This window comes from Bombina bombina, chromosome 6 (genome assembly GCF_027579735.1).
Source record: "Bombina bombina isolate aBomBom1 chromosome 6, aBomBom1.pri, whole genome shotgun sequence".
NCBI classification, from domain to species: domain Eukaryota; kingdom Metazoa; phylum Chordata; class Amphibia; order Anura; family Bombinatoridae; genus Bombina; species Bombina bombina.
Window position 1 is genome coordinate 937,328,672 of NC_069504.1, and position 72,089 is coordinate 937,400,760.

The window sequence follows — 72,089 nt, forward strand, 5'->3', positions numbered from 1 at the left end:
AGCTGGGAGGGTCTGGGAGGGAGTATCTGCTGCTGATTGGCTGAAATGTGTCTGCAGACTGTGAGATACAGGGTCAAAGTTTACTCAATGATGACGAATAGGGGGCGGATTGAACATTGCATAAGTTCGCCCGCCGCGGCGAACGCGAACAAGCTATGTTCGCCGGGAACTATTCGCCGGCAAACTATTCACGACATCACTACATATGAACTGACAAAAATACTTAATTCAGCAGGTATAAACATGGTTGAGCATGTATTACAAAAGTTATATGGCTCGATTTTATCAAATGTCGAGCGGACATCATTGCACAAACATTTTGCCAATTGTCCACTAGAAAGGGCTGTCAATCATCCCGATCATATCGAATGTGAATAATTTAAATCCGCCACCTATTAGGTAGTGGACAGGTTATGGGGCAGCGGTCTTACGAGCCTGAAACAATGAGCCTCCAAAGCAGCAACCACTGCTTGATAAATGGAGCCCATAGTCTCTAACCACAAGATTTCTGCTCAGGGGCTTCAATACATGTGACTCCAGATGGGAACTTTACCTGTTGTTTTAGCCTGTTTTGGGATATTAAATACAAAAGGATTGGATTTTGGAACATTGCCCAGTATTGTCACTGTGTTTTTACAGGAATCACAGTCACAAAACACATATTTGCTTTGTTAATCTGAGGATATCTTAATAAAAAAAAAAAAATGGACATTGTTAAAGATAAATAAATGACAATATTAGGGGTTTATCCATTACATCACCAGCTGAAGTGCCTGTATATTGATTAAAAGTAGTAGATTTATTAAATGTTGGACGGGCATACGCTGTCTGCATTTATCATTGCACAAGCATTTCACAAGAACCCCCTGCACATTTGCCAATTGGCCGCTAGCAGGGGGTGTCAGTAATCCTGAACATATCCGATCAGAATGATTGCAGTCCGCCATGAGTTAAGGAGCCCTGCTTCTTAACTTATGTTTCCAGCAAGGAAAGGCTCATGCAGAAACAGCAGCATACCATACATGATAAATCTACCCCATAGTGTTTGTGTTTATAGAAAAGTTGATGGTTCAAAGTAGAGAACATCCAAAAGACCAGGTAAATAGAACTCAAAGCTTATACAAAATTAATCACAGGGACACAGCAGGTAAATGCAAAAAAACAATTTATCTTACATAAATAGATACAATCTAAATTACAAAAGACATTGAGACAGACAAAATGAACTACACAACATGCATGGGCCCCTCACACTAGGCATAAACAGCCAGCTTGTAGCAGTTCAATGGTGCATCATATAAAGATATCCAGCACTGAAAACATAAAGCTGAAATATGTAGAGTACTGCATAAACACAAGCAGGGAAATGCCAAACATTGTAGCTCCGTTACCGGAAACAAGACCACACAACGTCCTTATGAGCAGCATGGGTAGACCACAAGGGGTTAAGGCAGTTAGATCGATAAAAGCGTACAACCAAAGTCTTGGTACACCGCACTAGCATTAGCGAGTCCATGGTAAATCACATTTTTCATGTATCTATCTATCTATCTATCTATCTATCTATCTATCTATCTATCTATTTTTCTATTACACACTGTATATATATATATATATATATATATATATATATATATATATATATATATATATATATATATATATATATATAAAACAGAATTTATGCTTACCTGATAAATTACTTTCTCCAACGGTGTGTCCGGTCCACGGCGTCATCCTTACTTGTGGGATATTCTCTTCCCCAACAGGAAATGGCAAAGAGTCCCAGCAAAGCTGGTCACATGATCCCTCCTAGGCTCCGCCCACCCCAGTTATTCGACCGACGGACAGGAGGAAATATATATAGGAGAAACCATATGATACCGTGGTGACTGTATTTAGAGAAAATAATTCATCAGACCTGATTAAAAAACCAGGGCGGGCCGTGGACCGGACACACCGTTGGAGAAAGTAATTTATCAGGTAAGCATAAATTCTGTTTTCTCCAACATTGGTGTGTCCGGTCCACGGCGTCATCCTTACTTGTGGGAACCAATACCAAAGCTTTAGGACACGGATGAAGGGAGGGAGCAAATCAGGTCACCTAAATGGAAGGCACCACGGCTTGCAAAACCTTTCTCCCAAAAATAGCCTCCGAAGAAGCAAAAGTATCAAATTTGTAAAATTTGGCAAAAGTGTGCAGTGAAGACCAAGTCGCTGTCTTACATATCTGGTCAACAGAAGCCTTGTTCTTGAAGGCCCATGTGGAAGCCACAGCCCTAGTGGAGTGAGCTGTGATTCTTTCAGGAGGTTGCCGTCCGGCAGTCTCATAAGCCAATTGGATAATGCTTTTAAGCCAAAAGGAAAGAGAGGTAGAAGTCGCTTTTTGACCTCTCCTTTTACCAGAATAAACAACAAACAAGGAAGATGTTTGTCTGAAATCTTTAGTAGCCTCTAAATAGAATTTTAGAGCATGGACTACGTCCAAATTGTGTAACAAACGTTCCTTCTTTGAAACTGGATTCGGACACAAAGAAGGTACAACTATCTCCTGGTTAATATTTTTGTTGGAAACAACTTTCGGAAGAAAACCAGGCTTAGTACGCAAAACCACCTTATCTGCATGGAACACCAGATAGGGCGGAGAACACTGCAGAGCAGATAACTCTGAAACTCTTCTAGCAGAAGAAATTGCAACCAAAAACAAAACTTTCCAAGATAATAACTTAATATCTACGGAATGTAAGGGTTCAAACGGAACCCCTTGAAGAACTGAAAGAACTAGATTTAGACTCCAGGGAGGAGTCAAAGGTCTGTAAACAGGCTTGATCCTAACCAGAGCCTGAACAAATGCTTGAACATCTGGCACAGCTGCCAGTCTTTTGTGAAGTAAAACAGATAAAGCAGAGATCTGTCCCTTCAGAGATCTTGCAGATAATCCTTTCTCCAAACCTTCTTGTAGAAAGGATAGAATCTTAGGAATTTTTATCTTGTTCCATGGGAATCCTTTAGATTCACACCAACAGATATATTTTTTCCATATTTTATGGTAAATTTTTCTAGTTACAGGCATTCTAGCCTGAATCAGAGTATCTATTACAGAATCTGAAAACCCACGCTTTGATAAAATCAAGCGTTCAATCTCCAAGCCGTCAGTTGGAGGGAAACCAGATTCGGATGTTCGAATGGACCCTGAACAAGAAGGTCCTGTCTCAAAGGTAGCTTCCATGGTGGAGCCGATGACATATTCACCAGGTCTGCATACCAAGTCCTGCGTGGCCACGCAGGAGCTATCAAGATCACCGAGGCCCTCTCCTGATTGATCCTGGCTACCAGCCTGGGGATGAGAGGAAACGGTGGGAATACATAAGCTAGGTTGAAGGTCCAAGGTGCTACTAGTGCATCTACTAGGGTCGCCTTGGGATCCCTGGATCTGGACCCGTAGCAAGGAACCTTGAAGTTCTGACGAGACGCCATCAGATCCATGTCTGGAATGCCCCATAATTGAGTTATTTGGGCAAAGATTTCCGGATGGAGTTCCCACTCCCCCGGATGGAATGTCTGACGACTCAGAAAATCCGCTTCCCAATTTTCCACTCCTGGGATGTGGATCGCAGACAAGTGGCAGGAGTGATCCTCCGCCCATTGAATTATCTTGGTCACTTCTTTCATCGCCAGGGAAGTCCTTTTTCCCCCCTGATGATTGATATATGCAACGGTCGTCATGTTTTCTGACTGAAACCTTATGAATTTGGCCTTTGCTAGTTGAGGCCAAGCTCTGAGAGCATTGAATATCGCTCTCAGTTCCAGAATGTTTATCGGGAGAAGAGACTCTTCCCGAGACCATAGACCCTGAGCTTTCAGGGATTCCCAGACCGCGCCCCAGCCCACTAGGCTGGCGTCGGTCGTGACAATGACCCACTCTGGTCTGCGGAAGCTCATTCCCTGTGACAGATTGTCCAGGGTCAGCCACCAACGGAGTGAATCTCTGGTCTTTTGAACTACTTGAATCGTCGGAGACAAGTCTGTATAATCCCCATTCCACTGTCTGAGCATGCACAGTTGTAATGGTCTTAGATGAATTCATGCAAAAGGAACTATGTCCATTGTTGCAACCATCAATCCTATTACTTCCATGCACTGCGCTATGGAAGGACGAGGAACAGAATGAAGTACTTGACAAGAGCTTAGAAGTTTTGATTTTCTGACCTCTGTCAGAAAAATCCTCATTTCTAAGGAATCTATTATTGTTCCCAAGAAGGGAACTCTTGTTGACAGGGACAGAGAACTTTTTTCTTTGTTCACCTTCCATCCGTGAGATCTGAGAAAGGCTAGGACGATGTCCATATGAGCCTTTGCTTTTGACAGGGACGACGCTTAAATCAGGATGTCGTCCAAGTAAGGTACTACTGCAATGCCCCTTGGTCTTAGAACCGCTAGAAGGGACCCTAGTACCTTTGTGAAAATCCTTGGAGCAGTGGCTAATCCAAATGGAAGTGCCACAAACTGGTAATGCTTGTCCAGAAAAGCGAACCTTAGGAACTGATGATGTTCCTTGTGGATAGGAATATGTAGGTACGCATCCTTTAAATCCACGGTAGTCATAAATTGATTTTCCTGGATAGTAGGTAGGATCGTTCGAATAGTTTCCATTTTGAACGATGGTACCCTGAGAAATTTGTTTAGGATCTTTAGATCCAAAATTGGTCTGAATGTTCCCTCTTTTTTGGGAACTATGAACAGATTGGAATAAAATCCCATTCCTTGTTCTCTTATTGGAACTGGATGTATCACTCCCATCTTTAACAGGTCTTCTACACAATGTAAGAATGCCTGTCTCTTTATTTGGTTTGAAGATAATTGAGACCTGTGGAACCTTCCCCTTGGGGGTAGTTCCTTGAATTCCAGGAGATAACCTTGAGAAACTATTTCTAGCGCCCAAGGATCCTGAACATCTCTTGCCCAAGCCTGAGCAAAGAGAGAAAGTCTGCCCCCCACTAGATCCGGTCCCAGATCGGGGGCTATCCCTTCATGCTGTTTTGGTAGCAGTGGTAGGCTTCTTGGCCTGCTTACCCTTGTTCCAGCCTTGCATTGGTTTCCAGGCTGGTTTGGGTTGTGAAGTATAACCCTCTTGCTTAGAGGATACAGAATTAGAGACTGGTCCGTTTCTGCGAAAGGGACGAAAATTAGGCTTATTATTAGCCTTAAAGACCTATCCTGTGGGAGGGCGTGGCCCTTTCCCCCAGTGATGTCTGAAATAATCTCTTTCAAATCAGGTCCAAATAATGTTTTACCTTTGAAAGGAATGTTAAGCAATTTTGTCTTGGAAGATACATCCGCTGACCAAGACTTTAGCCAAAGCACTCTGCGCGCCACAACAGCAAACCCTGAATTTTTCGCCGCTAATCTAGCTAATTGCAAAGCGGCATCTAAAACAAAAGAGTTAGCCAATTTAAGTGCTTGAACTCTGTCCATAACCTCCTCATACGAAGATTCTTTACTGAGCGATTTTTCTAGTTCCTCGAACCAGAAACACGCTGCCGTAGTGACAGGAACAATGCATGAAATTGGTTGTAGAAGGTAACCTTGCTGTACAAAAATCTTTTTAAGCAAACCCTCTAATTTCTTATCCATAGGATCTTTGAAAGCACAACTATCTTCGATAGGAATAGTAGTGCGTTTGTTTAGAGTAGAAACCGCCCCCTCGACCTTGGGGACTGTCTGCCATAAGTCCTTTCTGGGGTCGACTATAGGAAATAATTTCTTAAATATAGGGGGGGAACAAAAGGTATGCCGGGCCTTTCCCACTCTTTATTTACTATGTCTGCCACCCGCTTGGGTATAGGAAAAGCGTCGGGGGGCACCGGAACCTCTAGGAACTTGTCCATCTTACATAATTTCTCTGGAATGACCAAATTGTCACAATCATCCAGAGTAGATAACACCTCCTTAAGCAGTGCGCGGAGATGTTCTAATTTAAATTTAAATGTCACAACATCAGGTTCAGCTTGATGAGAAATTTTTCCTGAATCTGAAATTTCTCCATCAGACAAAACCTCCCTCATGGCCCCTTGAGATTGGTGTGAGGGTATGTCAGAACAGTTATCATCAGCGTCCTCTTGCTCTTCAGTGTTTAAAACAGAGCAATCGCGCTTTCTCTGATAAGTAGGCATTTTGGATAAAAGATTTGCTATGGAGTTATCCATTACAGCCGTTAATTGTTGCATGGTAATAAGTATTGGCGCACTAGATGTACTAGGGGCCTCCTGTGTGGGCATAACTGGTGTAGACACAGTAGGGGATGATGTAGTATCATGTTTACTCCCCTCATTTGAGGAATCATCTTGGGCAATATCATTATCTGTTGCATTACTGTCCTTACTTTGTTTGGACACTATGGCACAATTATCACATAAATTTAAATGGGGAGACACATTGGCTTTCATACATATAGAACATAGCTTATCTGATGGTACAGACATGTTAAACAGGCTTAAACTTGTCAACAAAGCACAAAAAACGTTTTAAAATAAAACCGTTACTGTCACTTTAAATTTCAAACTGAAAACACTTTATTACTGAATATGTGAAAAAGTATGAAGGAATTGTTCAAAATTCACCAAAATTTCACCACAGTGTCTTAAAGCATTAAAAGTATTGCACACCAAATTTCAGAGCTTTAACCATTAAATTAACGGAACCGGAGCCGTTTTTACATTTAACCCCTATACAGTCCCAGAATGAGGCTCTGTCTATAACTAGAAAGGCCCCCATCTGAAAAAGGTGTCCAACACAGTGCCTGCCGTTTTTCTAAATGTTCCCCAAGATTATAATACCAATAATTAGTTAGAATCTGCATAATATGCTTAGTAAAGCAATTGTTTTAGCCCAGAAAAATGTCTACCAGTTTTTAAGCCCTTTTTGAAGCCCTTTATTCTTTTATGTTTAACTAAGAAAATGGCTTACCGGTCCCCATGAGGGGAAATGACAGCCTTCCAGCATTACATGGTCTTGTTAGAAATATGGCTAGTCATACCTTAAGCAGAAAAGACTGCTAACTGTTTCCCCCAACTGAAGTTACTTCATCTCAACAGTCTTGTGTGGAAACAGCAATCGATTTTAGTTACTGTCTGCTAAAATCATCTTCCTCTTACAAACAGAAATCTTCATCCTTTTCTGTTTCAGAGTAAATAGTACATACCAGCACTATTTTAAAATAACAAACACTTGATAGAAGATAAAACTACATTTAAACACCAAAAAACTCTTAACCATCTCCGTGGAGATGTTGCCTGTGCAACGGCAAAGAGAATGACTGGGGTGGGCGGAGCCTAGGAGGGATCATGTGACCAGCTTTGCTGGGACTCTTTGCCATTTCCTGTTGGGGAAGAGAATATCCCACAAGTAAGGATGACGCCGTGGACCGGACACACCAATGTTGGAGAAATATATATATATATATATATATTTATACATATATATCAATGTGTGTGTGTTTAAAATTAATGTGAAGAACCTAGGAATGTAAAGTATTCCTAATACGCACCTTTGAGTTTAGCACAGTTAATCTAGCACAGTGTCGGGTTAGTGTGCAAGCAATAACGAATAGATTTTTTTGTAACGCATCCCATAGCAGTTTATGGGGAGAAGAAGTTGGGCAGTCATGCTATCCAAAGTCCGGAAGTTAGCACGCCTGAGATTTTGGCTTCTGTGCTAACTTTTTACTTTCAACTTTTAATACATGTGCAAATCCAGTCATGCTAATTTTTTACTTTGAGCACAGTTAGTGTGCGAGTTAAAAAAGAAATTAGCACATTACTTACCTAATATGAGTAACAGGACTGGCACATGTAAAGTATAGGACTATTTTTCACAACGTCGATAATGTAAAAAGTGCATCCGATAAACTATGAAAATATCTGAGTTTGATTAAAAAATATATGTGAGTTCTAATTATGAACACAAAGAGATATATATGCAGTAGACTCAGTATGGTCTGTAAAGCACTAAATATTATCATTCAAATGCCTTACATTCCAATCTGCTATTATATTTGAAGCAGCTGTTAGATAATATGTGGTGACTGAATTTCTGTTCTCCAGAAAAAAATTGCTAAATTTATAAAATCCAGTTTACTACAGTATTTGAAGCAGATGGTAGATGTTGTGATGTGAATAAAATCATGTTCTCCAGGAAGAATTGATAAACTTGTTTGTTCTTTTTATATCCCCACCCGAAGGTTTATATACTAAACTGTCAGGATTTTCTACATCGGAAAAAAACAGCAATCTTTCAAAAAACTTAAAAATCCCTTGAGTCTAAAAAACATGCTTCTCTGTTTAATTCAGCCTACCTTTCCCTCAAGAGATTAGGTAAGCGTATGTCTGTTGTGGAATATGCTGCACATGCATACCTGCCAGTTTTAATTTTTTTAAATTGCAGGAACAAGAATAAACAAATTCTTTCTTCATGTTGCCATTTCATTGCTTCCATGATCATTGCTTCAGGGAACAGTTTAGAGCCAAAAGAAAAGTTATTGGTGCATTGGTGGTTATTATTAATTGAATAATGAGGGGATGAATGTTTATCCTGAATGAGTCAGAAAATCTTCTGTATGAAGTTGTTGTTATTCTATAGGTTAAATCAGGAGGAATAGAGATGGGATCATGGGTATTTTAATAGCCAGTTAGGTGTGTTGCCAGGTGGTCCAGGGGGTGTGTCAATGCTGGAAGAAACAACAACAGGGAAGAGTTATGTTTCCCAACTCCTCAGCACAATGGTGGTGCAACCTGAAAGATTTGACGGTTTTGCACCCTTGAAACACTTAGATGAATTTAAATCATTTACTGCAAGAAGCAAGTTTGTAATATTCAGGGAGACACAACTAACCACACAGTTTTAAAAGAGGATGAGGAAGTGACTTATAACCCCACTTAATTATCTATTTTTTTTTTAGACAAAGTAAATATTAAGAACTAATAAGCAATCAGTAGAAATATAGCTAAAAAGTAAAAAAAGGACTGCTTTTTAGTGTATTGCTATGCTAAAATAATAATAATAACAATTTATACTAAGTATTACTGCATTCTGCATAGACGAGAACATGTGCAAAATACATTTATGCATATTCAATTTGGCTAAAATAAAATGATAACGACACAACATAACAGCACATATTTATATGGAAAAAGATGAGCCATATTTCAGTTAAAGTGCTTGCAATCTAATTACATAGGGCTCCATTTTGCATTCAGGTAACGACAAGCAGGCAACCGTTCGCTGCCCTCATTTAACATTACACAATCCTCTGAAATATTAATACACACTATAACACTTTATATATATATATATATATATATATATATATATATATATATATATATATATATATATATTTGTGTATTTATGTGTTTATATGTGTATATATGTCTGTAAATACATATATGCACATATAAATACATATATAAACATATATAAACACACATATACATGTATGTATCTCTATGTTAAAGCCCTTTGCATGCCTTTTTTTCTAGCACCTGACATCTCATATCTTTGAGCCTTTATAACTTTTGTGTGCAATTTTTTGTATCATATTCATTAGATAGTGTTATTATGAATGTAAGTGTACTTTGTAATGTTTTTTTTATTTTTTTGTGAACCTTTTTTGTTTCACGAAACAGTTAACTAGAGCTTTAAGGACACGGTAATCATTGTAGCATAAATTGGGAATGTGCTAAATAGATCGCGTTTACTTTCAACTTGTAATACAAGCGATAAACAAGACAAGAGCAAACACCCGAAATAAACCCCTTATCACTCACACGTAACTGTTAGCACTCCACTCATAATCTGGCCCTCAGTATTTTACCTCCTTGAAAATAGTTTTTAATACTTTTGCTAGTAACAAATCATTCATCCCCCTAAAGGGATAGAAAAGTAAAAATTGAAATGTGCATGCACACATATCCTGTGAAGATCTGTGCACCAATATTCAAACACCAGACCTTCTCAGAGAGTGACCAGTGGTTTATATGAGGTTTGCATAAATATTCACAGATGCAATAGACACCACCGCCTGCTCTCTGAACAGGTATGGTGTTTGAATACTAGCATTTGTGTGTATGATGCTGAAAAGTTATAACTTTTGCTAGAATGTGAATGGAAATACAACATGCATTATTCAAATTTAACTTTTCTAATCCTTTCATTTTTGACCCCTATATTATTCCAAAAGACATCCATTTTTTTTTTGTTTTGTTTTTTAATGTCTATTTTTAATCTATGCTAAAGAAAAACTCCCAAAGATAGACTTTACTTAGCAAATTACATATTTAAATAGGTGATTTGTGCACAGGTTTAAATAGCTCAATAATGAAATAAAATAGAAATTGTGCAAAACAGGAATAAAGGTAGCTCCACTTGGTATTTGTTATCCTACGGAGTCTATTATATATAAACTATTAAAGACATTGGCCCAATTTCCAGTCAGCATGCATTTGCACACAATAACATTGTCAAGTAGCCTTTTTTATTGATTTCAAAGCAATCTAATGAATAACAAGCCCTGCTGTTCAATTTAGAACATGGCATAATGGTAACATTTAGTTAAAAATTTGAACAACAAAAAGTACTATAAGCAGGTGCATCACAGGTTTATCAAATAGGTTTTAACAATGATTTTCATAGATTTTCAAGGATGCAAGAGATACCTGGTCAAAGAGGAAGTAAAGTACCTTCATTATTCCGTATTGATGATGATTACAGCTATGCCATGGCTACAATTAGTAATTTCTTATCATACTAAATCATTTTATAATTTATATATGTAAACATCCTATAACTTCATTACAATCACAACTAAAAATTTAGAGGAAACCAAATATTTTAATATGTAGAGCTGCTCATTAATAGCAACTAGCATATTGTATTCACATTTTTAGGGGCATATCTATTAAGCTCCGTAAGACCGCTGCTCCATAACTTGTCCGCCTGCTCTGAGGCCGCAGACAGAAATCAACCCGATCGAATATGATCGGGTTGATTGACACCCCCTGCTATCTGCCGCAAATCTGCCGGGGACGGCATTGCATATACTGTCGGCATTTATCGATGTGTGGCGGACATGATACGCAACTTTGTATGCAACATGATACGCAACATTGATAAATATGCCCCTTAGTTAAAGGGTAAATTATCTACTTTTAATGTAAGGAACCTACTTAATGACCCCACAATGAACCCTTGAGCCTCCTGAGTCCCTAGCTGGTTACTTACCTTTTTGCTGTGCCTGCTGAGTCTCCTGTACTTGATGTACCTGTAGCAGCTTACCAGAATACTGCTGTAGCTGCTGCACCTATCTGGTATACTGTGGCAGCCTCATCAACAGTTGGAAGAGGGGATATAGTGACCAGCGCCAAAAAATAATTTACTGCAAACTCCAACTAGAAGATATAGGACACCCTCTCAAACTAATAATAAAGACCAATGTAAAGATAAAACACACTAGGGAGCGCTCAAAAAAGAGCTAAAGAGTAAAATAAACTAACCTATCCACAAGACCAAATATAATCAATAATAGATTTAAATAAATGGTATATATAAAATATATAAAAAATATAAAAAATAATTGATGCCAAAAATAGTAGAAGGTGCCGGTTACAAACACATATATTCAACCAAAATGAGAAATAGTATAAAATAGTTAATTACATTTAGACAGTTGTACAATATAGGTTGACCTATTATAAATAGACGTACATATATATTAAAACACAATAAACAAAAAAATTAAAATAAAAATCTGTATTAGAAATGGTGAAATACTGGTGAAATACACCCAATGGTACTGTGCTCCTACGGACAAAGAATCCTCTTAATGTGTGTCACAATGTGAATAACAAAAAATATCCGTAGTCACATATTAGATATCAGGAACCGGCCTCCAGTCTGTAAACACTGATCCGTGCCGCGGACCACCCACAGAGGGTATTATTCAGTCTCTGGAACAAGAGTGCTTACAACTATAAACATATACAAACTGGCTAGAAACCTGGTGATGTACTGCAGTTTTCTTTTACAGGATTAGGTTTGCCTTTGAACAAAATTCCCAAGACCTGCTTATGCGGTCAATACTGCAGTCTTCACCTGAAGGGTTATTTTGCCAGAGATTTAACAAATGCTCCAAAGTATAGGAGCCAAGTAAATGAGCAACGCGTTTCAAAACAATAAGTTTCTTTTTCAAGCTCTAATTTAGAATGTCAGACTGCTTTCTTTTAAAAATACTTGGAAATAAATTAACCATTTTACTGATGTTCAGCAGCCTTCCATTTCTTCTTTTTGCACATTTTTTGCGGTAGTCCGCCGCTACCCTTTGGTTGGCTCCACACCATTTCCCCCTGCTCACATATGGTTTGATCCGCTCTGTTTCCTGTGCCTGGCGGACGATCACTGTAGCAGCACCTCTCTCTTCACTAGGTGCTTTCTTTTCAACCCACATCTGACAATTGATTTGATTAATTAGCTTACACCTGTTTCTTAAGGCGATACTTGTAATGTGATCAAACGTTAAAATAAAAACATTTTCATACCTAAAATACATTTTAAAAAATATATTCAAATACTCAATTAAATAAAAAATATATTCAAATACTGATTAAATAAAAAAGTATCATAAAAATATCGGACATTCAAAATTTATACAATGCAGATTATATCTGGCACCTTCCAATGGCAAAAGAATCTTTATTAATGAACTTCATGAAAGGCTATACTAAAATATTTCAAGAGTTACTTCTGTATTTCTTGTAAAATGATTCCGTTTAAAAGTTATTATAAATTTCTTAAAAGATTTATCCAATGAATAGTTCAACAAATAATTAAAAAAGTAATTAAGTATTCTATTACAAATCCCTACACTGGAATCAAACCCAAGGACTCTATTGTCCAAGGTGGAGAACCACACCACTCGGCCATCTCCTTCTATAATCAATAGTACTGGGATTTAGGGATATATATAATGAAAATACTTTTCATTCTTTCAAGATGTATAACAAGATGTTTTATGTTCCCATTGTTGCATTTTTTAAAATGTTTGGGGACAGGTAGTTCTTTGTTCCTTTGTTCCTTTCTTAATCCATGTTCTCAATGGAGTTTATATGTTCTCTTATCCTATCTTTTACAGCCCTTGTTGATTCTCCTATATATTGTGCCCCACATAAACATTCTAATAAATAAACAACATTAGAGTCTGTGCACCTATAGATATCCTTTATCATGTTTATGTGGGGCACAATACATAGAAGAATCAACAAGGGCTGTAAAAGATAGGATAAGAGAACATATAAACTCCATTGAGAACATGGATTTAGAAAGGAACAAAGAACTACCTGTCCCCAAACATTAAAAAAAATGCAACAATGGGAACATAAAACATCTTTCATACACTGTAATAGATAAAGTTACACCAAATTTGAGGGGTGGTAACATACAAAAAGAGATCTTAAAACTAGAAGCAAAATTGATTTTTGAACTAAGAACCCTCACACCGCATGGTTTGAATTTAGATTTTGACCTAGGATGTTTTTTTGTAAACTTTTTAACAATGTAATAAAAATAAATGAAATAATTTTAGAACTATTTATTTAGTGGTAATATAGGGTAGTGGCTAGGGTGTTTGTTTTTGAAACCAAAGGCCAATTGTTCGATTCCTGCTATACATTTTGATAGAGTGAAAAGTATTTTCGCTATATATATCCCTAAAATTTAATAATCCAATTTGATGGAAGGGGGTGGTCGAGTGGTTTAGTTCTCTGTTTTTGAACAATAGAGGTCTTGGGTTCGATTCTTGTTATACATCTTGAAAGAATGAAAAGTATGTTCGTTATATATATCCCTAAATCCCTAAATCCCTATCCTTTCGATTATAGAAGGAGATGGCCGAGTGTTTTGGTTCTCCACCTTGGACAATAGAGTCCTTGGGTTCAATTCCAGTGCAGGGATTTGTAATATAATTATTACTTATTGAATTATTTTTTGAACTATTCATTGGATAAATCTTTTAAGAAATTTGTAATAACTTTTAAACTGAATTATTTTACAGAAGTAACTCTTGAAATATTTTAGTATAGCCTTTCATGAAGTTCATTAATAAAGATTCTTTTGCCATTGGAAGGTGCCGGATATAATCTGCATTGTATAAATTTTGAATGTCCGATATTTTTATGATACTTTTTTATTTAATCAGTATTTGAATATATTTTTTATTTAATGAGTATTTGAATATATTTTTTAAAATGTCTTTTAGGTATGAAAAATGTTTTTATTTTAACGTTTGATCACATTACAAGTATCGCCTTAAGAAACAGGTGTAAGCTAATTAATCAAATCAATTGTCAGACGTGGGTTTAAAAGAAAGCAGTCTGACATGGAGGTCGGTTCCTGATATCTAATATGTGAGTACGGATATTTTTTGTTATTCGCATTGTGACACACATTAAGAGGATTCTTTGTCCGTAGGAGCACAGTACCATCGGCTACGCTCTTTCCAATCTGGGACGGCTTTTCCATATCTACTTACAATTTTGCCAGACCTGTTTGTGGGCCCACATAGCGACAAGTTGAAGGATATTATCGCTTTGGATTTCAACTGCTATGCAAACACTTTGGCTCAAATTGGGTGTATTTCACCAGTATTTCACCATTTCTAATACAGATTTTTATTTTTTTGTTTATTGTGTTTTAATAAATATGTATGTCTATTTATAATAGGTCGACCTATATTGTACAACTGTCTAAATGTAATTAAATATTTTATACTATTTCTCATTTTGTTTAAATATATGTGTTTGTAACCGGCACCTTCTACTGTTTTTGGCATCAATTATTTTTTATATTTTTTATATATTTTATATATATATACCATTTATTTAAATCTATTATTGATTATATTTGGTCTTGTGGAAAGGTTAGTTTATTTTACTATTTAACTCTTTTTTGAGCGCTCCCTAGTGTGTTTTATCTTTACATTAGCCTCATCAACAGTACCCACTGGGTATTATATGCTGGCCGAGTTTCCTGTGCTTGCTGTACCAGTGGCAGCTTTGATAGCTAAGACCACAGCAAGAGGGAGAAGGCATCTGCCTTCATATGATAAGCGAGCACTGATTGTGCTCCCATTACCATATGAAGCAGAGAACCGATTCAAACAGTGACACTATGTGTTACTGTTTGAATTAGTTTTTGGTGGTGCCGTTGGGGGTGGGGGAGGGTCAGAAGGAAGCTGGGTTGGTGGAACATCTCTGGAGGGGGCAGTGTTGCTACGCTTCAAAAAATCTTTTACACAGAGTGAGGGAGGAATCTATTACCTACAGAAAGAATATAAAGAGAGGAGAGCGGGGCCCTACAATATAACTGGGAGGGGGGAGGCTGAGGAGAGGCCACTTCACTACAGAAAGTCTTTATTGAATTAATAAATGAATTAAAAAAAAAGATAAACTAAGTAAAAACTGGGTTCTAGCAGACAGCTGCTAATACCTGAGATGGTGCAGACCATTCAGAGTGGGGGAGGGTTAGAGAGCTGTTTGAGAAGGATCAGGGAGGTGGGAGGCTAAGGTGGATCCTACACTGAAGATTATTTTTTTTAAAAATAAAAAAATCAATACAATTTCATACTGCCAGATTTTCTGCCAGTACTTTAGATGGTGGTGAGTAGTGTGGGTGTGGGGCTGTGAGAACTGTTTGGGAGGGATTATGTAGGGATCATGGAGTGGGAGTAGTTAGGTTGGAGGGTAATAACTACATCATAACACTATTATCCTTACCAGTTAACTAATTAACCCCTTCTCTGATGGGAATTTCAGAAGTGTAGCACACAGCTGCAATTAGCAGCCTTCTAATTACTCTAAAACAATGGCAAAGCCATGCATGTCACCTATTTCTGAACAAAGGGGTTCCCAGAGAAGCTTTTACAATAATTTGTCTTAGAATTGCAGTACTTGTGTGTAAATAATTTCAGTGAGAATCCCAAAGTTTGTGAATATAATCGCATTTGGTGGCAAAACAGTTACATGAAACATACCAAAATGGGCCTAGATCAATACCTTGGGTAATGTGATTTGTTTTAAACTAACATTTAAAAAAAAAAAAAAATCTGGCTTGTTGGCATGTGAACTGAGCACACACAAGAAATTTGACAGTATTGAATCAAAAGTCAAAATATCTGTTGAAGAGCTGAAGAAAAACAGTTTTCTGATCAATGGAAATGCTTGTGTCACTATATCCCCATACAAAACACTAAATATATGGTTAATTGTAAGGATTTCCAATTATTTTGAATGGGTAGATTTTGAAAACTCCTTTGCAAGGAAATTATGGACAGACCTATCTATCTATCTATCTATCTATCTATCTATCTATCTATCTATCTATCTATAATCTGACAATTTACTATTGATATACCAATATACTGCTAGTTGTAGTTCTGTGAAAACCAAATATGGCATCACCAATTATTTTAGCAAATAAAAAATCTTAAAAACATTTCCACTAAGTGATGAACTTTTCAAACATATATTTTCATAAGAGCTTAATATATTATTATTTGCTTTAATAGTTTTCTGTGTTCATAAGTATCTTATAGAAAAATAATTAAATAATATAAGAAGAATGTAAGTCTAAATCATTGTTACATAACTGCATGAAATATTAATTTAAAAGCATTGACATATTTAACTGTGGGTTCGTATTTCATATAACAGTTATTCAATGTCACAAAAATACATGATTTATAATTCATTTTGGTGCACGGGAAAGAACATCATTCATTTTAAATGTGAATTAACCTTACTGGTATATGCAATTTTGTCTTACATTGATTGCAAGAAAATGCTTTATGGTAATGTAAAGAATATGCATCAGGTAATGAGAGGAATAAATTAGATTTCCCGGAATATATTTTCACATAAAGATCTGGGTATTTTCTGCAGCACTTGAACCATTTAAATAATAAATAATACTAGTCAGATTAATAGTTTTATTTAGTGATAATATGAAAATAGGATATTGTGGACATAGAATATATAAAATAAAGCTTTGAGGATTCTAGCCTTTATATATATTTAGGAAAGCAAAGGAAAGTGAGGAAAGAAAAGCACTCTACTTGAAATTAACAACAGCTCAGAAGTTTGTTCTTTTGCGAGTTACTACCTAGGATCAAGACTCTTTTAGCCCAATTGCGCTTTTCTTAGAGGAGAACCTGAAGTATATCAGTCTGATCCCACTTAACAAAGTCTCTCAAGCCCCGAAATATCAGGAAATCCTCCTCTGAACAAGGAACATGGAAACTCCAGATGATCTTTTCAGTCTGCTTCGGGTTTAAGCACATTGGCCAATAACTCCACATTTGGTTTCCCCCATCAACATTAGGGAGAGAAAGAGAGAGAGAAAACTGCATTTAACATTTCACAGTTTTTCAAACAAAATCCTAATAAAATCCTAGCAGAAATGATTGATCAAATTTTAATATATAAGACAATGTTTTGCAATTAGATTTTAAAGCATTGTGGGCAAGTGCATCAATGTTTTTTATCAAACAATTTATTTTATATTGTCATATATAATACAAGTAAAATGCACACTTTATACACAATGCTTTGGAAGAAGGGTCAAAAAGTAGTATATGAAAAGTTGATGTTGAAGTTGTCCTATAAATATTCACCTTGGCCAAATCCAGAATTAAGGCAAACTGGTAATAGTAGATTAAGCCATAATTTTTAGGATTCAGAATAAGTTTAATTCCTTAGAAGTTAATCTATTCCAAGACTTCATATTGGCTAATATTCTAAAAGTAGTACATGTTTATCACAAAATAGAAGTGTAAGGATTATAGTTTAAGTGATAAATCCCTTGATGTTAAATGTATGATGCTTCCTAGGTACATGCATTCATTGTATAATTCCAGAATAAACAGAAAATAAAATCAAGCAAAGTCATTGCACCAGAAGGTATATACCAAATATGGATGACTTGATCATTTGCACAGATAGCATAGCATTTGTTGGTTGGGATCTAAGCTCATTTTATTTTTGTAGCATTCTTGTTAGTATCAATTGCTGCAAAAAACACTGATGTGGGGAAAATGAAAATGAATTTCAACTTGTTGATTACCCATCACAAAACACCTTCACAATAAAATTAAGGAAGAATGTGCTGTAGCTTCAAATAAGCCAGGTGTTGTCATCAAATGAAGATTCAAAATAAATAAATAAAATATAAGAAACAATTCTCCTAGATAACAAGGGTCATCAAAGGGATATTTTCTAAGGAGAAATGTTTAACGTGAGGGAAAGGTTTTGACCCAGTCTAAGTTTTTATAGTATTGCAGCACTTGGGCATCAAAGTCATAAAGGGATTAAATGATTCTTGTGATTACAATAATTTACCAGGTATTTGTATACACATATTTTTCTCTTAAAGGGACATTCCAGCGCCAAAACTGGAATCCAAATGGATATATTTCAGTTTTTAATAGAAGCATTTTTGGTAATATACTTGTATTAGCAAAAATGCTTCTAATAAAAGCTATAGCTGTTTCAAAAGTATAGTTAAGTATGCACAATGCACCAGCATTTTAAACACAGGACTTGCTCAGAGAGCCTAATTTTATGACATGATAAAAGCCCCATTGATGCTCTGAGAAGCTGCAGTATTTTAAATGCTGGTGCTCTGAAAATATCTAGCTATACTTCACTTGCACGTGCAGAGAAAAATGTTAACACTAAAACTGTGACAAATTTTACTAGAAATGTTTTTGCCTGATTTTATGAAAATCATCTAGAATAAAACAAGTAAACTCTTAAAAGGCTTTTTTCAGATAGATTACGAGTTGTGGTTAGGGTAAAAAAGCAGCGTTAAGAGGTCCTAACGCTGCTTTTTTTATGCCCACTGGTATTACGAGTCTTGAAGGTTTAGGTGTACCGCACATTTCTTTGGCCTTACCGCAAAATGACTTACGTAAACTTTGTAAAGTCTTTTTTCTATGGGACTTCCATAGCGCCGGTATTACAAGTCTGTCCTGGGAGGCCAAAAAGTGAGCGGTACACCCTACCCTGTCAAGATCCCTAACGCATTTAAAAGTCAGTAGTTAAGAGTTTTATGGTACAACGCCGTAACATAAAACTCATAACTAAAGTGCTAAAAAGTAAACTAACACCCATAAACTACCTATTAACCCCTAAACCGAGGCCCTCCCACATCACAAACACTATAATACAAATTTTAACCCCTAATCTGCCGCCCCGGACACTGCCACCACCTACATTATATTTATGAACCCCTAATCTGCTGCCCCCAACATCGTCGACACCTACATTATATTTATTAACCCCTAATCTGCTGCCCCCAATGTCGCCACAACCTACCTACACTTATTAATTCCTAATCTGCCGCCCACAACGTCGCCGCCACTATAATAGACATATTAACCCCTAAACCGTGGCACTCCCGCCTCGCAAACATAAGATAAATATTATTAACCCCTAATCTGTCGTCCCTAACATTGCCGCCACTTACCTACATTTATTAATCCCTAATCTGCTGTCCCCAACGTCGCCGCCACTATATTAAATTTATTAACCCTAAACCTAAGTCTAACCCTAACACCCCCTGACTTAAATAAAATTTAAATAAATCTAGCTAAATATTCCTATCATTAACTAAATTATTCCTATTTAAAACTAAATACTTAGCTATAAAATAAACCCTAAGATAGCTACAATATAACTAATAGTTACATTGTATCTAGCTTAGAGTTTATTTTTATTTTACAGGCAAGTTTGTATTTATGTCTTTAAGATGGACCCGCTCCGCATGGATGAAGACTTCTGCCCATCTGGAGGACCACTTCGCCCGGCTTGGATGAAGACTTCTCCCGGCTTCGTTGAAGACTTCGACCCGGCTTGGATGAAGAATTATCCCGGTAAGTCGATCTTCAGGGGGTTAGTGTTAGTTTTTTTAAGGGTGTATTGGATGGGTTTTATTTTTAGGTTAGGGACTTTGGGCCTGCAAAAGAGCTAGCTGCCCATTTAAGGGCAATGCCCATCCAAATGCCCTTTTCAGGGCAATGGGGAGCTTAGGTTTATTTAGATTTTATTTGGGGGGTTGGTTGTGTGGGTGGTGGGTTTTACTGTTGGGGGGTTGTTTTTGTATTTTTACAGGTAAAAGAGCTGATTACTTTGGGACAATGCCCCGTAAAAGGCCCTTTTAAGGGCTATTGGTAGTTTAGTTTAGGCTAGGGTTTTTTTTTTATTTTGGGGGGGGGCTTTTTATTTTGACAGGGCTATTAGATTAGGTGTAATTAGTTTAAATATCTGAAATTTGTTGATTATTTTCTGTAATTTAGTGTTTTTTTGTACTTTAGCTAATTTAATTTAATTTATGTAATTGTATTTAATTTAGTTAATATTTAATTGTAGTGTAGTGTTAGGTGTTATTGTAACTTAGGTTAGGTTTTATTTTACAGGTATTTTTGTATTTATTTTAGCTAGGTAGTTATTAAATAGTTAATAACTATTTAATAACTATTCTACCTAGTTAAAATAAATACAAACTTGCCTGTAAAATAAAAATAAACCCTAAGATAGATACAATGTAACTATTAGTTATATTGTAGCTATATTAGGGTTTATTTTATAGGTAAGTATTTAGTTTTAAATAGGAATAATTTAGTTAATGATAGTAATTTTATTTAGACTTATTTAAATTTTTATTTAAGTTAGGGGGTGTTAGGGTTAGGGTTAGGGTTAGACATTTAGACATTTAGTATAGTGGCAGCGACATTGGGGGTGGCAGATTAGGGGTTAATAAATGTAGGTAGGTGACAGCGATGTTAGGGATGGCAGATTAGGGGTTAATAATATTTAACTGTTTGCGAGGCGGGAGTGCGGCGGTTTAGGGGTTAATATGTTTATTATGGGGCGGCAGATTAGGGGTTAATAAGTGTAGGTAGGTTGCGGCGACATTGGGGGTGGCAGATTAGGGTTTAATAAATAGTATCTAGGTGTCAGCGATGTTGGGGCAGCAGATTAGGGGTTAATAAGTATAATGTAAGTGGCGGCAATGTTGGGGGCAGCAGATTAGGGGTTAATAGGTATAATGTAGGTGGCGGCGGTGTCCGGAGCGGTAGATTATGGGTTAAAAAATATAATGCAGGTGTCGGCGATGTTGGGGGTGGCAGATTAGGGATTAATAAGTGTAAGATTAGGGGTATTTAGACTCGGGGTTCATGTTAGGGTGTTAGGTGTAGACATAAATGTTATTTCCCCATTGGAATTAATGGGGCTGCGTTACTGAGTTTTAGGTAGGTTGCGGCGACATTGGGGGTGGCAGATTAGGGGTTAAGAAAAATAATGCAGGTGTCGGCGATGACGGGGTGGCAGATTAGGGGTTAATAAGTGTAAGATTAGAGGTGTTGAGACGCGGGGTTCATGTTAGGGTGTTAGGTATAGACATAAATGTTATTTCCCCATAGGAATCAATGGGGCTGCGTTAATGAGTTTTATGCTGCTTTTTTGCAGGTGTTAGACTTTTTCTCAGCCGGCTCTCCCCGTTGATTCCTATATACGACCAGCTCACCGCTGACTTAAGCAGCGCTGGTATTAGAGTGCGGTAATGAGCAAAATTTTGCTTAACGCTCACTTCTTGTCTTTTAACAAGGGGTTTCTGAAAACTCGTAATACCAGCGCTGCATGTAAGTGAGCGGTGAGACAAAATTGCTTGTTAGCACCGCATAGCCTCTAACTCAAAACTCGTAATCTGGGCCTTTGTTATTTGCACAACAAATATGGCTACATAATTAAATTTTTCTTATGTTGCAGATGTTAAAATCAGATTCTAATAGAGATCATAGTTTTATATGATTTTTTTTCAGTACATGATGCATATTTCTTCTTTCAAATACCCATTAATAGGAGAATACTAGTTACTGGTACTGGGAATTTTAAACCAAAGCTAGAGCTAGACAAACGTTAATGAATTAATCCTTTTTAGTCTTCTTAGTAATCAGTATATTATTCATATTTTAGCTGCATAATAATCACACATTGATTCTGTTAACGTACAAGAGTAGAACTATACATAGTAACAATTATGTGGACATATCAAACTTTAATGGGACAGGGGTCACAAGTGTAGATTGTGTTGTAAATTGAATTTGCCAAATAAACAAGAATTGTTTATTGCTATAGACACATTGTGTCATGAACCGAGCCTCCAGACTAAAAAGAAAAAGAAAAGGTCTGGGAGGCATTCTGCTCGAAAGGGCTGAGCAGGGATTTGAATCTGTGGCTCTGTGGTTACTATTCCTGTTTTGCTTGCTTGTTGAGCCACAGTCAGTTCTAGCAATAGCATGCAACTTTTAAATCTGTTATATGAGGATTTTCCTTACTTGTTATTATACCTGTGCAACACACAGGTATTCTCAATTTTGGATTTTCTCAGAACCAATCCTGTGCAAATCCTCCCTATTTAAGGCTGGCTGTTAAACTGCATGTGGTCTTCACATTGGATCTGTTTTGTCACAAGTCAGAACCTGTTTCCTGTGCTTCTGTACTTATTTGGAGAAATACTTCACCTTTGCACCTGTTTACAAGGTATTACCAGGAGAAAGACTTTACCTTTAAACCTATTACCTGATTACAAGTTTGTTTCCTGCATTGTGTAATTCCTGCACTTCAGTTATTACCAGTAGAAAGACTTTACCTTTAAACATGTTACCAGTTTACAAGTTTGTTTCCTGCCTTGTGCAATTCCTGCACTTCAGTTATTACCAGGATAAAGACTTTACCTTTAAACCTGCTACCTGTTTACAAGTTTGTTTCCTGCCTTGTGCAATTCCTGCACTTCAGTTATTACCAGGAGAAAGACTATACCTTTAAACATGCTACCTGTTTACAAGTTTGTTCCCTGCCTTGTGCAAATCCTGCACTTCAGTTATTACCAGCAGGAAGACTTTACCTTTAAACCTGCTACCTTTTTACAAGTTGTTTCCTGCCTTGTGCAAATCCTGCACTTCAGTTATTACCAGGAAAAAGACTTTCCTTTTTGAATCTGCATCTCTGCTTACTTTGTTTATTTCCACTCCTGCCGTATGTGGACTTAACATACCTGAGTAGCACATTTAAATATACCCTGCAAGTATTTGCTTAATCAAAGTATTTTGTTATTTTAATAAATTTGATATATTTTCAATCTATATGGCTTCTACTAATCTTCCTTTAAAGCAACTGTTCCAGACAATGAGGCTCTCACAAAACATCCTGAGACAGAACATGACAGAATGTGAAGACCTTAAAAGAGAGCCCTCTTGGATTATTGCTGTATTGGATTCAGTGCTAAAGTTTATTAAGGACATACTGATTAACTTTATGGAGCTGGTGGAAACGTTATGTCTCCCAACCGAAACCTTGTCTGAAGTTACCTCCCAAACAAGGAAAGGTTTTAAAGAACCCTTAACAGAAGAGGAAAAGACTCGGTGAAGACAACTTAACCTCTGTTTCTATTGTGGGGGAACTGGTCACCGCATCACAGGGTGTCCAGTAAGACCCCCTAGAGAATCAAGTCAAGATACAGCCAAGTCTAAAATGGACTCTGATGCTAAGGGAACAAATGATACTTCCACTAGCAACCTGAAAGATACCCCTGGAGAGGACCCACCTACTGAGAATACATCTATTCTCCAAGCAACCATTTCTAACACACTTCAAGAAATGGTACCTGATTTGAAACAGATGGTCGTTGGCAGTACAACTTCAACTACATCCACTACCCATGCCACTGCCTCGGTTTCTGCATCTACCACATTGGGGAGCTCTGCAAAAATACCTCCTGGATATCCTGCACATTACCTTGTTTCTGCCCTGGCTGGACATCCATCTAACAAAAGTCACTCATCAGACATAAAAGTGACAAACCTTCCAGCTAAATCAGTCTCTGCCAATTCCAAAGATCCACACCTCCTTGCACCACCTTTACCCAGTTACTCATTGACTGAGAAAGAATTGGATTATATGGTTGATTTGGAAATATATGACACAGATAATGAATTCCTTGACTCTGAAGGAGAGGTCATATCCTACCTAGTGGTACTCCACCCATCAGCCAGTCCTTTGCAAGGAACCTCCAAATCAAACTGATCTTTGTTTTTCAACTCTTGTTGTTATGCCTACAGTGGAATCTTCTATGGGTCCCCAATCTCAGGCAGTTGTTCCAAGGGAAGAATCAATTCCATCTGATTGTATTACGGCTTCAAATGGAACACTTGTTCGTAAATCCCACCTTCAGATGTTTGAACAGGCTTTGACCGCCCGGAGTGCGCTCTTTGGAGGGGGCATTTGTCATGAACCGAGCCTCCCGACTTAAAAGAAAAAGAAAAGGTCTGGGAGGCATTCTGCTCGAAAGGGCTGTGCATGGATTTGAACCTGTGGCTCTGTGGTTACTATTCCTGTTTTGCTTGCTTGTTGAGCCACAGTCAGTTCTAGACATGTGAAATTCGGTTCGGTTCGATTCGGAAATTCAGAATTCGGATCGAACCGAATTTCCGAATTCAAATTTTGCCGAATTTTCCAAATCGAACCGAATCGATTCGTAAATTCGGATGGCCATTGGATTACACTAGTATTATACAGTATCTTAGGTTAACACCTAATATACAGTATAATACTAGTCTAATCCCACCTAACACTTACCGAATTGCCGAATTTCCGAACCGAATCGAACCGAATCGAACCGAATCGAACCGAATCCAGCCGAATTTCTTCAAATCCGAATGAATCCGAAACGAATCCGAAATGAATCGATTCAAAATTTTCCGAATTCGAATCTATCCGAACCGAACTTCGAAAAATTCTGAATCGATCCGAACCGAACCAAATTTTTTCGCCATGCACATGTCTAGTTCTAGCGATAGCATGCAACTTGTAAATCTGTTATATGAAGATTTGCCTTACTTTTAATTACACCTGTGCAACACACAGGTGTTCTCAATGTTGGATTTTCTCAGAACCAATCCTGTGCAAATCCTCCCTATTTAAGGCTGGCTGTTAGACTGCATGTGGTCTTCACATTGGATCTGTTTTGTCAGAAGTCAGAACCTGTTTCCTGTACTTCTGTACTTGTTTGGAGAAAGACTTCACCTTTGCACCTGTTTACAAGGTATTACCAGGAGAAAGACTTTACCTTTAAACCTGTTACCTGATTACAAGTTTGTTTCCTGCCTTGTGCAATTGCTGCACTTCAGTTATTACCAGCAGAAAGACTTTACCTTTAAACCTGCTACCTGTTTACACGTTTGTTCCCTGCCTTGTGCAAATCCTGCACTTCAGTTATTACCAGCAGGAAGACTTTACCTTTTAACCTTCTACCTGTTTACAAGTTGTTTCCTGCCTTGTGTAAATCCTGCACTTCAGTTATTACCAGGAGAAAGACTCTCCTTTTTGAATCTGCATCTCTGCTTACTTTGTTTATTTCCACTCCTTTCGTATGTTGACTTAACATACCTGAGTATCACATTTAAATATACCCTGCAATTATTTGCTTAATCAAAGTATTTTGTTATTTTAATAAATCTGATATATTTTCAATCTATATGGCTTCTATTAATCTTCCTTTAAAGCAACTGTTCCAGACAATGAGGCTCTCACAAAACATCCTGAGACAGAGCATGACACATTGTATATCTCTGATCTGCTGATGTGTTTGTAAGTCGTCAGCGCTTCCAACATGAGGAGCAGTGTAATACCTGTGTGTGATTGGAAACTACGGATTGCCTAGATGTGTCACTCAAAGTAAATGTAAAAGTGATTGGATACTACATGTTGAAGGGGTATGTCATATGACGTAATCATACTTTAGCTGTATACTAATTATGCAATGATTCTATGGGCGTATAAGAGAAAAAACATACATAATAAAAAATGATGTGAGCATGTCAAACATTAATGGGACAGGGGTACCAAGTGTAGATTTGTAAATTACATAAATAAATAAGAATTGTTTATTGCTGGAGACACATTCTATACCTCTGATCCATTGGCGTGTTTGTAAGACGTCAGCGTTTCAACATGAGGGGCAGTGTAATACCTGTGTGTGATTGGCCACTACGGATTACCTAGATGTGTCACATCATAAGAGTGATTGGATACTACATGTTAGAGGGGCATGTCACATGATGTAATCATAGAAAGATCAAAAAATGCCCTCGATCAAAAGAAAGAGCTGATCTAGAATATTAAGTGCAACTTTAGACCTTAAGTAAACTGTAAGGGTTAACAAAAATTGCACAAAACATAGCAAACCACATTAAAAGAAAGTGTCATACACCTTTATACACTTTTAAATAAAAATATTTTACATAATGATTAATAAAAATGTTTTAAAAGGGTTCAAAGGGAAATGGTACGTGGCAAAGAGTTTGACTGTGAAGGCCCCCAATGTAAATATGTATGTGCACACATACATACAGTACATATATATATATATATATATATTGTATATATAAATATATACACACTTTTTTGAGCCCTTTCCAGTCAAATACCTTGAGGCATGCAATAAAAATGTAATCAATATTAATGTGTTTTGAATAGAAATACTTGAAATTCCTGTTCTTCACCTCAAGAAAAAAATGTTGCCTTTTTATTTTAAAATAAATATTTCTACATATATCTATCTATCTATCTATCTATCTATCTATCTATCTATCTATCTATCTATCTATCTATCTATCTATATATATATATATATATATATATATATATATATATATATATATATATATATATTTCTATATCATTCAATGCCACCCCCTTCTCTCATGCAACCAATTACAAAAGAGCATGTGACTGTTAATTACCCAGTCAGATTAATCTGGGTGATTTTAAACTACCAGATCGGAGGTAGAAGAAAGGTTAACAAATAGTGGTCTTAAAACCGCAGCATCCTCAGCTTGAGAAATATAGCCCTATATGTGTAATGTATTTTGTTTCTCTCTGCGCTGTGTCTTTTTTTTCTGAAGGGTGAAAGGGCCCTAAACTTCCATACCATTTTCTAACACCTCTTATAATGTCTAGTTAGGTAAAGAGATCAATATTAAAATATAAAAACAAAGTGAGCATTACTATAATGCAATAACACTACATAAAATTATGCACATTTTACAATTTTCAGATGAATAATGGCACAGACAATATCACATCAAAAAAAAGAAAACAAAAAGAATTCCCAATAGTGTACCACTGTATCGGTACATAAACACTGAAACATAGGGCAATATTACAAGTGGTGCGCTAATGATATCGCTGGTGCAATAACCAATATCAATGAACCATACTGCCATTAGCGAGCAACTTTAATATTACGTCCTTTTTAAAGTGCATTTACCAGAGAAGGGTTAGCGCTGCCGACTTCTCTCAAGCACAGCTTAACTTACACTGGTATTACAAGTTGAAAGTTATAGTTTGCGCTCAAGCAAAATAAGGAGCGGATCTAGAATATTAAGTGTAACTTCAGACCTTAAAGGGACATGAAACCCAATTTTTTTATTTTCATGATTCAGATAGAGAATACAATTTTAAACAACTTCTTTTATTTAATTTTCTTCCTTCTCTTGTTATCTTTTGCTGAAAGGTTTATCTAGGCAAGCTCAGGAGCAGCAGAGAACCTAGGTTCTAGCTGTTGATTGGTAGCTCCATATATATATATATATATCGATTGTGATTGGCTCACCCATGTGTTCAGTTAGAAACCATTAGTGCATTGTTGCACCTTCAAAAAATGATACCAAGAGAATGATACAAATTAGATAATAGAAGTAAATGAGAAAGTTGTTTAAAATGGTGTTCTCTATCCGAATCATGAAAGAAAAAATGTGGGTTTCATGTTCCTTTAAGTAAACTGAAAGGTTTAAAAAAAATTGCACAAAACACAGCAAAACACATTAAAATAAAGTTTTGCACACCTTTATACACTTTTAAATAAAAATTATTATATAATTATTAATAAAAATGTTTTAAAAGGTTCAAAAGGGAAATGGTATATGGCAAAGAGTTTGACTGTGAAGGCCTCCAATGTAAATACAGTATGTATGTGCACATATATATATACATATAAACACATATATAGACAAACACACACAAACACACACACACAAATATATATATATATATATATATATATATATATATATATATATATATATATATATATATATATATATATATATATGTATATATATATATATAAATTAAAGAAAATAATTCACTCTCTGGATTTAAAAGTTTCAAAAAAGCTTTACTGTGTAACGTTTCGAGGCTTTCACCCCTTCTTCAGACAAAGAAATAGTGAAACAATATAAAGATATACATAAGACCCTCCCCCCAGTGCACCACCAATCAAATGTGAGTTTGTGCCTATAGCAACTAACTAGGCTGATTAGCCTTGAGTCAAATGTACATTTCATCTAATGACAAAATGGCTACTAGGCCCTTGGAGAATATCTACAACGTAGCTGTCCCAAAGAACATAGGCAAAAACGTTGTTGTTACTTCAGCTCCAGATATTATCCCAACTTTAGCTAAAAAGTGAACCCAGAAGCATAAAATATTGTAGATTTATGATATATATCTTGGGTAAAGTTTTTAATTCTCCAAGAGCTTCACTGAGACACGTCCTGTCACTTTGAGAGTAGGCTCTGCCCCCTTTTTCTTCGTTTTTTAACCACTGTTCCTGTTTATAGAAGTGTGCTGGGTCCATTTTCATTAAGAGATCTTTCAACTTGCTATTCCTTTTGTACCCTATTCTTGGTACAGTGCTTTCTGTAAAAGGTAAGCTGGGGTCAGTTTGGAGAACCCACCAGTTTTTCTGTATGCCTTTCGCTAGTAGGTGGGATGTAGGACCAAATGTAGTGGTCATTGTAACCCTCTTTTCCATGTCTTTTCTCTCCTTGCCAGCAAGTAATGTTCCTTGATCTATTTTGGTAACATATTCCTTAATAGCCTTTAACAATGGTTCGGCATATCCTCTCTTCAGGAATTTTTCAGACATTTCCTGTACTTGTATGGTCACCTTCTCAGTGTTGTTCCTCATCACCCTGGTCATTTGTGCTTTAGGAATAGCTCTAATCAGTGACCGGGGATGATTACTGGTAACCAGAAGGATTGAGTTGCGATTTGTAGACTTCTGATATAAAGTTGTGGCCAATTGTATTTCATCTTTGAAAATCCTTAGATCCAATTAGTCAATCCTTTTGTCACTAGACTCAAGCTTGAATTTCACTGGAGTCATCAAAGAGTTGAGTTCATCCCTCCAAATCGTTGCTCTTTTCATTCCAGATAAGGAAAATATCATCTATGTACCTTTTATCAAATTATATGTTGGGATTGGTGTTAGGTGTATACTTTCATTATAGTTGTTTCATAATCAGCCATGTACAGGTTGGCATATGAAGGGGCCATACTTGAGCCCATAGCCATGCCCATGAGTTGTATATAGAAGGTAGTCTCAAAACGAAAATAATTGTGTGTTAGACATAGATATAGAATTCTGCAAATGTATTCTGGGTCTGGACCGACATAGGGATATCTCAGTAGCGCTTTCTCCACTGCTCTTACTCCATTGGAGTGTGGGATGATGGTATATAGTCGGTACATCCATTGTTACCAACAAAGAAGATGGTCCCAATTCTGGTGTGTTGGGAATAGACTGTCACATGTCAGCAGAGTCTTTGATGTAGGATTCCATCATACCCACCGATGGTTGCAAAAAATAATCAATCCATATCAACAGTGTCTGAAATAAGTATCCCCTTGCTGACACGATTGTTCTTCCTGGTAGTTTTTCAAGTCTCTTATGGATTTTGGGGATTGTGTATAATATTGGGATGATATGATATGTGACCATCAACCAGTCATATGTAGCTTGATCCATCCAATTTTTCTCTAATCCCTCTGATAGAATGAGCTTGATTTCATCCTGAAATCTCATAGTAGGATCCCTTGATAGTGGGTTGTATGTGGTGGTGTCCAACAATTGCATCAAAATGTCCTCTTTGTAGTCAACATAATCCAGGATGACTAGTGCACCGCCCTTGTCAGCAGGTCTAATGACAATGTTAGGGTCTTTGGCAAGGTCACAGATGGCCGACCTTTCTTCAGCTGAGATGTTCTGTTGAGTCTTGGCATTAAACATGGTTTGTGCATCTTGTGTAACAGGGTGCATATATGTCTTGATACTCAGATTGGTTTGGACTGGGTAAAATGTACTAGGAAGTTTAAATAACTTGGCTGTAGGATCCATAGTACTGAACTGGAAAAAGTCTTTTAATTTCAAAGTTCCTTGAAATTTGTGTAGATCTATCCATACATCAAACGGTCTGGTTTGTGCTGTTGGAACAAAGCTGAGTCCCCTATTGTGGACTTTCAGTTCATATTCAGTCATTGTTCTAGAACTAAGATTAATAACTAGTTCCTCCTAATTCTTCCATGCGGAGGTGGTCTTCTTGCAGAACCCCCCTCGCCTGCGTCTGTGGCCAGATCTGGTGTTCACCCCTAAAAAAGATTGGAATCCCGCTGTCAGTTGTTGGGGTTGTTGTGATGTAGAAGGGGTCTCATTGTCTGAGCCAGAACTGCTGTCAATAGTGTTTAGCTGTCGTTTGGTGTGCCTATGTGGTCTCCTCTGGAAGAAGGTGTTGCGCTCCTTAGGAATTAATGTCCATTTGTAAACCTTCTTGTCTTTATAGTTCTCTATCACATATTGTAGTTTTTTTGTTCTTGAAATTGGTTAGTGCTTCCTGGTATTCCTTCATTTGTGCTGATAGTTTACTAAGCCAGTCTTCGGATGTGTCCTTCTGTATGATGCCAATGTTAATGCTTTCAAACTGGCTAATTTAATTTTTAACTTTCCCTAGTTGGGTTCTGACTTCATCTATCACCAGTAGAATTAAATCTAGTGAACATTTATTCAGCACTGTGCACCATTTTTTGCAGAATTCTGGATTGGGTCTGCCTATGGTGGGGACATTTCTCACCCTGAAGCCTCTCAGGATCATCTTTTGTTTAAAATATTCTGATAGGTATGTGCCATGCAGTTGTAGATCAGTTGCTCTTTGTTTAAATTTCAACAATTGTTGGTAAATGGAATTTGCCGATTCTGGTCCTGTAGTGTCTGTAATCACTGTATCAAACAGTATCCTGGCTGCATCCTCATCCGTGAGTGATGGTACCTCTGCACCTTCCACCTCTGTTGGTAATGCTTCAAGATTAGTATTAGTCTGTGCTGGTTCCATGTTGCCTGTGCCTTGCAGATAATCACCAATGTCCCATGTGAATCCGTTAAAGGTGAACCACGTGTCCCAATGTGCTGATGTGATAGTGAAGTGATGGTACTGGGGTAGAGAAGATACTTAGCCCGTGATTGGGTGCTAAATATACGGGATATATTTCATTTGAAGATTGCAGTATTCTCACAAACTCCTGCAGACTCAGCTGTACTCAGACCAGGGTGCACCAATGATACAATAAATGAAAGAAAAGCATGCACTCTATGGATTTTAAAGTTTCAAAAAAGCTTTACTGTGTAACGTTTCAAGGCTTTCACCCCTTCCTCAGACAAAGAAATAGTGAACAGTGAAACATTATAAAGATATACATAAGACCCTACCCGCAGTGCACCAACAATCAAATGTGAGTTTGTGCCCATAGCAACTAACTAGGCTGATTAGCCTTGAGCCAAATGTACATTTCATTGTATAACAGAAGGATATAATGCAATGCAAAACCAAAATGAAAAATACATTTGACTCAAGGCTAATCAGCCTAGTTAGTAGCTATGGGCACAAACTCACATTTGATTGGTAGTGCACTAGGGGGAGGGTCTTATGTATATCTTTATAATGTTTCACTGTTCACTATTTCTTTGTCGGAGGAGTTTGTGAGAGTGCTGCAATCTTCAAATTATATATATATATATATATCAGCTAGGAAGTTCACTCTTACTTAAAGGGACATAAAACCCAACATTTTTCTTTCATGATTTAGAAAGAGCATGCAATTTTAAGCAACTTTTTAATTTATTTCTATTATCTAATTTGCTTTATTATCTTGAAATTCTTTGCTGAAAATTATATATAGATAGGCTCAGTAGCTGCTGATTGGTGGCTGCACATAGAGGCCTTGTGTGCTTGGCTCACCCATGTGGATTGCTATTTTTCTACAAAGGATAAATAAAGAATGAAGCAAATTAGATAATAGAAGTACATTGGAATGTTGCTTAAAATTATATTATCTATCTGAATAATGAATGAAAAATATTGTGTTTAATGTCCCTTTAATAAATTAACGGCCAGGGTCAAGGCAAAATAGTATCCAAATCTCAAAAACAGGCTTGCATTCTCTGGTCTTTAGGTGAATCAAACAAGATTTAATGTGATATTTTGGGGACAACTCTCCTCTTCCTCAGACAAAGTATCAATTTGAAAGAACAAACAATTTATACAATCCAGTCCCTTAGACACCACCCCCTGATGAAAAAACTGCCAAGTGGTTGCCATAGCAACATATTGAAACATATACAAAAGTATCATATATGTGAACAAGTGTCATCACTAGAGGGGTGCGGAGGGTGTGGGCCGCACCCGGGTGACACCCTCCAGGGGGTGACATCACCAAAAAAATTTTTTTTATTTTTTTTATTTTATTGAAATTCAAAGAAATACAATGTAGAAATGCATAGATTATTTTATTAGAGGGGACAACTTTTGTGAACATTAGTGGGACTGGGGAAAATGTAGACACACTTATTTTTTTTGTCCCTTGAGCCAGCGCTGCAATTTCCACAAATAGTTTTCCTGGCTGCTTTTGCTTGTTTGCACTTTGCTCCTCCCCTGCCCAATTTCACTATGAATAGTGTGGGCGTGCCGTGGGGCTTGCAAAGTTGCGCTGCTAGCCTAAACCTGCCTGCCTATCTGTGCTCACTGCTCAGTGACGTGTGGAGCAGTGGAGTCACTCACTGCTGTGCTGTCTCTCTAAACAGGAACCGGGAAATCGTGAGGGGGATGCCTGGCACCTGACCTCATAACTGTCTGATATTGTCTCTAAAGTGAAGGAGCCACGTATGATGCCCACCAGACCGGTAAAGTTACGGTACACTAAGTGCACACTGAAGAGGTAGGAGGGGAGGGTGGGTGGGGGTCTGGGGGTGGGCAGAGTGTAGAGGTGATTGGCCATAAGAAGCGGTAGGCACGCAGTCCGGGGCTGTGCACTGACAGACTTGGAACAGAGTCAGAGAGCAGAATTTTCGTAGTTTGCTCACCTAAACCTTTTATTTAGTGATTTATTTTTAGAGTGCACTGTTTATCTTTCATTTGATGTTCTGCTGAGCCAGGGAGCAGCTCTAGGCATGAGCTTTATAATTAATGCAGTGCAGTTACATATTTTGTATGTGTGTGTGTCTGAGTTTTTGTGTGTGTTTGCCTAAGTGTTTCTGTGTGTGTGCCTGAGTGTTTTTGTGTTGTCTGAGTGTTTTTTTGTGTGTATGTCTTAGTGTTTGTGTGTGTTTCTGAGTGTTTTTGTGTGTGTGTGAGTGTTTTTGTGTGTGTGTCTAAGTGTGTTTCCGAGTGTTTGTGTGTGCATCTGAGTGTGTTTTTAAGTGTGTGTGTGTCTGAGTGTTTGTATGTGTGTGTGCCTGTGTTTTTGTTTTTGTGTTTGTGTGTGTCTGCTTTCTGGGGGGTGGGGGGGAGACACCATAATTTACTGCACCGGGTGACACCAACCCTAGTGACGCCACTGGTGAACATAATCTAAATAAGTGAAATATGGGGACAAAACACCTTATGTATATAAGTAGTAGAATACATCTCAGTGTAGCTACCAATAACAGTTCATAGTCATATTGGACACAATCATACACACGGATACTTAGTATACGTAACACAGTCAGCCTACATACTTAAGCTGTATAATAATCACACATTGATTCTGTGGGCATACAAGAGTAAAACCATACATTGTAACAATGATATAGACATATCAAACATTAATGGAACAGGGGTCACAAGTGTAGATTGTGTTGTAAATTGAATTTGCCAAATAAACAAGAATTGTTTATTGCTAGAGACACATTGTATACCTCTGAACCGTTGGCGTGTTTGTAAGTCGTTAGCGCTTCCAACATGAGGAGCAGTGTAATATCTGTGTGTGATTTGTCACTAGGGATTGCCTAGATGTGATATGATGAGAAAAACCCAAGAAAATGAGTTATATATATGGTGCCATTAATATATGTAAAACCGTGAAAATTAATATAGGTAAAGTTCATATAAGGATATGTATACTCTTCCTGGCACTCTTCAGTCTTCTGTGTGGTCTCTTTAGATCCTCATAAAAAAGAAGAAGAAATATGCCACATAGCGTAATTCTGTAACTTTGTTGCAATACAAAACTTGTGTCTGTGCAAATGGTTACTCACATGCGGTGGAGCTATAACCAAGCTCAGGTAAAAGCGCACACCCACTTTTATACTGTAGGGTAAACAGATTCTTGTACCGGTTGTTCAGATTAAGGAATTTATTAAAATACAATATATAAAATATATAAAATAGCGTCACCAGACCTGCTTACATCACCTCATGTAATAAGTATTTAGGCAATACAATGTAGTAATTGCTCAATATGAGCTTAACAGATTACTAGAAACCGTGGTAAGGAGTGTAGAAGCTGAACCACACAACCTCCCCCAGAAAGTCCAGTTGCTGTTGCTCTTCTTATTGGTGTGCAGGTATTATGGAGGTGATGTAAGCAGGTCTGGTGACGCTATTTTATATATTTTATATATCGTATTTTAATAAATTCCTTAATCTGAACAACCGGTACAAGAATCTGTTTACCCAACAGTATAAAAGTGGGTGTGCGCTTTTACCTGAGCTTGGTTATAGCTCCACCGCATGTGAGTAACCATTTGCACAGACACAAGTTTTGTATTGCAACAAAGTTACAGAATTACGCTATGTGGCATATTTCTTCTTCTTTTTTATGAGGATCTAAAGAGACCACACAGAAGACTGAAGAGTGCCAGGAAGAGTATACATATCCTTATATGAACTTTACCTATATTAATTTTAACGGTTTTACATATATTAATGGCATCATATATATAACTCATTTTCTTGGGTTTTTCTCATCATATCTCATTTATTTCATTTTTTTTGTTTGTGATATTTTGGTACTTGTTATCATTGCCTAGATGTGTCACTCAATGTAAACGTAAGGGTGATTGGATACTACATGTTGAAGGGGTGTGTCACATGGAGTAATCATACTTTAGCTGTATACTAATCACGCAATGATTCTATGGGTGTATAAGAAAAAAACCATACATAGTAAAAAAACTATGTGAGCATGTCAAACAATGGGACAGGGGTACCAAGTGTAGATTTGTAAATTAAATAAATAAATAAATAAGAATCTTTTGTTGCTGGAGACACATTGTATACCTCTGATCCATTGGCGTGTTTGTAAGCCGTCAGCGTTCCAACATGAGGAGCAGTGTAATACATGTGTGTGACATGGCCACTACGGATTACCTAGATGTGTCACATCATAAGAGTGATTGGATACTACATGTTAGAGGGGCATGTCACATGACGTAATCATAGAAAGATAAAAAAAATGCACTTGCGCAAAAGAAAGAGCTGATCTAGAATAGTAAGTGCAACTTCAGACCTTAAGTGAACTGTAAGGGTTAACAAAAATTGCACAAAACATAACAAAACACATTAAAATAAAAACATAACAAAACAGACTAAAAACACAAAACATAACAAAACACATTAAAATAAAGTATCACACACCTTATGTTATTAATATAAATGTTTTAAAAGGGTTAAAAGGAAAATGGTACATGGCAAAGAGTTTGACTGTGAAGGCCTCCAATGTAAATATGTATGTGCACACATACATACAGTACATACACACATATATATATATATATATATATATATATATATATATATATATATATATATATATATATATATACAGGGAGTGCAGAATTATTAGGCAAGTTGTATTTTTGAGGATTAATTTTATTATTGAACAACAACCATATTCTCAATGAACCCAAAAAACTCATTAATATCAAAGCTGAATATTTTTGGAAGTAGTTTTTAGTTTGTTTTTAGTTTTAGCTATTTTAGGGGGATATCTGTGTGTGCAGGTGACTATTACTGTGCATAATTATTAGGCAACTTAACAAAAAACAAATATATACCCATTTCAATTATTTATTTTTACCAGTGAAACCAATATAACATCTCAACATTCACAAATATACATTTCTGACATTCAAAAACAAAACAAAAACAAATCAGTGACCAATATAGCCACCTTTCTTTGCAAGGACACTCAAAAGCCTGCCATCCATGGATTCTGTCAGTGTTTTGATCTGTTCACCATCAACATTGCGTGCAGCAGCAACCACAGCCTCCCAGACACTGTTCAGAGAGGTGTACTGTTTTCCCTCCTTGTAAATCTCAAATTTGATGATGGACCACAGGTTCTCAATGGGGTTCAGATCAGGTGAACAAGGAGGCCATGTCATTAGATTTTCTTCTTTTATACCCTTTCTTGCCAGCCACGCTGTGGAGTACTTGGACGCGTGTGATGGAGCATTGTCCTGCATGAAAATCATGTTTTTCTTGAAGGATGCAAACTTCTTCCTATACCACTGCTTGAAGAAGGTGTCTTCCAGAAACTGGCAGTAGGACTGGGAGTTGAGCTTGACTCCATCCTCAACCTGAAAAGGCCCCACAAGCTCATCTTTGATGATACCAGCCCAAACCAGTACTCCACCTCCACCTTGCTGGCGTCTGAGTCGGACTGGAGCTCTCTGCCCTTTACCAATCCAGCCACGGGCCCATCCATCTGGCCCATCAAGACTCACTCTCATTTAATCAGTCCATAAAACCTTAGAAAAATCAGTCTTGAGATATTTCTTGGCCCAGTCTTGACGTTTCAGCTTGTGTGTCTTGTTCAGTGGTGGTCGTCTTTCAGCCTTTCTTACCTTGGCCATGTCTCTGAGTATTGCACACCTTGTGCTTTTGGGCACTCCAGTGATGTTGCAGCTCTGAAATATGGCCAAACTGGTGGCAAGTGGCATCTTGGCAGCTGCACGCTTGACTTTTCTCAGTTCATGGGCAGTTATTTTGCGCCTTGGTTTTTCCACACGCTTCTTGCGACCCTGTTGACTATTTTGAATGAAACGCTTGATTGTTCGATGATCACGCTTCAGAAGCTTTGCAATTTTAAGAGTGCTGCATCCCTCTGCAAGATATCTCACTATTTTTTACTTTTCTGAGCCTGTCAAGTCCTTCTTTTGACCCATTTTGCCAAAGGAAAGGAAGTTGCCTAATAATTATGCACACCTGATATAGGGTGTTGATGTCATTAGACCACACCCCTTCTCAATACAGAGATGCACATCACCTAATATGCTTAATTGGTAGTAGGCTTTCGAGCCTATACAGCTTGGAGTAAGACAACATGCATAAAGAGGATGATGTGGTCAAAATTCTCATTTGCCTAATAATTCTGCACTCCCTGTATATATATATATATATATATATATATATATATATATATATATATATATATATATATACTAGGCCTAAAGCCCGTTCACACAGGCCATTTTTTGCAGTACAGCGGTCCCATCCCTAGCTCTCTCCCCCCCTCTCTTTTGCTTTCTCTCTCCCCCTCTCTTTTGCTCTCTCTCCCCTCTCTTTTACTCTTTCTCTCCCCTCTCTTTTGCTCTCTCCCCTTCTCTTTTGCTCTCACTCTCCTCCCTCTCCTTTGCTCTCTCTCCCCTCTCTTTTGCTCGTTCCCTTCTCTTTTGCTCCCCCTCTCCCCCTCTCTTTTGCTTTCTCTCCCCTCCTCTCTTTTGCTCTCTCTCTTTACCCCTCTCTTTTGCGCTCTCTCTCCACCCTCCCTTTTGCTCTCTCTCTCCCCCTCTCTCTTTTGTGCTCTCTCTCTCTCTCTCCCCTCTCTTTTGCATTCTCTTTCCCCCCCTCTCTTTTGTGCCCTCTCTATCCCCCCTCTCTTTTGTTCTCTCTCTCTCTCCCCCCTCTCTTTTGCTCTCTATCTCCCCCTCTCTTTTGCTATCTCTCTCCCCCCTCTCTTTTGCTCTTTCCCGTCTCTCCCCCCTCCCTTTTGATCTGTCTCTCTCGCACGCACACGGCTGTGCCCGGACCCATCCCAGTCACGCCCAGCCCCGACCACGCCACATCCGGTCTTGCCCATGCCACGTTCGCAGACAGCATATCAGGTAGACTCTAAGGCCAGGTGTGTTTGTCCTTGCGCTGTCTCTACTGTGCATGACACCTTCGGACAAACACACTTGGCCTTTTATATTATAGGATATATATAAAAACACATATATAGACACACACCCATATATACATATATATATGTACAGTATAATATATATATATATATATATATATATATATATATATATATATATATATACTTTTCCAGTCAAATACCATGAGGCATGCAATAAAAATGTAATCAATATTAATGTGTTATGAATAGAAATACTTGAAATTTCTATGTTCTTCACCTCAAGAATTTTTTTTCTCTTTTTATTTTAAAATAAATATTTCTACATATATCTGTATATACTATATATATCTTTCTATAGAGAGAGAGAGAGAGAGAGAGAGAGAGAGAGAGAGAGAGAGAGAGCTCATTGTGTAGTTCATTAACAAATCTAGACAGGCCCGAAGGCTTGTTTTCCCACAGAAAACCTCTGAATTACATTGCATTTCCAATGCATCAAAGGATTCTAAGGATTCTGGGTAAGATATGTAAATTAAGTACACAATGACACACCTTTTTACTCCACTCTCACCTCATTTCTCATCTGCCAGGGTGCCAGCGGTGTCAGCGGTTCAATATGTGGGAGATAGGAAAGCACTCTCTGGTCTTTTTAACAAAGTGGTTTATTCAATAAAGCGTGACGTTTCAGGGACACACTCCCCTTCCTCTGTCTGAGGAAGGGGAGTGTGTCCCCGAAACGCCACGCTTTATTGAATAAACCACTGTGTTAAAAAGACCAGAGAGTGCTTTCCTATCTTATATATATATATATATATATATATATATATATATATATATATATATATATATATATATATATATATTTAAATTTGAAACATGTCAGTGATTATTAATTTCTTTGTGTATCGAGTGATTATCACTCCTGGACCTGGTCAGATACATGCTGTTCCGGCTCACCCATTTGTGATTTTACACACAATTTTCTCAACTCATATCAATTGAGGTTTAGTTTGTGAGTGCATGTGGTGCTTTTTAACTTGTGTTTTACTTAATAAATACGTACTTCACTATCCACTTGTGATATTTTCTTTGCATGTACTACTTGCACTCCAGAGAGGTGACAGCACTGCTGGATTAGGTTATCTAACATACTGGAGATCACATGAAGAGGACCTAAGTGTCGCCTGGCTGAAGATGAGGACCGACGTTGTCGATGACCTCCCTGCATTTGATGCCACCACCAGGATGAAGATAGAAGATGGTACAGCGATGGAAGAAGCTGGAGTCCTGCAAGGATGAAGATGGAGCGCCGCCATCCATCAATGGTTAGTACCAATTTGGGGTTGGTGTTAGTTTTTTTTTAATTTTTTGGGTGTTTTATATTTTTTAGATTAGTTTTTTTAATGGGCACAAAAAGAGCTAACTGCTGATCCAAATGCCCTTTTCTGACAATGGGTAAATTAGGGATTTTTTAAATAGGATTTTTTTTGGGGGGTTATGTTGTTTATTTGTAGATGAAGTATTTTTTATTTTGAGGTATTAGATTAGGATTTGTTTTATTATTTTGGATAAATTCCTTTTTAATAATGGCAGTTTTTTTTTTTTTTAATGGTATGTTTTTTTATTTTTTGTGAGCATAGTATTTTTTAATTTTTGTAATGTTAGGTTTTTTGTAATGTAGGGTTTTTATTTTTTGTACTTTTTTCAAGTAGTAGTAGTTTTTTTTGTTTAAGCTTAGATTTTAATTTTGTTTTACAGGTTTTTATTTTTTTTAAGGTAGTTAGTTTATTTTTACTCTATTTTAGGTGTATTTTAATTAATGGTTGAGTTAGGGGTTATTAGGTTAGGGAGTTTAGTAGTATTTAGTAGTACTTTGCAATGTGGGGGATGGTGATTTAGGGGTTAATAGTTTTATTTAGTGGTTGCAAAGGAGGGGTAGTGGTTTAGGGGTTAATAACTTTATTTGACATTTGAGCTGCAGGTTGATGGCGGTTTAGGGATTAATACGTTTATTTAGTGTTTAATTTGTGGGGGGTGATGGTTTAGGCGTTAATAAGTTTATGTTATGTGAGGGTGATGGTTTAGGGGTTAATAATTTTATTTAGTGTTTGCTATGCGGGGGTGGCAGTTTAGGGGTTAATAACTCTATTTAGTGTTTGCGATGTGGGCGGATGGCAGTTTAGGGGTTAATAGTGTAGTTTATGGATGTAGGTATACTTTGTAAGGTATTTTTGATTTGTTTTGTGAAACTTTTTTGTTTCGCAAAACACATTACTACAGGTCTTTGAGTGCGGAATGGATAGTTGCGTGCGGGAAAGGAATGAACGTGCAACTTGTAATACCAAATCAATGACCATTCTGCACGCAAATACCATATCGCACACATAAAAGCAATACCACTCAACTTGTAATCTAGGTCATTATTAACACATTATTTGATGTTTTACTTTATGAATTTAACGTATTTTTGAAAATATACACTCATTTAAAATCTGATGACTGCGACACACTCCAAAATGTTGGGACAGTCAACTGTCACTGTTTATCACGGTGTTACATCACCTTTTCTTTTAATAACACTTATTAAGCATTTGAGCACTGAAGACATCAGTTGGTTATGTTTAGAAAGCAGGATTTTCCCTCATTCATTCATTATACAGGTCTTCAGCTATGCAACTGTATGCGGCCTTTGTTGCATTTCTCAATTAGAGACAGGTCAGGACTGCAGGCAGGCAATGCTAGCAATGGCACTTTCTGCATACGCAACCATGCTCTTCTAATCTGGGCAGAATGTGGTTTGGCGTTGTCCTGCTTGGAAAAGCAGGGATGTCACTGGAAAAGACGACGTCTGTATGGCAGCATATGTTTCTCCAAATAGTATACATATCTTTCTGCATTAATGGTGCCTCACAGATGTGTAAATTACTCATGCCATGTGCACTGACACACCACATACCATTGGCTTTTGGACCTGACGCTGATAACAGCTTGGATGGTTCTTTTCCTCTTTGACCCGGAGAACACGACAGCTGTACTTTCCAAAAACTATTTAAAATATTGACTTGTCAGACCACAAAACATGATTCCACTGTCCTACTGAGACAGAGCCCATAGAAGTCGATGGCACTTCTGGAAAGCGTTGATGTATGGCTTCTGCTTTTCATAGTAAAGCCTTAACTTGCATCTGTGGATGCAGCGGCAAATGTTGTTGACTGGCAAAGGTTTACCAAAGTATTCCTGAGCCCATGTCAGGATAATCATTACAGTCTTATAACAGTTTTCGAGACAATGACATATCAGGGATTGGAGATCACACGCATTAAGAAGTGGTTTTCGGCCTTGCCATTTATGCACTGAGATTTTACCGGATTCCTTGAATTTTTTAATTATATTGTTTACTGTAGAAGGTGGAATGCCCAAAATCCTACTGATTTGTCTTTGGGGAATGTTGTTATCAAAGTGTTGGATTATTCGCTGACACATTTTTTGGCAGGTTGGCGAGTATCGACCCATCCTTGCTCTTGATGGACTAGGCCTTTTTTGGAGGCTCCTTATTTACTGTTATTACACGATTACCTCACCTGTTTCACATCACCTTCTGATTTCAACTTGTCACATTGCTATAGTGTCCTAAATTGCCCTTGTCCCAACTTTTTTGGAACAAAGAGAGAGAAGAAAAAGAGGGCGCCTCATAGTGTAAATAGGTCTGGAAAACACCGCTATACTGATAAAATTGAGGGACTTTCCAGAAAAAGTTGCACCATACTTGTGACCGCTGCCAGTAGACAGGCTAGCACTCAACAGTGGCTAGTACACTGATCGGACTTGCCGGTCGGCTGTGTCTCCAAAACTCCTTAGTCTGGTCCCAGTTGCAGTTCCTCTGGGTGAGTCCCAGCTATATTCCAAGGATTGCCACTTTGTGGATCTTAACTTGATATAGTGTTATTCCTTTTGAACGGATGAAAAGACAACTTCTGAAAAGTTTCAAATACAAAAAGAAACTTTATTTCTTGTATCACTGCAATGCGTTTCTCGAACCAATGAACTGGTCATTTCCTCAGGCAATACAAACAGTTTGTATTGCCTGAGGAAACGACCAGTTCATTGGGCCGAGAAACGTGTTGCAGTGATATAAGAAATAAAGTTTCTTTTTGTATTTGAAAAAGTGGCAATCATTGGAATATAGCTGGGACTCACCCAGAGGAACTGCAACTGGGACCAGACTAAGGAGTTTTGGAGACACAGCCGACCGGTGAGTCCGTTCAGTGTACTAGCCACTGTTGAGTGCTAGCCTGTCTACTGGCACCGGTCACAAGTACGGTGCAACTTTTTCTGGTAAGCTCCTCAATTTTATCAGTATAGCGGTGTTATCCAGACCTATTAACACTATGAGGCGCCCTCTTTTTCTTCTCTGATTACCTAGATTATCCAATACAACTGGAACCATAGGAGCGGCCTCCTTTCAGAAGAAATCTGCGTGATTCGTTTTGGTTCACATTTTGGCATTGACATTTTGGGTGATATATTCATACTTTCCGGTTTTGGTTAGACCCATGTACTATTGCCAACTGGCTAACACACAGTGAACACGTAACTTTTATCAGTATTGATTATCCAGAGCACGTCCACTCAGTTCCCCTATTGGGAATTGCTTTTTTTTTTTGGAACAAGTTGCAGTCAGAAAAAAAATACATTAAATTCACAAAGAGAAACACCAAATAATGTGTTAAAAATGTGTTTTCAATATAGTACAGGGTGGATTGGATTTTCAAATTACTCTTTTTTGTTTGTTTTTTGCATTTTCCATACTTTGCCAATTTTTTTGGGAATCAGGGTTGTAATTTGATCCACCCCTCCCAATCATCAACAAATTTTGTATCAAATAAACATACATACATTGGTTTTTTGCTGATATCATTGATAAATATCTTAAACAAAACTCGCCCTAGAAAGGATCCTGAGGAACACCATTAGTAACTGCCCCTCTGATGAATGCACACTATTTATTAACACCCTCTTTTTTGTCTATCCTTAAGATACCATACAAGCACTGAGGAATCTGTTGGCGCTCTACAAATAACCGATAATAATAATACCATTCTACCCATGTCACGTATATTTTTTATATTAATATTGTTTTCAGGAATTTATATAGCAGAAACACATAAAGAAAGAAAAGTCCTTAAATAAATAAAGAACATAAGGGTATGACATTGATACAGTGCAGGTATGTGATTTACTATGTTACCATACAAATTCCCTCTATCTATAATATAAATAGGAAAGAGGACTTTCTCATAATCAGCATGTAGGTGTATTGTGAGTTTTAACTTCTACCCGATGTCTGTGATTCGTGCTCATTTAGGCCCAATCAATCCTCTGATAATTGTTACAAGTTTTCCTGTAAGCATGTTCCATATGCTAATTAAAGGCTTTCGATATTATCAAAATAATTACCGGGTGATCCAGCTCTAAATTAGACACTAATACTTGAAAATAATAAAAGGAGAAATTAGAGGAGGCAGATTAGTGGCACAGCATTATAGCACAGGAGAGGGATTATGTGTAGCATAGAAGAGAAAGAAAAAATAGAGGAAAAGAGGAAAGTGAAAGAGCTTAGAAGGTGGGATGAAAGAGGTACAAAGTGATCTTAGTATCCGGAGGACTCCTTAGGTTGTTTTAATATCTGGCCTTCTTGTAAATCAAAGGGATTAGGATCATAGACTACCTAATATATAGTATACAGATCTAAATAAATCCCCCAAATTATCATTTAGGCTCTTTATATAAACTGACTCAGCAAAGACTGACCTTATATAGTGGCACAGTCTATCTCTGCTTTAATCCAATTTATATATGGGATCATGTTATACATAAATGTGCTCAAAATTAATGTTTTTTAAACAAGTTAATTTAATTTTGTATGTGATCCTAAGGCTGTTTTATTTCTTTTACCATGTTATCGCTGTAATTTTTCTATACTGTGCTTCATGAAGGGTTTTAGACTTTGGCCTATAGGAAGGGACTAATGGCTATAAAAAGGTCAACAGGAATCAGGAAGGACATCCTTCAAAAATCTGCATAGCGCTGTAAAACGTACTTGCATTGGATGCTATGGGAAATAAGCTTGAAGGAAGAGATTTACCGATACCAAAATAGGATGTGATAGGACTCTGCTGGATATACCAGAACTGTTTTACAGCTCTTTGTTTGTATAATCCTCAAGTGGTCTAAGTTCTAGAGACATGTTTACCAGCATTAGTACCTATATAAAGGGTCAATATTTCCTGTAGTTTAAATTGTTTTAAATAAATGTTGTATGAAGGAGACCTGGATTCCTGGGAGAGTTGTTATATAGAGCTATTATCTTTGAGCTAATCATAGCTCAGAAGAGCGTGAGCACCAATGTTCTTATAAAGTGGATTGTCTGTTATGTTACAGTGTTTCGCTACGATCCTGTATTCTCTTTTTATTTATTTTTTTCAGGATTGAAGATTGTTAAGGACCACTTAAATAAAATGACTTTTTTCAGTTATCCAATTAGTTTGTAATCATATGTGTATATTTTATACAAGGTGGGTAATGTTTTAACACTTTTTTATAAAAAATTTTTACCCAAACAAAATTTTTTATGATTGCCTATTAAAAGTAGAAGATGATGCTAAAAGAACAATAACAGTTTTAGATTACATTGGATTAAAGAAAAATCCAGTTATAAACCAAAAAAATATTTTTTTTTTCTCATAGTTGGATAAATGAGATTTATGTTGAGAAATAGTCCACAAAATAGTCCACAGAAATAGGTGCAAAATAAATAAAATCAACCTTTATTACACTCCTTTATGTTCAGTATCATGTCACTTTAATTAAATAAAAAATGTAATTAGTAAATATTGGTCATTTTGTCCACTTATACACACTATCTTTAATATTTGGGTTTTTTTGCAAGCACTTCTAAAACTGCTAATTCCTTAATCTAGAAGTTAACAACTCATGCATTCATTCATTCTTTTTTATACGTAAGATATGCATTCAAATACATTATTCATTGAAAGACTGCACGTTGCTACAACTAATTTCTATTATTTGCTATTTATATTCTGAAACAAATATAAATACCCTAAGGTTTGTTATTACAGGCCTGATTAGCACAACATTACATAGAACAGGGACTCAGGAATAAGCTATTGCAATTAAAATCCAATTAAATAGTAGGAATATTGGTTTTGAGAGATATATACAAAGATGACACTAATTTTAATTTTAGTAAGCAATAAATTATATAAATTAATTGGGCTTCACAGAAAGCAACTTCTCCCAAATGTTTGCTTAACATGGTGATACCTGACAATTGTAAAACATTTCCTTTGAGGTGAATACAAATCAAATCAATGTTTTCAGTCTAGCTTCATTTGTTTTTTCTTCTCAATTTCCCTGTGCTATTTTATTTCCAAATGCAATGTATGCAAGACAGAACTATAGAGGATAAATGCTTATTACCTACACTCAGAGGTTTCTAAACTTGCACATGAAATGCATTGCTAGGTCCAATTAAAGTTGGCAACCAACCTGTATTTTACCAGCATGGTGGTTCAGGTCAATGTAGATATAAATAATACATTTAAAAACAAAAAATCTGCTATGGTAAAATGTCTTCTAAGTGTCTTGGAAAAATAAAATACAATCTGGTATTACAAGTGGGTAATTAAAAATGTTAATAATAGGATCTTTACATGGTGAAAACTTGTTAGTGTGCCCTATACTTTTAAGGATAGTACAGGATAGTACAGGGAGTACTATTAGCAAACTTATTGCGCTAATATTGCAAGAGGTGATTTAAGTGTTGCACTTGAGCTCAATCCAAAATACTGCTGTAAAATCTAGCACTTTTTGAGATCTGAAGAAAACCATTATTATTAATAGTATAGCTGTAAGGTTGTTAAGACCTTACCTAAGTGTGGTAGGAACCTCACTAATCCGACACTTACTTGCAGAGTCTGGGTTTGTGCTGTTAGGATGATTAGTGCAGCAAAATCTCAGGACTGCACTGAAGAATGTTCTGCACTGGGGATAGTGCAGGGTACACTATTGGAATCTCAGTAAACTGAGTAGATTCTGGAGGGCCACACTAAGTTTAACAACAATAGCACAGAATTACATAAAGTACTCTACTACTTACACAGTTTCAGTTTAGCGCTCTATTGACTTATGCTCAAACACATTTTTCAGTGTTCCCCATTAGAAGTCTATGATGTGGGGAATTAGTGCATTCATGCTGTCCATCATTCAGATGTTAGTGCGCCCTAGACTATCACTCAAGCAATAAAAAATAACTTTGGACTTATGAGAGCTAAAGCATTATCGACGGCACTCAAGTAATGGTAAAACACAAAATAGCTAATATTTTTCAATTATAATCTAGGCCATTGTAGTATTCACATTTATAATATTTCAAACTGATTAATGATATGAGTAGAGTGTTATTTGTAATTAGATGGAAACAGCTCATCGGAAATTATGGATTGATTTAACTCTTGCTTCCTGTTATGATAAGGCTGTGTCTACTTATGATAAAATTAAAGTAGAAAGTCTATGGAGAGAGATGCCCCAACAGCACATCAAGGGCCAGATTATAAATGAAGTGCAACATATAGCTTTCTCTAAAGAAATATTTGCGCTCCACTTTGTAATACTAGCGCACAAAAATGTGCGCTGGTATGACAGGTGAGGTGCTATGTGAATGCGACATCACGCTTGCATTGCACGGAAGTATTGCGCTCATGAGAGTGCACTTTCATAGGTATGGAATCTTTAGTCTCATGCCATGAGATACGACATGAGAACATAGCGCAGCAAAGAATGTCGCGCAGCAATGGGATATATATGAATATATAAATAAATATTTATGTATTAATATGTATATACACACATTAATGAAAAAAATAGGTGGTGTGTACAATATTTAGATGGTGGTATCAATATACACAATATATTGCAGAAAAAGTATAGCTTACTATGCCTCAAACAGGCTGGTGTATATATTAGTGCTATATATTGTGTCCTCAGGGTCTATGTGTGTACATTCTCAACCCCCACTTAACTGTAATCCATCCGAATTGTCGAACTTCAGGTAACTTAATAAAGCATCCCTTGAAATATAAAGGGGTACATTTACTCATCAGTGAGCTAGTAGATCCGCTGGACTCCCGTAGCCTTAACTGCCACAATGTTGCTATCTGCTGGAAGGGATAGTTCCGTTATCTCAATGGTCTGAGAAATTACTCGGTATCAATTACCATACACTTCCCCAAGCGTGGGCTCTTTGTCTTGCTTTCGGGTCCAGATGCTGTGATCTGCTGTCCTCGATGACATCACACGTGACGCGATGTTGGGGGGAGGGGCTTAGTCGACACTGCCTGGTGCTGCAGGAAAAGTAGTCCGGGACCAAACAGTAGTATCCGTGCTGGCCATAGATATAAGCAAAGAAGAGAGGTGGACCTACTGTGGTAAATATACAAGTCCAAAATGTATTACAAAAAGTAAATAAAAAACAAACAGGACAACATCCCATAAGATGAAAAACAGGAGCGTTACTCCAGTGCTAACATGTTTCGGCCTTCTGGCTGTATTCATAGCATGAGGAGTAGATGTGGGTGTCAAGTTTAAAACCCTTAAGATTGTGTCTGAGTGGTTAAACAATAAAAATAAATAACACTCTACATTCAGTTTAAAGATTAACTACTTCACTGCCTGATAAATGTTATATACAGCGGGGCAAAAAAGTATTTAGTCAGCCACCAATTGTGCAAGTGCTCACACTTAAGAAGATGAGAGAGGCCTGTAATTTTCATCACAGGTATACCTCAACTATGAGAGACAAAATGTGGAAACAAATCCAGACAATCACATTGTCTGATTTGGAAAGAATTTATTTGCAAATTATGGTGGAACATAAGTATTTGGTCAATATCAAAAGTTCATCTCAATACTTTGTTATATATCCTTTGTTGGCAATGACAGAGGTCAAACATTTTCTGTAAGTCTTCACAAGGTTGTTACACACTGTTGCTGGTATGTTGACCCATTCCTGCATGCAGATCTCCTCTAGAGCAGTGATGTTTTGGGGCTGTCGCTGGGCAACACAGACTTTCAACTCCCTCCAAAGGTTTTCTATGGTGTTGAGATCTGGAGACTGGCTAGGACACTCCAGGACCTTGAAATGCTTCTTACGAAGCCACTCCTTCGTTGCCCGGGTGGTGTGTTTGGGATCATTGTCATGCTTAAAGACCCAGCCACGTTTCATCTTCAATGCCCTTGCTGATGGAAGGAGGTTTGCACTCAAAATTTCACAATACATGGTCCCATTCATTCTTTCATGTACACGGATCAGTCGTCCTGTTCCCTTTGCAGAGAAACATCCCCAAAGCATAATGTTGCCACCCCCATGCTTCACAGTAGGTATGGTGTTCTTTGGTTGTAACTCAGCATTCTCTCTCCTCCAAACACGACAAGTTGTGTTTCTACCAAACAGTTCTACTTTGGTTTCATCTGACCATATGACATTCTCCCAATCCGCTTCTGGATCATCCAAATGTTCTTTAGCATACTTCAGACAGGCCCGGACATGTACTGGCTTAAGCAGGGGGACACATCTGGCACCGCAGGATCTGAGTCCCTGGCGGCGTAGTGTGTTACTGATGGTAGCCTTGCTTACGTTGGTCCCAGCTCTCTGCAGGTCATTCACTAGGTCCCTCTCATCTTCTTAAGTGGGAGAACTTGCACAATTGGTGGCTGACTAAATACTTGTTTGCCCCACTGTATGTATATATATTTAACCTGAGGTAGCACCTAAGGTCATTAAGACAGTAAAAATATATTTGTAATACTCAAATCATGTTAATTAACAAAGTAAAAATGTGATATATTAAGTATAACCTCAGTGCTGTTACATATTGGCAAATAATTTAATTTAGATGTTTTCTGTATCCAACCGAGATGTTTCTTTTATCTATGTCTCTATTGATAGTTTTCTTATCCATCTTAATAATAACTGTGCTGGCTGTAAATGTTGACTACTCATGGCATTACTAATGTCAAATATATTGTTTAAAAATATGGTTTACCAAAATTGGTTATGTCTGAGAGTAAAAAGTTGTCACTTTCATTTACTCTTATGCATCCAGATATCTATTAGCATTTAATGTATTTTGCATTATTCATTCTGTATATAATGTGTTAAGATCAGTAATTTGTACTTATACTTAATATATCACGTTTTTACTTTGTTAATTAACATGATACAAGTATTACAAATGTATTTTTACTTTCTAAATGACCTTAGGTGCTACTTTAGGTTAAATATATATATACATATATAACATTTATCAGGCAGTGAAGTAGTTAATCTGTAAACTGAATGAGGGCGTTATTTATTTTTATTGTTTAAACACTCAGACACAATCTTAAGGGTTTTAAACTTGACATCCACATCTACTACTCATGCTATGAATATGGCCTGAAGGCCGAAACATGTTAGCACTGGAGTAATGCTCCTGTTTTTCATCATATGGGATGTTGTCCTGTTTGATTTTTTTATTTACTTTTTTTTAATAAATTTTGGACTTGTATATTTACCATAATAGGTCCACCTCTCTTCTTTGCTGATATCTATGGCCAGCACGTATACTACTGTTTGGTCCCAGACTATTTTTTCTGCAGTACCAGGCAGTGTCGTCTAAGCCCCTCCCCCACCATTGCGTCAAGCTTGAGGTCATCGAGGATAGCAGATCACAGCATCTTGACCCGGAAGCAAGCCAAAGAGCTCATGCTTGGGGAAGTGTATATTAATTGATACAGAGTAATTTCTTGGACTGTTGAGATAAAAGAACCATCCCCTCCAGCAGATAGCAACATTGCGGCAGTTAAGGCTACGGGAGTCCAGCGGATCTACTAGCTCACTGATGAGCAAAGTATGGAGACTTTGCTATTTAAAGACAATACAGCACAATGGGACATTTGGACATTCGATAGTTACATTTAAGCCAAAATTATCCCCAGGGGACTAAGGATATACAAATTCCCTAATTTTGAGGTTGATCCTAATGACCAGGGGTGTATTAACTCCTGGAATTAAGTATTATCTGAATGTTCCCCTAACTTGATGTTGTTGCTCATACAGTATAGAACACAAGATCTCAATAAGATTAAACTAGAGATTGCATCTTTAAAACTTGAATTAAATAAATGCAGCTTAGAAGCTGATTTTGCCAAGTTTGATGTTATTCTCCATGTTTCAGTGGCTTCTGAAAAGCAGTATATCATGGAGAATAAGCATCACACATTTATGAGGGATAAAACTGATTACCAGTCAAATTCTGTGTACATATGGAATAGGAAGCAAAGGAGTGACTATAGACGTTGCCTGCCCAATAACAACAAGGGCAATGATAAAAAAAAAAGAATAAAAAGGGTAACCGTAATCGGAGACGTAGAAACAGACATTCTAAATATGTTTCTTTTTCTGACAGTGACACTGACTGGTCCTCTGATGGGGGACAATCAGACTTAGAAGATAATGTGACTGGAAATAACATCGCTAGCACTAATCAACCTGTTCAACAACAACCAGGGATACTTAAACAAACTCATACCAACACAGGTAATGGGTCAGACCCAAAGAAAAACCAACCAATTATGAAGGGAACAAAGTATCCAAATATGTTCCCAGTAAAACCAATAGCACCACTTTAGTGGGCAATAGCTGTACTTTAATAAATAATCAAAGTGCATTGGAACAGGTGTTTCCATTGGGCCAGGACCCTCCGGGGGGGGGGGGGGGGGGGGAAGCATGTCAGCAAGCGATAAACCATGACAGATATATATTGAGGGGCAATCGCACAAACACCAAATACAAATAAATAATGTTATAAACATATCCTCTATCACATTGACCCATGCACAAATAGAGGTATTAAGTTTTGGTTTAGTGTTTGCACCTACTGTAAGTTTTGACTTATTCCAAACTATGATTTATTAAAATAGATTGGTAAGAAATACTACCCTTAAAAAACATTTTTCAACAAATATGGACACTCTTGCAGAATTTAGCACTAATATATCAGCTGCACTACAAGAATCATCCATACTTTTGAAGAGAATTGTGACATCATAAGTTACAACTTTTATCTGCAGAAACTGAGCCTGTTCCTGGTACAGTTAATACTGCATTGAAGTTTAAAGATAAGTCAAGATTCTATCCTATACATAGCAGTGGCCCTATTATTGAGACATTTCACACACGGGTGGAGAAAGATCTACAAGCTCTGAGAGATAGTTCAACTATAGTGAAGTATAATCTCACTAAAAATCAAAAGGTGGTTCTCAAGTCCTTAAAAGATGATAAAACTATAGTCATACGCCTTGCAGATAAGGGCGGATCTATTGTAGTCATGAACAGATCAAACTTTATTTCTGAAGTCCTCCGCCAACTTGAGAATACTCATGACTATCAAATTCTCACTTACAACCCCACTAATCAATACAAGAGGGAGCATCTTGGATGATGAATTGGAACATGGGTTCTTGGATGAATCTATGGTCAAGTATCTAGATGTTACTTACCCTAGAGTGCCCATGCACCATTTTCCCAAGGTCCACAAATCTCTGAGTGACATTAAGGGGAGACCAATCATCAGTGGTATTGACTCTCTTTTAGAGTGCCTGTCCCAGTGGCTGGATGCTATCCTCCAGCCCCTGGTTATTACCCTACAATCCTATACTAGAGATTTGAAACACATCTTGAACCTATTGGGCCAGGTGAAGTGGGAAACTTCCTCTTCATGGCTAACTATAGATGCGGTCTCTCTATATTTCTCTATTCCCCATCAAAAGGGTACAGAAGCGATACAGTTTTTTCTGGAATATTATAAAGAATATACAGTTGAAAACCAACAATTTGTCATCCGTATACTCATCTTTTTACTGACACACAACTTTTTTAATTTTAAAGGTAATTACTATCTCCAGATATGTGGCACCGCCATGGGTGAGAAATTCGCACCCTCATATGCTAACTTATACCTAGGATGGTGGGAACTTCACCACAACTTTGGAGATAGTAATCCATACAGATCTCATATATGCTTTTTAAGCGATTTATTGATGACCTTTTACTAATCTGGTCTGGACCCATGCAGGACATAGCGCATTTTGTAGATTACTTAAAGGGCCACTAAACCCAAAATCTTTCTTTCATGATTCAGATAGAGAATACAATTTTAAACAACATTACAATTTACTTCTATTATTTATTTTGCTTCATTTTTTAGATATCCTTAGTTGAAGAAAAAGCAATGCACATGGGTGAGCCAATCACACAAGGCTTCTATGTGCAGAAACCAATCAGCAGCTACTGAGCATATCTGGATATGCTTTTCAGCAAAGAATATCAAGATAATAAAACAAATTAGATAATAGAAGTAAATTCGAAATATGTTTAAAATTGATTTCTCTTTCTAAATCATGAAAGAAAAAATGTGGGTTTCATGTCCCTTTAAATGTAAATGACAAGGGGCTAATGTTCACCTTTGAATGTAACTCTACTTCAATTAATTTCCTTGACCTATGTCTGGTGGGGGATTTAGATGTCAGTATACATACCAAAAATTTTTGCAAACCCATATCAGGCAATACTTTGCTTCACGCTGACAGCTGTCATCCAAAGAATATTTCATATGAAGTGGCCAAAGGCCAATTTTCTAGATTGAAAAAGAACTACAGCAGGCAACAGGACTTTCTTTGTGAAGAAAATATTTTGGAACAGAGACTAAAAGAGAGGAAGTATAATAGAAGTCATATCAATGAAGCCAGAAAAAAAGGTGCAAGTCATTCCCAGAGAGAGCCTTTTACAAGATAGGTCAACAGATAGCAAGAGAACGAAGAAAAATTCATAATAGGAGTAAATTAGATAGTTGCTTAAAATTGCATGCTCTATCTGAATCACGAAAGAAAAAAATTGGGTTCAGTGTCCCTTCAAACTAAAGTATTTCACTTGGATTTATACATGTAAAAATTTAAAATATAAAATAAAGGCTTATTATTGAAAACAAATGTTTTAACACTTATTTAAAGGAATCAAGGGCTAGATTACAGTTGGAGTGTAAAATGGCATTTATGCTTGCGCTGGTGAGATTTTGCTATTGCCAACCTTGTGCATGGGGTTTTGGCTTGGGATTATAATTTAAAAGTAGGCACATAGGGGCCGAATTATCATTGTCTGGCGGACATGATACGCTGTAGCATATAATGTTCACCAGACATTGCTGAATGCCGACAGCATACACTGTCGGAATTTAACATTGCACAATCAGTTCTAGTGAATTGCTCGTGCAATGCCGCTCCCTGCAGATTAGCGGCCAATCGGCCGCTAGCAGGGAGTGCCAATCAGCCCTATCGTATAGGATCGGGTGGATTGATGTCCGCAGTCTCAGAGCCTCATAACTCAGAGCCTCAAAACTGCTGTTTCCGGTGAGCCTGAAGGCTCGAGCGGAAATAGGGACATCAGGGGCCATTCGGCCCTTGATAAATCGGCCCCATTGCTTGCTCGCACCATTTATGGTTTAGAATATATTATTGCGAGGGGATTTTCTATGATATTATGTTAGTGCCACACCACTTACCTGTTCAAAGGCCTGCCTGGGCTGTAACGTATTAATTGAGGGAATATGAACATGTTTTTTCAATTAAAACAGACTAATTAAAATGGTGACAACCATTGATGGGTTGGAAAAACACTTAGACCAACTGCATATTAACACATCTACCATGTTCATATGCATTAACAAAATTTAATTATAGGGTCAGAACAAGAAAGGACAATGGCCACTTTAATTCAATTTACATTTTTAGCACAGTTTACGATTGCTTGAGACACCTCAGCAATGTTTTGATGGACACATGACTTAAACATGTTGCAGGGTGTGTAGAGGGGAACAAGAATAGTCATCTCAAGCCTCAATATATGTGTGCGGTCCTGATGCGCAATGCATGTTACCATATGCACACACTGAAACATGGGTAACTCAAAACACTACTATTGAGACTAGTACACTGAGCAAACGTCATGTTGGAGACTACTACATAAACGTTGGTGCGCATTATGATTACGTGTTAAACATGGAAACATGGCGGAGGCATTATAATTTGCAAACAAACAACTGTTTGGACAGAAATTACGTGGGCAATACTTTAGAATCATTTTATTACATTCTGAAGGTGAATATTACAAAATTAACATCAATTAAATATGGAAATATCTTCATGCACACACACATTTATAGATATTTCTTTCGAGCATGTGTACAAATGTTTTAAACATTCACATTGCATGCACAAATATGTTTATGTATTCAACATGCTAATCTTAGTGAAGTTTTTTCTCTTACATTTGCTGTATAGCACAAAGAAGTCAAGTCTAAGTGGCCAATTTATCAATGTCTGTCCTACATGATAAGCTGTAACGTATATTGTCCGACAGACATCGCTAAATGCTGTCAGGATACGCTGTCGGCATTTATCATTGCACAAGCATTTCACCAGAACTGCTTGTACAATGCCGCCCCTGCAGATTCGCGGCTAATAGGCCTCTAGCAGGGGGTGTCAATCAGCCTGATCATATAGGCAGCAAATCAGTAATGGGTCTTTAGATCGCTGCTTCATAACTGCTGTTTCTGGCGAGTCTGAAGGCTCGCGCGGAAAAAGGGGCATGAAGCTCCATTCGGAACTTGATAATTCGGTCTCTAAGTAAATACATAGGCCACTACTTGGGACGGATGTGTTTAAAGGACAGTGTTCTATATTTTTTAATTTAGTACCATTACATTGATTTTGATTATTTTCAATATTTAAACATTATCATAGTGCTATGAATTAATAAAAATATTTTATTAACATTGCAATATATGTCCAAATATTGTTTTCTTTATTAAGAAATAGATATACACTGCAGCTGCTAAAAACACTCTGAAAACACAAAAAGAATGTACGCTATGCTATACCTTTAGTTGTTGTCATTAAAAATGTCCCATTATTATAAACACATAAAGACAAAGATGTATTATCATTTGGAACATGTATTTAAATATTTGTAGCACTTGCATATTTTAATTAATTCACAAGAAAATGAGGTTACATGACAGTTTTCACTTAGGAGTCCAACAGGAGTGTTGTGAGTTCTACCACCACCAAAACCAAGGCAAAAATGCTGTGTCCATTCAGTTCTGCAATATTTCATACTCTGCTAGAATCATTGGATGTAAGGATATCTCAAGACAGTCCCAATAATGTTAGTGATCATGATTTCATAAAACAGTTTTTTCCCCTGATTTTTCATGTGCTTGGTAATTGTCTGAAGTTCTTATTAACTATATATTTTTTTAACTATTTGCAATTTAAAATGTCAAACATTAACAAATAAAAATATAAGGACTAGATTACAAGTGGAGCGCTGAATTATTGTGCTCCCGCAAATGGTTAATTTTCTAAAAGTACCCCGAATGCCCTCAAAATAGAGGGCATTATAGTTTTTTATTTAAAAAAAATAATCTTTTTTTTGTTTTAATAGCAAAATTCCACTAAGCAGTTTTGGGGCTTTAAATATGGTGGGAGTGGGGTGTTAGAAGAAAAAAACGGCACTGAAAAGTGCCTTTACATTGCGGTCTATGGAAACTGTGTGTTCTCATAGACTGCAATGTAACTATAAATGTATTTGCTTATATACATATATGTTTATGTGTTAATATGTGTATATACACATATTAACATATAAATATACTGTATATGTATATAGTTAAATACATATATATTTAAAAATGCTACCCATCAATGCGCTACTTACCACATTCGCTGCACAAGGTTCTGATGCCATGTCTGACGGCATCAGAATGAGGCTCTCATAGGAATTTACTTGTAATATGAGCTCATATTGTCATGCGCTGGTATTACAGAGTGGAGCGCTAATATCGCTTGAACTCAAGCATGTTTGGTGCTCAACTTTTAATCTAGCCCTAAATGTATTTACAGATATAGACATATATTTGTATTTGTAAATGCAGATTTCTGGCAATTAACACATTGTTTAAAAAAATATATTTATAAAGATGACAACATATCTGAGCAGAAGGAAATAACAAAGGATGAATGTATGCAACATATTTACTATTAACAACTACAGTATATCCTACTACCTATGAGCTACTTACTATATCCTCTATTTATCAAGCTGTCAACCGCAAATACGCTGGAATTCCACAGCGTATTTGTGGCGAGCCTGATTCGCCTTAGTTATCAAAGGCTACAGACCGGCAAAAGTAGAATTTAGTGACTTAAGGATCGGCCGGACCCAGTCCGACACAGATCGATGCTTACGTCACTACAGATGTTCCGAACTCAAGTTCAGCACAATCTGACTACTTTTGCTAGTTATCAAAGAACTAGCAAGTACGCTCGGCACTATGCCATAGGAATCAATGGGAGTCTGAAAGCAGCAAAAGCTTATGTTCGCTGCTGCCCGATATCCCATTGATTCCTATGGGAAATGTCTACACCTAACACCCTAACATGTACCCTGAGTCTAAACACCCCTAATCTGCCCCCCCCCTACACCGCCACCGCCTACATTATACTTATTAACCCCTAAACCACTCTAATAAATTTATTAACCTCTAAACCGCCGCTCCCGGACCCCGCCCCAACTAAATAAATTGTTTAACCCCTAAACTGCCGCTCCCAGATCCTGCCGCAACTAAATACATTTTTTAACCCCTAAACCACTTTTTACTTTAACTAGGTAGAATAGTTATTAAATAGTTATTAACTATTTAATAACTACCTAGCTAAAATAAATACAAATTTACCTGTAAAATAAAACCTAACCTAAGTTACAATTACACCTAACACTACACTACAATTAAATAAATTAAATTAATTAACTACAATTACCTACAATTAAATACAATTATCTAAAGTACAAAAAAAACCAAACACTAAATTATAGAAAATAAAAAACAATTGCAAGAATTTTAAACTAATTACACCTAATCTAAGCCCCCTAATAAAATAAAAAAGCCCCCCAAAATAATAAAAAGCCCTACCCTATACTAAATTACAAATAACCCTTAAAAGAGCCTTTTGCGGGACATTGCCCCAAAGTAATTAGCTCTTTTACCTGTAAAAAATTTTACAATAACCCCCCAACATTAAAACCCACCACCCACACACCCAAACCTACTCTTAAACCCACCCAATCCCCCCTTAATAAAACCTAACACTACCCCCTTGAAGATCACCCTACCTTGAGACGTCTTCACCTAACCGGGCCTAAGTCCTCAATGAAGCTGGGGGAAGTCTTCATCCAACCGGGCAGAAGAAGTCCACCAGATGGGCAGAAGTCTTTATCCATGCAGCATCTTCTATCTTTATCCATCCGACGAGGAGTGGCTCGATCTTGAAGACATCCGTCGCGGAGCATCCATCCAGACCGACGACTACCCAACAAATGACTGGTCCTTTAAATGACGTCATCCAAGATGTCGGCCCTTGAATTCCGATTGGCTGATAGAATCCTATCAGCCAATCGGAATTAAGGTAGGAAAAATCCTATTGGCTGATGCAATCAGCCAATAGAATTGAAGTTCAATCCTATTGATTGATCCAATCAGCCAATAGGATTGAGCTCGCATTCTATTGGCTGTTCCAATCAGCCAACAGAATGCGAGCTCAATTCTATCAGCCAATAGGATTTTTTCTACCTTAATTCCGATTGGCTGATAGAATTCTATCAGCCAATCGGAATTCAAGGGACTCCATCTTGGATGACGTCATTTAAAGGACCGTCATTCATCGTTAGTCGTTGGTCTGGATGGATGCTCTGCGTCGGATGTCTTCAAGATGGAGCCACTCCTCGTCGGATGGATGAAGATAGAAGATGCCGCATGGATGAAGACTTCTGCCCATCTGGAGGACCTCTTCTGCCCGGTTGGATGAAGACTTCGCCCGGCTTCGTTGAGGACTTAGGCCCGGTTGGGTGAAGACGGCTCAAGGTAGGGTGATCTTCTAGGGGGTAGTGTTAGGTTTTATTAAGGGGGGATTAGGTGGATTTTAGAGTAGGGTTGGGTGTGTGGGTGGTGGGTTTTAATGTTGGGGGGTTGTATTTCTTTTTTACAGGTAAAAGAGCTGATTACTTTGGGGCAATGCTATTTGTAATTTAGTATAGGGTAGGGCTTTTTATTATTTTGGGGGTCTTTTTTATTTTATTAGGGGGCTTAGATTAGGTGTAATTAGTTTAAAATTCTTGTTATTGTTTTTTATTTTCTGTAATTTAGTGTTTGTTTTTTTGTACTTTGGTAATTTTATTTAATTGTAGGTAATTGTAGTTAATCAATTTAATTTATTTAATTGTAGTGTAGTGTTAGGTGTAATTGTAACTTAGGTTAGGTTTTATTTTACAGGTACTTTTGTATTTGTTTTAGCTAGGTAGTTATTAAATAGTTAACTATTTAATAACTATTCTACCTAGTTAAAATAAATACAAACTTGCCTGTAAAATAAAAATAAACCCTAAGCTAGCTGCAATGTAACTATTAGTTATATTATAGCTATCTTAAGGTTTATTTTATAGGTAAGTATTTAGTTTTAAATAGGAATTATTTAGTTATTAATTGTAATTTTATTTATATTTATTTAAATAATATTTAAGTTAGGGGGTGTTAGGGTTAGGGTTAGGCTTAGGTTTAGGGGTTAATTCATTTAATAAAGTGGCGGCGGTGTAGGGGGGGGCAGATTAGGGGTTAATAAATGTAATGTAGGTGGCGGTGGGCTCCAGGAGCGGCGGTTTAGGGGGTTAAACATTTTATTTAGTTGCGGCGGGGTCCGGGAGCGGCAGGATAGGGGTTAATACATTTATTAGAGTTGCGGTGGGCTCCGGGAGTGGCGGTTTAGGGGTTAATAACTTTAGTTACGGTGGACTCTGGGAGCGGCGGTTTAGGGGGTAAAACAGTATAGTTTAGTGTGGGTGCTTAGTGACAGTATAGCAAGAAAGCTGCGAATAAGCCGAAGAGCAGCGAGATCGATGACTGTTAGTTAACAACAGTCCTCTGCTCATCACTCCGTACTTGGTGCGTGGCTTTTTGACAGCTTTCTTGATAATTTTGGAGAGCTTATTCAGGTCCGCGGTGGCGATGTTAGGCGATCTTATTGGGGTGTTAGGCGATCTTATTGGGGCCGTTGAATGCAAGAAAGTTGACGGCTTGATAAATAGAGGCCTATGACTATAAATATTTACAAATCTAACCTAATAATTATGAACTACTATTTATTTACAAATCTAGCCTAATAACTATTATCTATTTCTTATTAACTATGAACTATTTACTAATATCTATGAGCTATTACTTTTAACTCTTAACTATTTACTAATATCTATGAATGTCTACATAATCTGTACTTCCTATATCCTTCTACTAAGAAAAAAATAGAGTATTTTTCCATAACCGGACCGCCACTACCAGCAAATTACACTATAGATTTTTGTCTGTTATTGCCAAAGTACTTTAGTAGCTAAATTCTCCCATCTCCACTTTCTGGGGGATTCAATGGGGCAAAGCAGCAATCCACAAGTTTTACTTGGGTTGGATGTCAGAGGATTGGTGCAGAGCACCGCCAATCCTTCAGCATCTACCCCAAGTGAAACTCGTGGATTGACGCTTTGCCTGCCTTGAATTCCCCAGGTGGAGGCAACAAAGAGAGTGGAGATGGGGGAATTTCAGCTTCTCCTGTACTTTGTCAATAATGGAACAAAACTCTATTGTGCCATAGGGGTGCTCTATTAATAGAAAAGTACCCTAACCTATTTCTAAATGAATGTCACTTATTTGCAAAGCAACTATGCATATTATTTGCAAATATTATAAAAGATTGTTTTTTTTTTTAGAAATTGTACAAATTAATTAATGAAGAACAACCTTTTTAAAAATTATCTCGGTGAATATCTTTCCACCAAAGGCTTACCTTAATTGAAAAGTAAGACATGTACATGTAAAAATAAATGAATGATGAAATCTTCCAATACAAAGCACCAAGTCCCTAATAACCTGGGCTCAATTCCTCTATGCAAATGTCTGCCTCGTCATGTCACTATCACAGTAGCATGCATTTGAAACACATAGGCCTCTAGTTATCAACACGTCTACTTTACCTGCCTTCGCCGGCCCAATACGCCCGCCTAAGCTCGCCTACTATCGCCGCCACGGACCTGAATACGTTCGCCAAAGTTATCAAAAAAGCTGTCAAAAAGCCACTCACCAAGTACGGGGCGATGAGCAGCGAACTGTGAAAGTTATCACTCATCCGATCTCGCTACTCTTCGGCTTTTTGACAGCTTTATTGACAAGCTGTCACTAAGCACCCACACTAACTACACTGTTCTACCCCCTATACCGGTGCAACTTTTATAAATGTATTAACCCCTAAACTGCCGCTCCCAGACACCGCCACCTACATTATACCTAGTAACCCCTATCCTGCCCCCCTATACCGCAGCCACCTATAATAAAGTTATTAACCCCTATCCTGCTGATCCCGTACCCTGCTGCACCTAAATAAATAGTTTAACCCCTAAACCGCCGCTCCCGGACCCCGCCGCAACCTATATTAAACGTATTAACCCCTAATCTGCCCCCCTACACCGTTGCCACCTATAATAAATGTATTAACCCCTATCCTGCCCCCCCTACACCGCCGCCACTGTAATAAAATTATTAACCCCTAAACCTAAGTCTAACATTAACCCTAACACCCCCCTAACTTAAATATTAATTAAATACATCTAAATAAATTTAACTCTTATTAAATCAATTATTCCTATTTTATATTGTAGCTATCTAATGATTTATTGTTATTTTACAGGCAACTTTCAATTTATTTTAACTAGGTACAATAGCTATTAAATAGTTATTAACTATTTAATAGCTATCTAGTTAAAATAAAAGAAATTTACCTGTAAAATAAAAATTAACCTAAGTTACAATTACACCTAACACTACACTATACTTTAATAAATTATTCCTATTTAAAACTAAATACTTACCTGTAAAATAAACCCTAAGATAGCTACAATGTAATTATTAATTACATTGTATCTATTTTAGGATTTATATTTATTTTACAAGTAACTTTGTATTTATTTTAGCTAGTTAGAATAGTTATTAAATAGTTATTAACTATTTAATAACTACCGAGCTAAAATAAATACAAAATTACCTAAAAAATAAATCCTAACCTAAGTTACAATTAAACCTAACACTACACTTTCATTAAATTAATTAAATAAATTAACTACAAATAACTACAATTAAATACAATTAAATAAACTAACTAAAGTACAAAAAATAAAAAAGCTAAGTTACAAAAAATAAAAAAGCTAAGTTACAAAAAATAAAAAAAATAAGTTACAAACATTTCAAAAATATTACAACAATTTTAAGCTACTTACACCTAATCTAAGCCCCCTAATAAAATAACAAAGCCCCCCAAAATAAAAAAATTCCCTACCCTATTCTACATTAAAAAGTTACCAGATCTATTATCTTACCAGCCCTTAAAAGAGCCTTTTGTGGGCATGCCCCAAAGAATTCAGCTCTTTTGCCTGTAAAAATAAAATACAACCCCCCCGTCCAAACATTAAAACCCACCACCCACATACCGGAACAGCCAATAGAATGCGAGCTCAATCTGATTGGCTGATTGGATCAGCCAATCGGATTGAACTTAAATCTGATTGGCTGATTTAATCAGTCAATCAGATTTTTCCTACATTAATTCCGATTGGCTGATAGAAGATTGAAGATGCCGCTTGGATGAAGACTTCAATCGGATGGAAGACCTCTTCAGCGCCGCCTGGATTTTAACTTCAATCGGATGGAAGACTTCTTCAGCGCCTCTTGGATGATGACTTCTGCCGCTCCGGATCTCCTCTTCGGTTCCATCGGTGGTCAGCTGGCTGAAGACGGCTCAAGGTAGGATGATCTTCAGGGGGGTAGTGTTAGGTTTATTTAAGGGGGGTTTGGGTTAGATTAGGGGTATGTGGGTGGTGGGTTTTAATGTTGGTGGGGTTGTATTTTTTTTTACAGGCAAAAGAGCTGAATTCTTTGGGGCATTTATTTAATTAATATTTAAGTTAGGGGGGTGTTAGGGTTAGTGTTAAACTTAGGTTTAGGGGTTAATAATTTTATTATAGTTGCCGCGGTGTAGGGGGGGGCAGGATAGGGGTTAATGCATTTATTACAGTGGCGGTGGTGTAGGGGGGCAGGATAGGGGTTAATAAATTTATTATAGATGGCGAAGGTGTGGGGGGGCAGATTAGGGGTTAATAAGTTTAAGATAGGTTGCAGCGCGGTCCGGGAGCGGCGGTTTAGGGGTTAATACATATATTATAGTTGCGGCGGGGACCGGGAGCGGAGGTTTAGGGGGTAATACATTTATTTAGTTGCGGCGGTGTAGGGGGGGCAGATTAGGGGTGTTTAGACTCGGGGTACATGTTAGGGTGTTAGGTGTAGACAGCTCCAATAGGAATCAATGGGATGTCTGGCAGCAGCGAACATGAACTTTCGCTATGGTCAGACTCCCATTGATTCCTATGGGATCCACCACCTCCAGGGCGGCGGTTTGAAAACCAGGTACGCTGGGCCGGAAAAGTGCCGAGCGTACCTGCTAGTTTTTTGATAACTAGCAAAAGTAGTCAGATAGTGCCGAACTTGTGTGCAGAACATCTGGAGTGATGTAAGAATCGATCTGTGTCGGACTGAGTCCGGCGGATCGAAGCTTACGTCACAAAATTCTACTTTTGCCGGTGTCTAGGGCTTGATAACTAAGGCGAATCAGCCTCGCCACAATTATGCTGCGGAATTCCAGCGTATTTAAGGTTGACGACTTGATAACTAGGGGCCATAGAGTTTACTTACCTTCTGAAGGTCTTTGGTTCCATGAAGATGTAGTAAACCCTCTTCAGGTTTGCCATTGTCAGTGTCCTATGTTTGGAGTTTCCCTCTGAAGATCCTGCCACTGTTGCTGCTGACTCTGCCAAAGGCCTTCTGTGCTGTTAGTGATTGAGTGCACAGAGTGTTGAAATGCCTGTGTCATGTGTTGACTTCTTTTGCCAGTGCACAAGGCCTAGAGCTGTGCTGGTGCTGACATGGCAAGGAACATTGATTGGCACATATTTAGTACACACATATGTCTGAATGCATTTAAAAGGGACCTCCAATCCTTTACTGTCCATTGTAATGTATGTATGCGTGCTGTGCATTAGTACTGAACACTGATCCATGCATAATGGAACATTGTGGCCTCCAACTGTGGCCACACAAAACAGGATATGGTAGTTGTAAGTGGATCCAGAATACTCCACATTCCCATTCATAAGGTGCATAATGTTGCTATGTTAAACAAAGTAGACATTGATAGAATGAAGGTGTTAGTAGATGTGGTATGCCATTTTCTGTTTCCACAGTAGCCGCAGGGCAATATGGGTGCAGTGTATTGTCCCCCAGACATTAGGTATGCCTCCCCATATTCTATTAGTCCCTCTTGAGATCAGTTTAAGCATCATCTGAGTGAGGGAATGTGCTGTGTATAGATGTAGTAGATGTCATAAACCTCAGCATCAGTTAGTGCGCACACCCTGCACATGTGGGCAAGACCGCTGGCATATATGATTGTTTTGAGACAAAGTTGTCCGCAAAAAAGTGAACAAGCAAACTCAGAATCCATATTTTCGTAGTCAAATAGCAAAGTAAATATGTCAATGAAAAGAGCAGTGCTACACAATGTTGATCAAAAAGGCAAGAAAGGGCTTATAGGCCTAGTTGGTCATCTGGGACATGTTTGTTTAATTTCTGGTACACTAGACCTATGTGAGCATATTAGTAATGATTTGTGATTATATTCAGATGAAAAGTATTGAAAACATAGAAGCCCAATTATTTAACCAAAGCTAAGAGCTGTGGTTAAAAAATCTTGAAATATTATTGATATCGCTGCCTCAAGCATATTACCCAGCAACTTGTAATTTGAGTGCAGAATAAAAAATTTCATGGCCCATAGAATACGCAAAAATTTTCAAAAGCACGCCAAGCTTTGTTCAAGATAATCGAACCGCCATTATGCTTGTAATACGAGTGGGTGCTAAAACCATGACTGTAAGCTCACAATCACATGTGTAAACCTTTCTCAGTCTATAGCACGCCACTTGTAATTGAGTCTATAATGTATTACAGGGTGCTGAACTGGAAAGGTGTATATTTTTGTGTATTTTTTGTGTGTATGTATACAAATGCATGTATGTGAAACTATGCATGTATATATATATATATATATATATATATATATATACTAGATAGAAGACAGCACTCACTGGTCTTGGATAATGCAATAAATGCTTTTAATTAAGTGACGTTTCAGGAAATGCTCCCCATCATCAGACCCGGTCTAATGAAGGGGAGCATTTCCTGAAACGTCAATTAAAAAATTAAAAGCATTTATTGCATTATCTAAGACCAGTGAGTAATGTCTTCTATCTACTATATTCTTACCCAGCACCCTGGCAATAGTATCCTGGTCGTGAGAGTGCACCTTCCTCCGCATCTATATGTATTTATATATATATATATATATATATATATATATATATATATATATATATATATATATATATATATACATATATACATTTTCAAAATAAGAAAAACACTCACTGGACTGTAGACATCAGTGTTAAATTCAAATATTTATTGTGACGTTTTGGGACTGGCAGCGTCCTTTTCTCTGACGGGAAGCTGCCAGTCCCAAAACGTCACAATAAAACATAATTTATGCTTACCTGATAAATTCCTTTCTCCTGTAGTGTAGTCAGTCCACGGGTCATCATTACTTCTGGGATATTAACTCCTCCCCAACAGGAAGTGCAAGAGGATCACCCAAGCAGAGCTGCTATATAGCTCCTCCCCTCTACGTCACACCCTGTCATTCGACCAAGAACCAAACGAGAAAGGAGAAACTATAGGGTGCAGTGGTGACTGGAGTATAATTTAAAAATTTAGACCTGCCATAAAAAAACAGGGCGGGCCGTGGACTGACTACACTACAGGAGAAAGGAATTTATCAGGTAAGCATAAATTATGTTTTCTCCTGTTAAGTGTAGTCAGTCCACGGGTCATCATTACTTCTGGGATACCAATACCAAAGCTAAAGTACACGGATGACGGGAGGGACAGGCAGGATCTTTATACGGAAGGGACCACTGCCTGAAGAACCTTTCTCCCAAAAACAGCCTCCGAAGAAGCAAAAGTGTCAAATTTGTAAAATTTGGAAAAAGTATGAAGAGAAGACCAAGTTGCAGCCTTGCAAATCTGTTCAACAGAGGCCTCGTTCTTAAAGGCCCAAGTGGAAGCCACAGCTCTAGTGGAATGAGCTGTAATTCTTTCAGGTGGCTGCTGTCCAGCAGTCTCATAGGCTAAACGTATTATGCTACGAAGCCAAAAAGAGAGAGAGGTAGCAGAAGCTTTTTGACCTCTCCTCTGTCCAGAATAAACGACAAACAGGGAAGAAGTTTGGCGAAAATCTTTAGTTGCCTGTAAATAAAATTTCAGGGCACGGACTACATCTAGATTGTGCAGAAGTCGTTCCTTCTTTGAAGAAGGATTCGGACACAATGATGGCACAACAATCTCTTGATTGATATTCTTGTTAGTGACAACCTTAGGTAAGAACCCAGGTTTAGTACGCAGAACTACCTTATCTGAATGAAAAATCAGATACGGAGAATCATAATGTAAGGCTGATAACTCAGAGACTCTACGAGCCGAGGAAATAGCCATTAAAAACAGAACTTTCCAAGATAACAGCTTGATATCAATGGAATGAAGGGGTTCAAATGGAACACCCTGTAAAACGTTAAGAACTAAATTTAAGCTCCATGGTGGAGCAACAGTTTTAAACACAGGCTTAATCCTGGCCGAAGCCTGGCAAAAAGCCTGAACGTCTGGAACTTCTGATAGACGTTTGTGTAAAAGAATGGACAGAGCTGAGATCTGTCCCTTTAAGGAACTAGCAGATAAACCCTTTTCTAAACCTTCTTGTAGAAAAGACAATATCCTAGGAATCCTAACTTTACTCCATGAGTAACTCTTGGATTCGCACCAATGTAAGTATTTACGCCATATTTTATGGTAAATCTTTCTGGTAACAGGCTTCCTAGCCTGTATTAAGGTATCAATAACTGACTCCGAAAAACCACGCTTTGATAAAATCAAGCGTTCAATTTCCAAGCAGTCAGCTTCAGAGAAATTAGATTTTGATGTTTGAAAGGACCCTGAATTAGAAGGTCCTGTCTCAGAGGCAGAGACCAAGGTGGACAGGATGACATGTCCACTAGATCTGCATACCAGGTCCTGCGTGGCCACGCAGGCGCTATCAGAATCACCGATGCTCTCTCCTGTTTGATCATGGCAATCAATCGAGGAAGCATCGGGAAGGGTGGAAACACATAGGCCATCCCGAAGGTCCAAGGTGCTGTCAAAGCATCTACCAGGACTGCTCCCGGGTCCCTGGACCTGGACCCGTAACAAGGAAGCTTGGCGTTCTGGCGAGACGCCATGAGATCTATCTCTGGTTTGCCCCAAAGTCGAAGTATTTGGGCAAAGATCTCCGGATGAAGTTCCCACTCCCCCGGATGAAAAGTCTGATGACTTAGGAAATCCGCCTCCCAGTTTTCCACTCCAGGAATGTGGATCGCTGACAGGTGGCAAGAGTGAGACTCTGCCCAGCGAATTATCTTTGATACTTCCATCATCGCTAGGGAGCTTCTTGTCCCTCCTTGATGGTTGATGTAAGCTACAGTCGTGATGTTGTCCGACTGAAACCTGATGAACCCCCGAGTTGTTAACTGAGGCCAAGCCAGAAGGGCATTGAGAACTGCTCTCAATTCCAGAATGTTTATTGGAAGGAGACTCTCCTCCTGAGTCCATGATCCCTGAGCCTTCAGGGAATTCCAGACAGCGCCCCAACCTAGTAGGCTTGCGTCTGTTGTTACAATTGTCCAATCTGGTCTTCTGAATGGCATCCCCCTGGACAGATTTGGCCGAGAAAGCCACCATAGAAGAGAATTTCTGGTCTCTTGATCCAGATTCAGAGTAGGGGACAAATCTGAGTAATCCCCATTCCACTGACTTAGCATGCACAATTGCAGCGGTCTGAGATGTAGGCGTGCAAAGGGTACTATGTCCATTGCCGCTACCATTAAGCCGATTACCTCCATGCATTGAGCCACTGACGGGTGTTGAATGGAATGAAGGACATGGCAAGCATTTTGAAGCTTTGTTAACCTGTCTTCTGTCAGGTAAATCTTCATTTCTACAGAATCTATAAGAGTCCCCAAGAAGGGAACCCTTGTGAGTGGTAAGAGAGAACTCTTCTCTACGTTCACCTTCCACCCATGCGACCTTAGAAATGCCAGTACTAACTCTGTATGAGACTTGGCAGTTTGAAAGCTTGACGCTTGTATCAGAATGTCGTCTAGGTACGGAGCCACCAAAATTCCTCGCGGCCTTAGCACCGCCAGAAGAGAGCCCAGAACCTTTGTGAAGATTCTTGGAGCCGTAGCCAACCCGAATGGAAGAGCTACAAACTGGTAATGCCTGTCTAGGAAGGCAAACCTTAGATACCGGTAATGATCTTTGTGAATCAGTATATGAAGGTAGGCATCCTTTAAATCCACTGTGGTCATGTACTGACCCTTTTGGATCATGGGTAAGATTGTCCGAATAGTTTCCATTTTGAACGATGGAACTCTTAGGAATTTGTTTAGGATCTTTAAATCCAAGATTCGTCTGAAGGTTCCTTCTTTCTTGGGAACCACAAACAGATTTGAGTAAAAACCTTGTCCGTGTTCCGACCGCGGAACCGGATGGATCACTCTCATTAGTAAAAGATCTTGTACACAGCGTAGAAACGCCTCTTTCTTTATCTGGTTTGTTGACAACCTTGAAAGATGAAATCTCCCTTTTGGGGGAGAGGCTTTGAAGTCCAGAAGATATCCCTGAGATATGATCTCTAACGCCCAGGGATCCTGGACATCTCTTGCCTAAGCCTGGGCGAAGAGAGAGAGTCTGCCCCCCACTAGATCCGTTCCCGGATCGGGGGCCCTCACTTCATGCTGTCTTAGGGGCAGCAGCAGGTTTTCTGGCCTGCTTGCCCTTGTTCCAGGATTGGTTAGGTTTCCAGCCTTGTCTGTATCGAGCAACAGCTCCTTCCTGTTTTGGTGCAGAGGAAGTTGATGCTGCTCCTGCCTTGAAGTTACGAAAGGCACGAAAATTAGACTGTCTAGCCCTAGGTTTGGCTCTGTCTTGAGGCAGGGCATGGCCTTTACCTCCTGTAATGTCAGCGATAATTTCCTTCAAACCGGGCCCGATAAGGTCTGCCCTTTGAAAGGTATGTTAAGTAATTTAGATTTAGAAGTAACATCAGCTGACCAGGATTTTAGCCACAGCGCTCTGCGTGCCTGAATGGCGAATCCGGAATTCTTAGCCGTAAGTTTAGTTAAGTGTACTACGGCATCAGAAATAAATGAATTAGCTAGCTTAAGGGTTTTAAGCTTGTGTGTAATCTCATCTAATGGAGCTGATTCAAGGGTCTCTTCCAGAGACTCAAACCAAAATGCTGCTGCAGCCGTGACAGGCGCAATGCATGCAAGGGGTTGCAATATAAAACCTTGTTGTACAAACATTTTCTTAAGGTAACCCTCTAATTTTTTATCCATTGGATCTGAAAAGGCGCAGCTATCCTCCACCGGGATAGTGGTACGCTTAGCTAAAGTAGAAACTGCTCCCTCCACCTTAGGGACCGTTTGCCATAAGTCCCTTGTGGTGGCGTCTATTGGAAACATCTTTCTGAATATAGGAGGGGGTGAGAAAGGCACACCGGGTCTATCCCACTCCTTAGTAACAATTTCAGTAAGTCTCTTAGGTATTGGAAAAACGTCATTACTCGACGGTACCGCAAAATATTTTTCCAACCTACACATTTTCTCTGGTATTGCAACTGTGTTACAATCATTCAGAGCCGCTAAGACCTCCCCTAGTAATACACGGAGGTTTTCCAGCTTAAACTTAAAATTTGAAATGTCTGAATCCAGTTTATTTGGATCAGACCCGTCACCCGCAGAATGAAGCTCTCCGTCCTCATGTTCTGCAAATTGTGACGCAGTATCTGACATGGCCCTAATATTATCAGCGCACTCTGTTCTCACCCCAGAGTGATCTTGCTTACCTCTAAATTCTGGTAATTTAGACAAAACTTCAGTCATAACATTAGCCATGTCCTGTAGTGTGATTTGTAATGGCCGCCCTGAAGTACTCGGTGTTACAATATCACACACCTCCCGAGCGGGAGATGCAGGTACTGACACGTGAGGCAAGTTAGTCGGCATAACTTCCCCCTCGTAGTTTGGTGAATGATGTTCAATTTGTACAGAATGACTCTTATTCAAAGTAGCATCAATGCAATTAGTACATAAATTTCTATTGGGCTCCACCTTGGCTTTTGCACATATAGCACAGAGATATTCCTCTGAGTCAGACATGTTTAACAAACTAGCAATTAAACTAGCAAGCTTGGAAATACTTTTCACTCAAATTACAAGTAATATGAAAAACGCACTGTGCCTTTAAGAAGCACAGAAAAAAATTATGACAGTTTAATAATAAGGAACCGGAAAAATTATAACAATCAGATTTTTCCCAGTAAAGGCATAAATTTAGCAAAGGATTGCCCCCCATTAGCAATGGTTAACTAACCCTTAATAGCAGAAAAAAATGTACAAATTATAAACGTTTTTTATCACAGTCAAAGCACAATCTCACAGGTCTGCTGTGAGTGATTACCTCCCTCAAAATAATTTTTGAAGACCCTTGAGCTCTGTAGAGACGATCCGGATCATGCAGGAAGAGAAAAAGACTTTTGACTGAATTTTTTATGCGTAGCAAAAGCGCCAAAATAGGCCCCTCACCCTCACCCACAGCAGTGAGGGAAGTTCAGTAAACTGTCTCAAATTAAAAGAAACGACAGCCAAGTGGAAAAACAGTGCCCAAAAACAATTTTTCACCCAGTACCTCAGATATTTAAACAATTTAGCATGCCAGCAAAAATGTTTAAAATCAAATATCATGAAATGTCATTAAACAGCCTGTTGCTATACGTTCCCACTGCAAGTAAGGCTAAAGATTATATGCATATAGTATTACCCAGAGAAGTGCCATTCCCCAGAATACTGAAGTGTACACATATATACATAAACAGCCTGATACCAGTTGCTACTACTGCATTTAAGGCTGAACTTACATTATATCGGTATTGGCAGTATTTTCTCAGTCAATTCCATTCCTCAGAAAATAATATACTGCAACATACCTCTTTGCAGGTGAACCTGCCCGCTGTCCCCTGATCTGAAGTTTACCTCACTCCTCAGAATGGCCGAGAACAGCAAAATGAATTTTAGCTACGCCGGCTAAAATCATCCAAAAACTCAGGTAGATTCTTCTTCAAATTCTACCTGAGAAGGAACAACACACTCCGGTGCTGTTTTAAAATAACAAACTTTTGATTGAAGATATAAAAACTAAGTATAATCACCACAGTCCTCTCACACATCCTATCTATTAGTTGGGTGCAAGAGAATGACTGGGTGTGACGTAGAGGGGAGGAGCTATATAGCAGCTCTGCTTGGGTGATCCTCTTGCACTTCCTGTTGGGGAGGAGTTAATATCCCAGAAGTAATGATGACCCGTGGACTGACTACACTTAACAGGAGAAATATTTGAATTTAACACTGATGTCTACAGTCCAGTGAGTGCTTTTCTTATTTTGAAAATTTATATGCCTGGCGACAGCACCCTGGCAAGTTGCAGTTTGCTGGTGAGAGTGCTCATACCATACAACCTTGATATATATATATATATATATATATATATATATATATATATATATATATATATATATATATACATACATACATACAAAAAAATAAAAAAAATAAGTTACAAACATTTAAAAAATATTACAACAATTTTAAGCTACTTACACCTAATCTAAGCCCCCTAATAAAATAACAAAGCCCCCCAAAATAAAAAAAATTCCCTACCCTATTCTACATTAAAAAGTTACTAGCTCTATTACCTTACCAGCCCTTAAAAGAGCCTTTTGCGGGCATGCCCCAAAGAATTCAGCTCTTTTGCCTGTAAAAATAAAATACAACCCCCCCGTCCAAACATTAAAACCCACCACCCACATACCGGAACAGCCAATAGAATGCGAGCTCAATCTGATTGGCTGATTGGATCAGCCAATCGGATTGAACTTAAATCTGATTGGCTGATTTAATCAGTCAATCAGATTTTTCCTACATTAATTCCGATTGGCTGATAGAAGATTGAAGACGCCGCTTGGATGAAGACTTCAATCGGATGGAAGACCTCTTCAGCGCCGCCTGGATTTTAACTTCAATCGGATGGAAGACTTCTTCAGCGCCTCTTGGATGATGACTTCTGCCGCTCCGGATCTCCTCTTCGGTTCCATCGGTGGTCAGCTGGCTGAAGACGGCTCAAG